The sequence below is a fragment of the Harpia harpyja genome, chromosome 23 (assembly GCF_026419915.1).
Source record: "Harpia harpyja isolate bHarHar1 chromosome 23, bHarHar1 primary haplotype, whole genome shotgun sequence".
Classification (NCBI taxonomy): Eukaryota; Metazoa; Chordata; class Aves; order Accipitriformes; family Accipitridae; genus Harpia; species Harpia harpyja.
The window spans coordinates 16,472,559-16,544,647 of NC_068962.1; the positions used below are offsets into that span (position 1 = coordinate 16,472,559).

At 44.1% G+C, this 72,089-nt stretch overlaps 1 protein-coding gene across 2 annotated transcripts; it reads right to left on the reverse strand.

The window, feature by feature from the left end:
- Positions 1 to 20,948: 20,948 nt before the first annotated feature.
- Positions 20,949 to 36,407, reverse strand: DYRK2 (dual specificity tyrosine phosphorylation regulated kinase 2). 2 transcript variants are annotated; one of them, XM_052774533.1, is made up of 3 exons: positions 35,984 to 36,395; positions 35,011 to 35,147; positions 20,949 to 26,672 (listed from the first exon to the last, which is right to left on the reverse strand). In XM_052774533.1, exons 1-3 carry the CDS (start codon positions 36,036 to 36,038, stop codon positions 25,071 to 25,073), a joined length of 1,794 nt encoding a protein of 597 aa, XP_052630493.1. In that variant the 5' UTR covers positions 36,039 to 36,395; the 3' UTR covers positions 20,949 to 25,070. The 2 variants fall into 2 exon arrangements, with proteins under 2 accessions (XP_052630493.1, XP_052630494.1); XM_052774534.1 differs by lacking the exon at positions 35,011 to 35,147 and having other exon boundaries at positions 35,984 to 36,407.
- Between the last annotated feature and the right edge of the window lie 35,682 nt (positions 36,408 to 72,089).

The window sequence follows — 72,089 nt, forward strand, 5'->3', positions numbered from 1 at the left end:
TGGTTTGTAAATTTTTTTTTTTAAATTTCAATTTGATTTCCTCTTTCTTTCAAAACGCAGGATCCTAGGAGATCTGAGGCATCCTGGCAGAAAGGCAGCCAGGTTTCTGGCTGTGTTTTGGCAGCGGTTTGCTGACACATTTCTGCAAAACCTTTTAGTTTCCCTGCAACATTGCTGGGTGGCTCTAACAAACAGCCAGCTTCTTCCTTCCCTCGCCACTGTCTGTGGATACCCAGATCCCTATGGAAATACAGAGGGAACATACACTCATTTGAAAGCAGGGACTGTGATTCTTGCTGGCTACCGGCAAGGAGCCTTTTCAGGGGAGAAGGCTCTCATGTCCCCGGAGAAGTCTTCGTTGTTGCGGGGAGCAGGCTGGCCCTTAGCGATACCTTGACCTCACCTCTGGCTCTTGCTGTCAGCGCGGCAGCTGGAGCCTCCTCCAGCCAGAGGGAACACTTTTGCTGCAGATTTCCAGGGCTGGAGAGCTGCAAGCATATCTGTTTACTGAATACTAACAATCTCCATGTGTTATGCAGCTTGACTATCTAATGTCAGTACTCATTCAGCACAGTAGATAATAACTTCAAGAGAGCCACCCCCGCCAAATCTAACAATCAGAAATTCACCTCCTCTTCCGTATTACAAGCACAATCCCATATTTAAAATATCTCATCTGTCTATTAGGATATTTAGCGCATTCTGTATTCATTCCCATGGCTACTGAGCACTCACTTATCCAAGCATTTGTCTGTAAAGGGGTAAAGAGATATCTATTTAATTCTGACCTTTAAAGAAAAGGGGAAAATGCTTAAGTGGCAGACTGGATTGCAAACAGGACAGAGAGCCTTTGCCCTTTGGACCACCATCTAAAATGAGTAGCTTGCGGAGGTCTTTGGTGAACTCAATCAAATCTGCCGCAGACAGTTGTCTGGACTGCATCAGGCAGATCGCAGTAGCTGTGAAAGGGCTGTAATTCATCTCTCGCTGGCTCCTTCCCGGGGAAGGACTGCTCCAAGCTGAGCTGCGGCTGTTTGGCTTAGCAGGGCTGCACCTCTATTGCGAGGGGGCTGAGAGGGTCCAGTGAGTAGCTGGAAGGTATCAGCCTCTGAAAAAATGCAGATCTGGGGCTTTTGCACTTATTTGCCAGAGCTCAGCCTAGGGGTCAAACAAGATCAGAAAAAGAGCCTATGTGAAGGGACATAGCAATAAACAAGTTACTGCCAGAATTGTTAATGCCTTCTTCCATTTCAAAGCATGAAGCTTAATTTCCTCCTTACACCTATGATAGAATTTTGCAGTGTTCAGCACTCTATGGGGACTGTTGATATATAAATAACTAATTAGATAAGGCTCCATTTATCTGAGAAAGCCACAGTCTTCTGAAGGCAGGCTCACAGCAGAGCAGAGACTGCAGAAGTTGTATAATGCGCTCCTGGCTTTTGAAGGAAAGCCAGGCCAAGTCCTGTATCGCTTTGTTGACTGAAGGCATACTTTTCCAAAAAAATCAAAGCTTAAGTTGGATTCCCGAGTCTGTGTTTAAGCTTCAGAAGTGCAGCTGGATTTTCAACCTACCAACACCCTTTAAGTCAGCGTATGTTCCAAGTATGCTGGAAGTCAGACCAGTTATGTAGGAGCCAAGGTCTGGCAGCATGGCCAAGATGTCCAGAATGCTCTTCAGTGTTTCAGAGGCATGCAGGAGGCCTTAGCTAAAAACCCCAGCCAAGACATGGGCAACCATCATGTTTTTCTTCCCTTCCCTAATACAAGAAGCATTTCAGTGAAAACAGTGCTCTGACTTTCTCGTGCCCTTGTTGCCCTGAGGACTGTCCGTCTCTGCTGGTGATTAGCATATAGGGTTTGCTCTCTGTTTTAGACTTGGTTAAGTTTTACACTTGGCCCTGGGACTTTAAGTACAGAGGGTGGGAAAGGGAAGAGATGGAAAAGCATTAGCTAAAGTAAAGAACTACAAGACAACTCTGGCAGCTGCCAAGCAAGATTAGCCATATATTTATCCATCAGAGAAGGGTTTTTTTCCCCTCAAAACCCCAAACCAGACTTGAGAAAGCCTGCCTCCAACTGTATGTCCTCCCTGTTGTCAGAAAACATTACACTGAGTAAGGGGAGAAAATTCCCCTACACCCAAGAAGGTATTTCTTACTGAGAAAACAATTACTCTGATCATTTTTGTGGATTGAAGGTTGACAAGGCAGCAGCAGAGTCTCTGGTCTTTAAAGACAGGTCAATGACGACAGGAATACCTGAAATCAAGGACACTTTCTGTCTGTCTCAGTCCTCAGCAATGAGCACGGATCAGATGGTATTAGACCCCAAGGTTGTCTACCAGAGAGGTTTTTAAAAGGATCCAGAGGTGGGAAAGTGTCTCCAGGCAACCTCCAAAGACCACTTTTCATGCTGGAACCAGCAGGTTTGGGAAAGCTGGGACACCTTTCTGCAAAGGGCAAGCAGCAGAGAGACATCCTGCAACTACAGTACAAAAAGCCTGTGCTGTCAGAGCTTGCTCTAAGCAACTGTCCAGGATCAGGGCCTTATGGGTGAGAGCTTTAGAGATGAACAGATGAAAATCTCTCTGGTCAGTCTCAATTTATTCTGGATAAGAATGTTATCTCCGCTGGATTTACTTTTTTCTGTATAGGCACCGAACATTTACTCAGCAACGATGTCCCTGTGTGTCTGGTGTACTGCAGTGGCTGTTGGCACACTACCTTCTCATATCCCTTGACTATTTCCTACAGATTTTTTTATTTTATAATACCATGCTACCATGATGAGGGTGTCCCATCCCTTGCGTTTCCTGTTTTGCATCACTGCAGGATCTCTTGTCATCAAGGCAAAGAACAAGGAAGTTAAAAGCCAAAGAAATGAGAACCAGGTCTGTCACGGCAGAATAAAAATAAATTACGACTAGAGTTGAACACAGTTGGACTGCAGACTCTGCACTGGTAGCTGTCGCAAGGGAGTCTGTAGGGACCCCACATGTCCAGATGGTTAAGGTGAAAATATGGAGATAAAGTTTGGGCCAAGAAGGCAGGTCCACCCTACAGTAATCTGCAAGATGAAGTGTGTGCAATAGTTAAAATGGGCCAGGATCCGATGGTGTGTTATTCCTGGCACTCCTCAGAAGAACAAACGAGAATACCCATGCTTTGCAGAAGGTGGGCTGGTGGGTAGATGGGTTTCACACCGGGACTGCAACTGTTCTGTTCCCTTCACTGCACAGAGGTGTGCGTGATGGGATGGGGAGCGTATTGCCAACGTTGTGCTAGCTTAGGGCTAGCGTTGGGCCTGATGGAGGAGACAGATGGGCTGGGAGAACAGGCCGTGGCGCGGAGCACCAGTTTGGCAGCAGTCACTGGAGCTCAGTGAACGCAGAGAGCCAGCCTCTGGTGTTCACAGAAGGTGCTGCAATGACTGCACTGGCAAGAGGCACCCCTCTCCTTAGCAAGAGATGAAACTCAGGGCAGACACCAGCAAAGCACTGGCAAGTATCCTTTAAGCCTGTCTGGAAAGAGTTCTACTGGGCATGAAGGGGGTGGTTTTGTCTGTCCTTTGAGCCCTTATCTTCTTCATTCAGTCTGCTAGAAAGGTTGACAAGCTGTTCAAATGACCTTGGCAGCTCTGTGACACAGGTGCCATTACTGGACTGAGACCAACAACTGATTTCAAATAGTCCAAGTAGCCCTACAGTTAAAGAACTTCTAATTTCACCAGTACAGACACAGCAAACAGAGCCTGATGACACATTGCATGAAGCTCTTTCATCCAGCAAGTTTATCCAGACAATGGACATGAGCTGCAACAAAAGAAATTCCAATTAGATTTTAGGAAAAAAAAATCACCACTAGGATGAACAAACACTGGACGAGGTGTCCAGAGAGGCTGTGCAGTTTACATCCTTGAAGATATTCAAAACCCAACCTAACACAGCCCTGAGCAATGTGATCTAAGTTAGCCCAGCTCTGAGCAGGGGACTGGCTCAGATGATCTCCTGCGGTCCCATCCACCCTAAATTATTCTGTGATTCTGTAATTCTTCTATAATTTTTTAAAGACTCATGATAATATTACCCAGGGTTAAAGCAGACAGCTTGGGTGTATTGGGGCTTTCCTGTACTCCTTTTGATAGACTCAGCATTAGAGAACACTTATCCAGCCCAAAGGCAGTTATGTGATGAGAAGGTCCTAAAAAGCTATTTTCTTTTGAAAGGTTGAAAGATGATGTCAGATACAGTGAATTTTGGCATTTTTATATAGACCTCTTAAACAGAGGTGGCTGTTGTCAGAATCCATCCAGGCAGGTCTCCCCCTTGCTCGGCTGTACAGCCCCAGAGAACGAGAAGGGCAAACCACAGCCTGGGAGAGGCACCACGAATGATGCCAAATCAGCATGGCGGTGGAGCAGCTCAACCAGCCCCCATGGAGGATCCCCCCGCGGGGATGGGGGCAGTGGGTCGAGGGGGGGGCAGGCAGTAGAGTGGCAGCCTCCTCCCCTTCTTCCCTTCACACGCCAGGGCAGATGGAGTGCATCACTGCGCTCCACGTTTCTGCAGGGACAGGGGAAGGGTACTATGCCATGAATAAGTAGATGCAGGACACCGTAACAGCAGCAGAAATGCAGAGTTCACAGCTGCATTGAAGCTTTTGTATTGTTCTTTCCAAACCAAGTTCAGTTTTGTATTGCTTTTAATATCTCAGAGACAAAATCTGAGTACACTGGGAATGGCTGAATAAAAACCATCAGCTTCATGCAACTGCAGTAAAACAAATACAAGTTATGCCAGGTGGGAGAATCAAGAATTATCATTTTTTAAAATATGCTATTGCAGAGTGTGGATGCTGATGGGACAGTGCCTTCAATGCTGTATTCATCATGTAAGTCACTACCTTTCATTAAAACAGGGGATAGGAAGGAGAGGGTCCCAAAAGGAGGAAATTACTTCAACTATCACGTTTGGGATGCTGAGATGAGACTCCACGTGAGAGGGGATTTAACAAGCTACCCACCAAACCAGGGAGTACACCTCCCACTCCCACTCTGAGGTGCCTGCTTGTCACAAAATTTGATGAAACACAAATTCTGCCAAAATGTGGTTACCTAGCACCTCTGGAAGCTCAGCATCGTGAACTATTTAGTTCGGAGAAGAGCTAAGGGAATATGAAACGGGCACTGATTTTTGCCATTTCCCACAGTAAGGGGAGATAGGGAGGTGAGGGGGTGGGAATGCTCCGTCTGAGAAGGAAACATAGCAAGATTTTTTAAAAGCCCACGTACATCTTGACATGACTTCTCTTGCTGTTTGCAAAGTGCAAGCAGCAGAGAGACACCCTGTGCCTTTAGTACAAAGCCTGTGTTGTATACAGTTAGTGAGAGTGAAAGGAGGGTTAGGATTTATTTTTAAAGATGCCATTTCAGTTAAAAAAAAAAAAAGGTATAACTGGCTCAAACCTTTGCACATGAACATGACAACTTATAGTCATGGAGGAACATCTGTGCAGAAAGCACTGCAAAATGCTACTTGGTTTTGACCAAAGGGATTTTTTTATGCCCACTGCCCATTTTTCTCCCCTCCTCATGGACAATACTTCCCACCTCCAAAGTTAAGGATCAGCAATGCAAGTGTTACAACAATGCATGTGAAATTATATACAGGACTCACAGAGTTACAGTGACTAAATGCCTTGATTACAAAACACAGCATGAACAGCCCCTAGATGATGAAATCCATCCCAGCAGATCTGTGCCAGAAAGCTAACTGGGACCTTGATCTGAGCAGTTAAAGCAAACCACAACATTGTTTTACTGCACTCACCACCCTCAAAAGATTGAGCTCTGTTGCTAAAATGACTGCAGTGCTCAAAGGTGAGAGAAAATTTTTTCTTCTGCAATTACGGAGTCTTAAAAACAAAAGTTGCTCTGTGCCACTGTCTCATATACTGCTCCAATTCCACTCATTATTCACTATTAATATATTCATTAAACTATATCAGTCTTACATTATATCAACCCATAAAGCAGATTTGCAGCTCACTTACTCAAAATCAGTTTGATAAATTAACTTAAGAAAATTAACTTCGTTTTGTGTCATTCCTAGAAGCTCGTTTCCATTTAATATCTTCAAAAAGCAAGATATCATGAGCATAAGTAGGAATTCACAGCAACAAAAGGTCATGAAATTTTGGTTTTCTTGGGTTTGTTGTTATTGATATTGGATTCGTGTTATGCTGGCCAACAGTATATCTACCTATAAGAAGGCCTGAGCTTGGTGAAAAACAACTCTGTCAGATATATTCTGGCATGAAAATTCTATAGTTCTGTACATTTCAGTAAATCAGAGGGCTATTGTTTTATTGGTGTTGACTGTCTAATATTTTAAAACACTTCTGATGCAAAAATATCCAGGCAGACTGCAGAAGTGTAGTTACATAAACTGTACAACATTCAATGGAATTATTGTGTTGCATTTTACATATGATAGTAATGAGCAGCTAGATATCAGAATGGTTGAAAGGTGTCCAAAATTGTTGCCTGCCAGCAGAGAATTATATTCCATATGAGGGGGTTTTTTGTACTAGCCTTATCAACAAAACATCTTTAAAAAGTGGTTAATACCTTCCACAATTTTGCTTTCCCTTTTCTTATCCTCTCCTAAGAGAGGATTATATTCACTTTCTACTGTTATGTCCTAATGATGATTGTTCTCACGACTTCTGCTGTTGTTTTACGTGTTCCCCTCTTTTTCACACAGGCTGGTATGTACTTATGTTAGAGAAGCCAAAGTCATTTGGGGTGACGTGCAATCAGGTCACCCGGTTGGGTTTGGCAGGACTCACGGAAGCTGAAGGTAAATGCTTGGGCTTGGAGGGTTGCAAGTAGAACAAGTGGACCCTATCCAAGCTCTCGCGCTGTTTGTCACCCTGGGGCAGTGAACACCATGGACTCCAAAGCTGGTGGCAGTACTACAGAGACGAAGAAGTAGGTAAGAGTAGTTGGATGTTACACAGTTATAGCTTCATACGAAATACTTTCTTTCCACATTGAAAATAAGCACATGCTGTGCATGATATCTGTGGAGGACTCTGATTTAACAGATAAATACTTAGAAAGGTTCAGTATAAGACATTACAGTAATGCTTGTATTACTCTGAAATGCATCCGAATCCTAAACCCTAGGCATTGACTACTTGGTAGAACAACTTGCAAAGCCTCTGAAGTACATACCAAACTAGCCCTGGGGGAAAAAAAGTAATGAAATGATGCTATTTGATGGGTGCATGTGTGTCACCCAAGCCACTGTGCTAGCACTCTGCATGGCACTCCAAGAACCTCACCCAGTTTCAGATAAAATGTTGCACCATGTTGCAGTGTGGATTTTATTGTCTCATCTTTCAGAAGCAGCAGGAGGCACTGAGAGAATCTGCAGTAGAGATAAAACTACTCGATATCTAATAGAATACTCTATTATATCCTTCCTTATGGGACTCTTCCGTTAAACATTCAAAATATAATGTATTGCCTTAGATAAATATGTAATAGGAATTGGGAGTTATTAATGCATCATAAAAAGCCTATTCCAGCAAAAGCGGTTACTTTATTAATTAGGAATGGCAATCCCGAAGATTCAGTTATTTATATGATTTTAATTTAGTTCCAATTCTAAACAGAATTTTAATTATAATTGCACCTAATTCACCCAGAGGATGAAAGGGCCCATTTAACAAAGGACATTCTGGCTTCATTAAATGATTACAAAGGGAACTAGGAATTGATGGTATTTTACAATATTGTTCCAAATCCCAGGGGATTTGCATCAGATATGCTCCATAACATTTAAGAAAATCAATTCTGGAACGCCAGTAAATGAATCCATAAATTACACTTTAATATCTCAAAGTGCTGGCTTCCTCAGATGGAATTTGTCACTCCCAGGATCGATACTGGGAGTACAGGGTTAGACAAGCTTTATGGAGAGCAATTAATGCGACTGCATCATTATACTACGTTTCAGCATCTCATGTTGCCAATGCATTCGCATCTAAATGAGCAGACACCCCATTCTTGGAGTGAAGTCTAGGTATAAAAATTTGCTACAGGTTAATCCTCTGTTTCAGAGGAAATAATGGAAATTAATGTTAACCAAACTTGACAAATGCATGGGGAAAAGCAACACCCATAAAAATGATTTAAGCACTTAACACCTCTTAGATTGGCTGTTGTGGTCTCAGTGCACAAAAATGAAAATGAACGCTCCTTTTAGCACCGACTTATTGAACAAATATCTCCCTCTGGAGAATTAGATAAGCAAAACTGCCCTCCAGTAATGTCCAGATATCATCAACAAGTGGACAGCTTGTTTAAACCCCACACAGGGAAAGGGTCTGTGGCATCCCTTTGTTTAACCACCCCGGCAGCGAGAGCAGAGTGCCACGAGGGATTTATTCGGCGGGAGTGTCAGGTTTTTGATAGGCGCTCTCGTATTGAGATTCTGGGCCGAAGTGCCTCACTTCAAAGGCATTTCTTGTGGGTAATGCTATGGTAGCTCTGGTGGGGGCAGCGGGCCCTGCTGCCATCTCTGCGCCGACGCCGAAAGTCAGACAGCTGACGGCAAGGGAGACCTATATAAAAACATAAGATGAATCGTGTGCTGCAGCTAGGGAGTGCCAGCAGATATCTATGTGTCTGGCTCTGAAAAGGAAGAGCAGCACTATATTCTCCCACCACAAGGGCAGGAAAGGAGAGAGTGTCCAGGGATGGAGACGTAAAATGAGTTAAATGCTCATTTTATCTCTCTATTATAATTTTGTGGGTGAAAGTGTCCACATTAGCAAGAGCCATAGTCCAGCAGTAACCCATCGCTGCTGGGAATCCTACGCCTGCATTATAAGTACCTGGGTTTTTTTACTGTGGACTGGACATAGCCCATGTCCTGCAGGACCCCCTGTGCCTGTGGTGGGGGGGTCCTGGCTGGAGGATAGCCACCCCTGGGGGACCACGCCAAGTGCCATGCTGGCCTTTCCTCTGCCTCACGCCGACCACAGGAGCATCTCTCCGCCTGCCATTGCTCACTCAAGGCCTCGCGCAGAGGAAACCTCTTTTCCTCCTCTGACTCACGCTCCTGGCTTGTTTCTGCTTGTTTTGGTTCAGCGCGTTTACAAGCGACGGTGCAGTGCCCACTAGTCCGAGGGCTCGCTGGCCCAGCCGAGGAGCGGGAGAGCGGCATAGGCTGTGCTCGATCTTACAGCAGCGGGAGCAGCTGGCAGGGCCTTGGCCCCTGCACCCTGCCCCATAGCCCACCGGGTCCTGCCACCACCCTGTGCCCCATCAGGGCTGCACTGTGATTTCTAACCTCATCCCTTGTTCTTCAAAGGGAGAGCGAATTAATGGGGGCAGACAGCAACAGACACTGCTGGGCATCGCAGGAGATGGGCAAAAGCTGGCACTGTGCTGCCTTGTGGTACAAGAGCTGAAAGTTTCCATTCTTGATCCTCATGTACATCTGCAAAATTGTCAATCAATGCCGGGTTTGTTGCACAAGAAAACGTGAGAAGAGCTTGCTGCTACGTTCCCAGCAAGCAGCCTTGTGCAAGCACTCTGCTTCTCACACTCTGCTACTTGCTCAGTCAAGAAAACACGCTCCTCTTTGGCAACGACTGGCAACCCTTGCACAGGGCTCAGCCTTCTCTTGCTTTCTGAAAAACGGTGCAGCAGCTTCTCCTCCTTCCTTATTTTCTAGGCTATATTGCCATGAAAGTGGTGCCCACTTCACCTAGTGGATTAAAAGGAGTGATTGTGAAGCATCCAGAGTAAAAGGGGTTGCTTGGCTGTTCCCACTGCAGAAACAGCCTGGACAGACACCAGCATCCAGCCACAGGCTGGTCCTATCATGTGCCACAGGGCATTTATTTATCATGTCATCGCTTTTCATCTGGCTCTGGCAATTGCAGTATAACTGACAGGAGGGGCAGGCTTTTTTATCTTAAAGAAAAAAAAAATGTACAGAGGCCCTCATGGTTTTTCAGTCTTCTTTAACGCTACCTGCACCTGGCATGAATTCAGTAATAAGAGAAAGCATTAATTCTGAGATCAGCACAATTCACCAGGGTATTCTTCCATTTATTTTTGGAAACTGGTACGTTACCACATGCACATCCTTTTTCCTTAAATCACAGCAAAACCTCTGCACATAAGAGAGAACATCGCTTTTTAACTTGTTATCAGATCAGAAACCAAGAAATGACTCCTTGTGAAAAGGTGCAAGCAGGCAAGGGGAAAATGCAATGAGAAAGCAGCAAGCTCCCTGCCTTTTACAAGGTTAGCACAAAAAAAAGTTAACATTTTATATGTTTTAATCAGCTAAATAGGAATAAGACGCACCAAACTGAACTTTTTTTCAGATGGCATCATGTACTACAGTGGGGTACCAGCCAGCCTCATGGATTTTTGTAACAAGGGATGATCCTTCTCCCACACTTTTTTGCTTTAAAATTACTGAGGTAGTTAAAGTGCCTCTCCTTTTATTCTCATAGTTGCAGTCTGCAAATGATTATACAGGAAAATCAAGTTGTTGGGTTTTTTTTTTTCCTGGGTCTGGATAGGAAGGAGACCTTTGATCTAAGGCAATATCAAAGTCCCCGGAAAAGCAAGTTTCCCAGATTTAGGGAGCATAAAACTTACAGCGTGGAAAACATTTTATATGTGAGAGCCAGTAGTTCTCAGACAATGACAAAATATGAATCCAGAATAGCATAAAACAAGGGTGCTCCCTGCAACGAAGCAGACCAGCCTGGAGAAGCTATTCTGGGGACCATAAAGTATACATGCTCAGACTTGGGGGCCAGCAATAGCTCTGAAAGTCAGCCTCTGGGAGACTAAATTTGGATACCCAAAATTAGAGGCCGTTTTTGAAAATATGAGCCTGGGTGGAAAATTTTGCGCTGCAAATAAGCAACATGCCATTTTCACAGGCTTATAACAACTTATTCCTAAGCCAGCGTTTCTTCAAATATGACAAAACCACCCTCTTCAGTCAGGATGAAGTTATTTGACTAGTCAGAGTTCACAAACTAAGGCAAACCTAAAACCCAAATACAAACAGTTGCAGAATTATAGCCTGGTATGTGGAAAAATAGCTACCTTGTGCTCGGCGAGCTCAAAAAGAGCTTCATCAAGAAATGTTTTTAAAAGCAGTCCCGGAGAAACAGACCTTAAAGTTGCTCAGTTGACAAATTGCTTTTCCTCGGGGAACTCTGAGATGCATGGGGCACGACAGCTTTCCTCCTCCTGGAAAACCAGCCTCCGAGGGCATTTTTGGAGCTAGAATCTGAACTGTGGGAAACCCCAAACCCCCTCACATCGGGATGCAGCCCCAGAATGGCACCAGGTGATGCAGGACGACTTGGCCATGGCACAGTCAGCGGGGAATGGCTTCGGCCACCCTGTGGGTTAGTCCCTTGCAGATGTCACCTGTGGGAGCCACAACGATGCCCCACACCGACACTTCTGTCCTTCTCACACAGACAGACAGCATTTCCTTACTCAGGCACGTGAAATATTTGCAGGAGGTTAATCAGCTCCTAACTACAGGTAAGTTACTGAGCTGACTACTAAGAAGACACTCTTCTGTGTGACTACATGATATATACATTGTGCGACAGCATGGAACTGTGACAACTCACTCTGCTGCTGCCATTATGCAGCATCTCTCTGCCACTGTTACCCAGCAGCAGTTTCAGTTACTGACATTTCCTTAATTGTCCTTCCTTTTTTTATTTCTCGTGTCTCTCTTACTTTGGTTCCAGGTAATAGGAACAATGTCATATTCTTCATTTACATTTAATTTGCCTGTATTTCCCCCCCACAGAGTTTGTACAAAAACAGTCTGTCAATTCCTCCCTCAGAGAGTTAACACTCAGGCTTTCTTCAATTTCTTTTGACCCCTACTATAAAATTCAGTTTGATGAATTATTTATGTCTGGAGGTCCCCAAGGAATTATCATTTGCATCTTCTATAGTTTCTGCCTGTCACCGGCTATTACCGAATTACATCAGCTGGACAGCAGCTGCCAGTAATCAAACCAGGTTCCTCCTCCACCTTGGCTTTTTGCAGCACCCAACAGACACAAACCAACCAGCTCTTGGAGCAGGTTATCTTACAAGCCTGCTCTCTTGCCCATTTTGGAGGTTAAAGTTGGGTTGATTTTATTTACCCATAACCTTGGTATGAAAGGGAGCAATAAAGAAAAAAACAGATTCTGTGCATTTAGGTGGGCAAATACTGCCAAAAACAAAATCTATCCCCACCTTGGACCAGAATATAGTGGTATCTGGCTATGCTCATTGTTAAGCAGAAACAAGTGTATTCTCCTAAACTAACTTAATTCAAACATCATCTTCAGGAAGCAAATGTACCCGCAAGCTCCCTAAGCCCTCCTTGAAAAACAAAGCAAACTCTTGGGTGGGAGTATTTACTTATCCAGCAGTGGGCCTTAGTTGTCATCTCCTCAGTCATCCATCCAAAGCCAGACCATAATATTGTCATATTTTCCAGCCACTACAAGAAATGGGTTCTTCTGGGTTTAAGGTCCCTATTGTTAGATCTTCGAGCAACTAAAAGCTTCACAGAAGCCCTTTGAACATGACTTCTAATCCACCCTGGCAATAATAAATGTTTATGTGTATTAAGCTAAACAGGCAATAAAATCTTCACAGGATTGGAGTTTTAGTCAGATATAACTTCTATGTACAGAAAATCCACATGTAGACCTGTTTCATTTGTTTAACTGAATATTTTTCAGTGAATTTTCTGTGTGTCTGAAAATGAAAGCTCTATGCAAAATTTTTGCAGTGTTTTCAGTTTCACATTTAAATTTACTTCCTCTGGCTTCTTTCATTTTTAATCTGTTTTCTCCCTCTCTCCAGGTTCCTGTGGCAAAATAAGTGAGTGCCGAAAAGGAAAGAAAGAAAAAATTGTGAAGCGCGGGAAGAAAAGCAAAAGCAAAACCTAACGCTTAAAAATTCAAGCTTTTGACACTATTTCAAAATAAATATTCAAAATGTGTTTGAAAAATGTTTTTCCCAGCTTTAAAGCAGCCATCCATAATACTTTCTTGCCCTTCCATTCCCTGTATTCTCTTAGCTTGTCCAGGAAACTTTGTATTGAAAGAAAGCACAAAAACAATTCCAAGCAAAAGTCTTTGCAAGAAAACTCCATTCTTCTGTACAGGAGGGAGTTCACTTAAACAGAATGAAAACAGTGGGCAGTGAAGTCTTACACTGAGCTTCCTCCCTGGTCATCAGTGTGGGATTTGATTTTTTTAGGGAAATCCCTACATTTGGGATGCACATCGTACAGAACAGCTAGCACCAGGGGTCATACATTCGAAACATACCACCTTTGAAGACATGCCTTCAAACTTTGACTTAAACTCATTAGTGAATCCTACTGAAACCTGCAAGTTGGCACATCCAACCCCTCTCACCAGCTGCAACCCTTCTGAGTGACACAGAAGTGGGAATTGGCAGAGGCAGGGGCCAGCTCATGTCTTGCTTTCTCATGACCCATGATAAGAGCATGCGCCATGAAGTTCAGTCTCAATAGTTCTTCATTGGGACTAAATTAATCCCAGCAATTTTAAGTATTCCCCGTTTTCCACAGCTGCCTTACTATTATAATCTTCCTTCTTTGTGCCTTTTTAAGAGACTAAGAACAGTGTACCTGAGCGCTCAGTGTAAGACATTTCGATGCAAGATGGCCAGGTATGGCACAACAGTACCACCACATCTGGCATGATGTCTTTCTATGAAGCAACTCTCAATTAACTGTGAAAACCAGGATTTTTGCTTCAAATCATACTGTTTCACATGGTTCTGATAACACCAAGGACTCTGAACACTCAGAAAACTTTAGCAATATTGATACACATCCTGAAAATTCATTAGTCTAGAATTTAAATCTGCTTTCTTTTTCTAATCTATTCCTTTTAAGCTCACAGGAATTGTTCTCCAGATTTGGAGACAACAGACTTCTTTCCAGATACAGTTCTGAGACTAGAAACTTTTATTTCAGTAAAAGGTCAGAAAATGTAACTGTATAATAACAATTCTAGGAGCGAGGATTTGAGGAAAAAACACCAGTTGCCATCATGAGAGCTGGCAGCAAAACATCTTTGCTATTTTTTTGGTGCAACTGCAACACCTTGATACATCAACGTTGATTAGAGCCAACTGCATCACATCCTGAAACACATCTTTGAAAAATGAATGCTGAGTATGATTATTTTTTCTTACAGTCACATCATTTCTAATGTTTTCTTAAAAGCTCCAGCTTCTCAAATTATATATACTCATGAGAATCATGGGGTTTCATTTCTCATGATAAGGTGATGGAAATCTAATAGAACAAAGTCAAGCAGTTAGAGACCAGCCAAGAGAAATTTCGCTGTAACTTGCATCTCATCAGCTGTACATGGCAGAAGGGAGGAGAGGCAGGGGAGCAGCCACAAGACTGAGGAATGGCCCGAGCTGCCGGCGTGACACAGAGCAGAAAAATCCTGGGATGTACTGTGTGAAGTACCACGGTGGGCAGGGAGAGGTATTTTTCATGCTGTACATATCCCCGGCAGGACCACAACCAGAATGCCATCCACAGCTCTAACAAAGCTGAACTCAAGCTAGAACAGGTGCAGAGACCCAGTAGGATGGGAATGGGGAATCAGTTTTACTGATGAGACAAATATAGCTTAATAGGGTTAGCCTAGCAAAAGAAAGGCTGAGGGGGATAAGATTACACTTTATAAATGCATGCCCAAATACCAGCAAGGCTAAAGAATCATTCAAACTATAAGACAATGTTGGCACAAGAACAAATAGCATGAAAAAAGTCATCAACTATTTTAAGCTAAAAGCACATTTCTAACCATTAGAGAAATAGTGGTTTGTAACAGTCTTCCAACAGCAGCAGTAGGTGCTAGTAAGCTAACTATTTTTATAGCAGAAAAATAGTAAATTTATGTAAGGGATTTTATGACATGTTATCTGCTGTAATTGTGGGTGTCCCTGAGGCTCTATGCTCCTCAAAAGGTTCTGGTTGTCGTGGTTGGAAGGTAGAAAAGAAATATGTAAATGTAAACTCTGAAAGCTGAGATCCATGAAGGCAATTAAACAAAAGTAAACAGGTAACTTTTTTTAATCTCCTGAGTTTATGTGGCTTGAATCTGGGTTTTTGATACATAGGGTGCTCATGGCTCAAGCACTGATACCCAAGTCAGTTGCAACAGAGAGTTGAATGAACTCCAGTGAGAGGGAAAAAGTGATCCTTTGTTTATTGCTTGTTGCCCTTCTTTTGCAGCATGCTCCCTGTCTCTCCAACCTGCCCATCTACAGAGAGGCTGGCTCATGAGGATTTCCTCAGCTTTGGCCAAAAGGGGAGTTTGCCTGCCCAACACTGCCAGACCCACCTCAGCCAAGGGAAAACCACGAAAGTGGGAACCAAGAGTCTTATCTTGATCCTCTGCTACAGCCAGGGATGGATTATGTGCCCAGCTCCTCCCTGGTCAGAACATCCCAGGTGCCTGTTAGGCCATAGTTTCATCAGAGGAGAAAAAATACCATTTGTATCTCCTCAGAGCCCGATCGCAGCCAACTGTCTCCTCTTTCTAATCTTGCCCACGTGAGCCCACTCCAGAGCCACCTTTCTGGCAAGCAAGCCAAGCGGCTTCTACCAGGTGGGGAGAGGTTTCTGCTTCACATCCTTCAAAGGCAGAGGCACACTCGCCTTCAGCTTGATTTCACGCACATTTCATTCACGGGCTCTGAAAAGGCTACCAGCATCGCTGCTCCCACACAACAGATCACAAATAACTGCATGGGTAAGTATTTCACTGCAGGCCCTTGGAGTGCAACCCTGTAACTCCTGTAGAGTCATTGGCCATAAAGAAAATTCGTCTGAGTCAGTACCAGAGGAAGGAGGAAGCTTGGGGTTGAAAGGTATCTGCTGTAAGAAGGCATCAGCGTGCCTTTCTGGCAGCTCTGCCTGCATTGATTTGCTGCAGGCAATTCTCAGTCAACATATGAAGAGCACTGGCAGGAGCTACCTCCTAATTATAAATCATTTAGTCAATCAAAATACAGCTCCTCAGCTACGCAAAGATCTCATTTCTTCTCAAGAGCCTTACATGGAAAGAAAAATGGAAATGCTGTAGCAGGAGGAGGGAAAAACTTTTATTTAAAAGTGACAAAACCCGAAAGCTTCAGGATCCCATTTGTGGTGTAACTTACAGCAACTTAGGTACTTGTCAAAGCTAATTAAGACAGGCCATCTGCAAACGCTTATGACTGGAAACATTCCCCCCCCCCGTGCCAGCGGTACAGTGTGTGACAGCCTCCTCACATCCCACCCTGACAAGCGCGAAGCTGCTTTGCCTGATGCTGCCCGTCCTGGGGTAGGGAGCACCTCCCTCCCCCCGCGGCCTGACAGCGCGTTACCTCAGCGTTATCGTCGCCCTTCGGTCCCGCCATGCAGGAGAGGACGGGGAAGGGTCCCTGCCCTGGGCGCACCGTGGGGACAGCAGCACCCACCCCGCGGGGAGCAGGGCCCCTGCCAGCCTTGCACAGCTCCTGGGCACAGCCCGCTCTCAGGCCAGCTCCCACCGGCGGGCTGGCAGACCTTGCTGGGTACCCTACGGCAGCGACTTCGCCTTCAAAGCACCGTAACCAGCAGTTCGCTGCCTTTGGCGAGCGGTCTGCAGGCGGAGCTGCGGGCAGTGACGGGCTAGCTCGGGAGGAATGAGGCCTGCCGGCCCACCCCAAGATGGCGGACAGATGGGTGCTGGCAGGCCGGCGAGGCGGCTGTGGAGGAGCAGGTCCGGCCGGGCAAAGCAGCTCACAGGACCGACACCCGGGCAAATGGCAGCCCAGCGTGCAGTGCCCTTGAGACACAAAGGGTTAGTTTCTCCTTAGCAATGCTTCTTTTTTTTTTTTTTTGGTCCCTGAAGTGTTCTTTGTAGCCTGAGGGAGCCAGAAGTGAGGAGCCAGAGGCCCTGCCACCGGCCTGCAGGGCAGGCAGGGCCCCCAGGCCAGGGCTGTACTGGGCAAAGCTGTCCCTGCACAGACCTTTGGAAAGGTCTTTCAAATCTTTGAGGCCATTTTGGAAGTGCCACAGTTGGATGTGACGAGTAGCGGGATCTTTAGAAATCCATTTTTTATTCTAGCTGCAGGCTTTACAAACTCTGCCTTGGCCTCAGGATTTCTTTCTCAGCTGAAGTTTACCCAGCCTAACCGCGCAGACTCAGGTTTTAATCTGAAAGGAGAAAATTCAGTTGCCAAGCAAGGTAAGCTACAAAACAGCTCTCCCATTGGTGACAGTCTGCTTTGGAAAACATGACAAGGACCGCCTGTCTTTGGGGTGACATTCGCCTCCCGCTCACCGAGCACCCTCAGCCTCCAGCAGGAAAGCCGAGGTTCGCTCTGCGCATCCTGCTGGTGAAACGGGGACTCCAGCGGTGAGGGTTGGCTTTGATGTGTGGGTAACACAAAGACATTGGGTTGATACTGAACCTTTGAAGAGGCAAAGGGAAAACGAAGCCACATCTCTTTCCTTTGTAAAGCACTACAAAGAATGCCTGCAAAGTTTTTGGGTTTTGTTTTTCAAAGAATCATATATATATATGTACACACATACATACATATATATATATGTTGTACACACACGCACATTCTTTGATTTTAGGTCCTACTCATCCATCAGGAAATATTAGAGTAGATCTCTATACCTAGATGGCTTGAGCAAAGTACATTTGTAGTGCCTGCAAGCACCCCACACACTTGGGGAAAATACAAATAAAAATTAGATGTGGAATTTTTACTGCCACACTGAAGCTGAAATAAAGATCTTAATATTACCTCTTTATTCAGATAATTTTTATTAAATTAAAGAGGTCTTATTAAATAAATCAATACTATACTTGAAAACTGAGTTTGCCCAAAAGTCTTCATAATACAATTGTCAGTTGCTTTGCTTTTCTGCTTGGTGGACACTTCTCTCAACCATTATGTTTAATCAAGGTTTAATACTTCACTGCAATGCTTTGCATTTAGACAGTCTTACATGAACTCTGGGGGTGCTATGCACGGGGCACTGTCAGGTCAGACAGTCTCTGAATGAGAACCTCTGGTTTTCCCAGCACCGATGTTAGTTATAAAGTAATACTTTACTGTGTGCAGCTACTCCAGACAGTATCTTTAGGTACATAAGGTATGCATAGTCATGTCCAGCTTGCAGACAACCAAACCAAAGCAAAGCAATGAAAACACAGTCTATAAAAAAGGGAAAACAGTTCCCAGCCTGTTAGCAGGAACACTGCATTTGCCACCTCCCTGGGTGTTATGTAGAGCTCCCAGCCCAAGAACTTCTCAGCAGAACCTCTCCCTAGCTCCAGCTATATCCCAAACTTTCTCCAAAAACATGTCATGACCTTGCTTTTGTAGTCTCTTCCCCCCACCTCCCCTGCCAAAGAGATGGACATAAGCCATTTCATTCTGCAGCACTTGGCATTTCTGCTGAACTTCATGCAGAAGTTAAAGAACAAGGTTAACAGCTGCTGTGGAGACTGGAACGCAGCAGCTGGAGGTGAATGTGCATACCCTGCCTTTGGAGTTTGGTACTAACCTAGACTTTCTGTTTATTGTTGGGGAAAAAGCTAAAGAAACATTATTTTTGCATATCCCAAAAGTGCTCGATAGTCAGCAGAGATCCAAGAATCACCACAGCCAGAGGCTGGAAAGCACTTCTTAAAAACAAACAAATGAACAAGCAAACAAACAACAGACAAAACCAAATAGGGAAAACGACACAGAGAAACCCCAGTTCCAAGAGTTGCAGATGATTTCTGTGAAGGAACAGAAACCAGGTCCATCAATGCCACTTTTACTCTGCTATAGCATATCTGATGGCTGGGAGACGTCCTGATGGCTGGGAGACGTCTAGTACCACGTACTCAAGACAAAGACAAGGAATGTTCTTCCTTTCAGGAACATTAAAATATGAAACACAAGACTATGCTAGCAGTATAAGAGCATTATAAATCACATTTTTTAAAGAAATGCATAATAATGTTTTAAAAGTTCTAGCTACAGAAAAGACCCTTTAATGTTATCCTTTCATTATTAGCACAGAGTATAAAACGACAGGCTCTCAAAGGAAAATATTTTTCCACTGAAATAAAAGGTTATCAATGGTTTTCAGACTTTCCCAATCTCAACTGGATATTGCCGAAATTCTTGAACCTTCACTGAACCCAGGAAAGATCATGCTTACCTCAAACTTGGCCCTATTCATCTTACAAGTATCTTTTTTTCCCTCTAAATAACAGATTCTGACCATAGACAGCCCTATCCAGACACTTCCCTTAATATTTACCTGCTTTTTCATTCTCAAGTCCTGAGGAAGAGTAAAATTCATGCTGGATCTTTCAGTAAATAGATCTGAAAAAATGGGACAAGATGGTATTTTTAAGAAAAGCAGCAGCACCTAGACATGAATAACATGGCACCTGATCACTTCTCGCATTCTTTACTTGCTTTGCTGTAAAAATGAGAGGCACAGCTGACATCTGAAGGAAGCCACAGTTTCTTCGCAAAAGTACATACCGTGGGGATAACGGCAAATACAGACCATCATTCAGGGTGGGATTCCGAGGCCCCCATTTCAGACAGGGGTCTGAGCTCTCTGTCAGAGACCAGGGAGGGAGCAGGGCTGGCAGAGGGCAACGCAGTTTCCCCACCAGCTACCGGGAGACTCAGCAAATGCCACCGGCCAAAACCCAGCTTCCAGACAACTGAAATCAGGCAAGGTGGCCCCTACCCTTCTTCAAATGAAAAAACAGATGTGACAGAAGCATACAAGAGCTGGCAAGAGGGATAGATGGCTGGAGGAGAGGGTGAGAGACAGATGAGAAGGAAAAGAGAGCTGTAAAAAAAGCTAAAATAACTGAAAAAAAAGGTCTTTGTCCTCAGAAGAACACAGTAATTAACAAATAGGCTTTAATCCACAAAGATGTAATTTTTGGCTTGCTGCAATTTGGGGCTGTAAACTATGTTTATCTATATTTAATCTTGATGGGTTTTGTGCTCTGGAATCTCCCAACTATACTGAAAAGGAGACACTAAAGTGCAGTTAAAATCCCTTGATTTCAGCCTGGGCTCACCTGAATCAGCAAGCTTTCCAGTGAAACTGCTCTGGGTGTACATTGACATTGCCAAGAAGAGAATGTGGCCAATTACTCACAAGACAGTTCTGCACTGAACAGTGAAACTACTCTGGATGTATATGTGAACAGAATTTAGCTCCATCTAGCCTACCAGCTTTGTGTAGTATGATGTTCTCATTATCCCGGGACTTCACAGAGTCTGACAAGTTCTGAAAAGTCAGCCTGGCTCAAAGATCACTGCACAAATGTGGGCTTTTTAAAAGCAGTTTTAAGAAAAAGAATACATACTGCACCTTTCTCGATCAAGTATTTCTTATAAAATCAGATCTATTATTTAAAAAAATCTTTAAAAAAACACAAAAAAATAAATTAAAACACCCATACAGACAAAATTCCTGCCACCGATGTTTTCTCTCAAGTATGGGGCAAATAAAAATACAAAATATATTACTTTCTAAGTCCTGAGAAGAACTTCAGAAACCTCAGGGCAAAAGCAGCCTTTGGGCAATATTCAAGGCTGTCAAGACACATAAAGGAGCAGAAAAGTCATCCTCCAGCGATGGGTTATTACTGTATACAGATACCAGTAAGCATGCTGGGGGACAAAGGCACTGCTGGCATTGACTTCAGCAGGCTACAAGAAGGCCTTTCCACGTTTAAGAAATGCCAGCACTCCACAGGCTCTCTTTACGACCAGAAAGAAACCCAAACTACAGTGGAGAGAAGTAAAGTAGGACATAAAATTTTATTCTGAAATGATCTCTGGCCACAACAATAAAATGTAACAAATATTCACTAGAACAGTCTTAACTCCTGTCATCAGCTGTACAATACATACAGTATCATAAAACTGGCCACTAGGATTAAAACCCACTACAACATCTTTAATGTTAAGTGGCAACAGCAGCATCTCACAGAAAGTTATACATACATATATACACAGTCCACATTCAATCGTTTTTCACGTTTTCAGTACACACAGTTGCAGCATATTACAGTCACGTGTCTAAGTCGTTGCCCAATAAAAACCCAAGCTACTGCTTAGACGTAATTGTAGCAGTCGAACTGAGTAATTACAATTTGTAGCAGAGATGTACAAGCTCCTAAAAACAATAATTCACAAATGTTGTTTTATTTAAATGCTACCATAGCATTAAACTGGGCAATATTCTAATCTTTGCTGACTGGAAAAAGAGTTCTTTTTGTACTTATCACAAGTAGTATTGATGGAAAAAAATACTAAAAAATGGAGAGCATTAAATAATGCACACCTTTTCCTAAAGATTCTAATATTGCCCGATGCTACTTATGTCTAAAGTGTTTTCAACATTCCCATGAAGTCATTTATAACTCCAAACCACCCACCAAGTTAAAAGTGGCTTAAGTGCCTTGCACCCAAATTGTAAAAATCCCTGGCCACCTTTATAAGAGCCAGGCACATATAAAAGGAATGCACTTTGGTTCATACCAAATGCCCTGGGATTAAATCACACTATAAAACTAAAGAGTTTGAGGTAAATTTTTACAAATACAGTTGATTTCCATCTAGTGTCACCATAACAAAAATGTATTTAAAAAAAAAAATCAATTTGATGTTAAAGTACAACCAATGAGGAAGGGCCGTCTTTAACCCCTTAATGAGACGTACTACAAGAACAGAGTGTCCTCTCCAACCTAGCAGTGTGATTGCCTTATTGTTTCTATTAAGGCCTCTATCATCTACAGGGTGTTTTAAGACAGGTATAGCATTTAAAAATAGATTTCATCCCTACTATCCAGTATTCAAAGGGTTAAAGAGGCCAAGATGCATGCCCTACAAACACGGCATTTGTAACAAAGGCACATTGTTAACACCAAGGGCACAATCCATCCTCTATTGTTAATCTACACATCTTGCATCACTCTGTTGTTCCAATACACTTAAGTGGTAATGAACACTCCAGTGGTGCAAGAAACTGAGCCAAGTGAGACTGCAACCAAAGACAACGCTGTGCTATTACTAAATCTGAAAATAGCTCAGACATCCCCAGACAATGGTAACATGTGAGACTAAGCACTGTTTCCAAGCCAACTTCTACCAGCCTAATTATCAGAGCCCTTAGAATAAAATCACATCAAAGCAAGAGGCAACGTCCTTTCCCTTCCTCCCTCCTTCTTTACAGGTATAAATAAGCTACAATAAAAAGCAGCTACATCACTTCAAAACCTTGATGTAGCTGCTCTTTTAGTATAGAGGAAGTTCCACTGTATCTGGGTTAAAAAAATAGCTCTGCACACTGTATTTTGGCCTTAAAGTTTCCGGTAGCATTTATGAAGAAGGTGGATCATAAATGCATTATTGGCATTAAGAACTGGTTACATGAAAAAGAAAATTTAGTGGTTTTAGCCCATTAATGACCCATGAACATTATGAATGTTTTCACCTTAAATTGCCATGAAAGGCAGGAACATGTATCAATGTTCCCTTTAAAATATATTAAGGGAGGTGATTCTTCTTCCGACCCTAACATAAGCATCCCTATGTCTTAAGTTTTGCAGGAAGAGTTAAGGTAGAAAGTAGTGGTAAAGCCAAGTAGGTGGTGGAGGAAGTAGTTTCCCAGTCACTGTAGAAAAATACACAGTATTGTATTCCCACAGTCATGAGAGCCAGTTAATTTTATATGAAAATTAATATATCTCTTTTCCAGACTTAGAATTTACTGACCGTAACTTACTGGATATTCATATTCCAAAAGCCACTTTTCTTAGCTGTATTACTCTATTTCATTTTTAACGATTTCATACATGTTTACATATTGCACTTACACACATTGTATAAAGTTGTGAACATTTAACACTAAATAATTTAATTTGACTAGAGGCAGGAAACGATCTCTTTTTTTTAAAAAAAGTAAGAAAAATGGTTGATTGATGCTCTAATTTTTACAGTTATCAATCAACAAATACCATCCTCTACTCAGAAATTATTTTTGGAGCTTCTTTAGGTGTTGAGTTTTTGGCAAGAAGTGATATGTTTCCTGAGAATTCCGTCGTTTTGCATTTATATCCCTCCCCCAGTCTTACATTAAGTTAAAAAAAAAACCAGCCAAACAAACAAAAAAATTAAGCTGTAAGTGGTAAAGTAATGAATATGAAGGAGAACTTAACCGGAAACTTTCTTGGCCTCTCAGGGGACCATGCTTTAAGTATTTTTCATAATTTGTACAAGTAACTCAGAAAAATCTGTGCATATAAATGTTGCTTATAGTACAGTTATTGAGGTTTAATGCAATCCATTCTAGTATGTCTTGTTCTAACATCCATAAACCCTTCTAGATTATGTTCTACTTTGTTTAAAATTCCCTTTTCATATGTTTTATACATCCAATGTAGACCACGGCCATTGTACGTGATGGAATACTGATCCTGGATTTCAAACTGTTCCTGTTGAAAACATGCTACAACACGTGAATATTTCTCTCATAGGTCTAGATACTATTCCTCAGTAAAGACCATCTTTCTTCCATTAATGCAGTTAAAAGTAAAAAAGAAAAACCAAGCATTAGCACACACACACGTGAACAAATCTACACATCTCTAACTGTTCCTTCAAAGGTAATTTTCAGCTACAAATGCCAAAGATTAAATCAAATTCCAACCATTTCACTTTCCTTTGATAATTCTCCCTTATTACAAAGCATCTAGGATGTGTCTGCCAACTGAAAAGCTTTCCACTGAGGATCTTTCCACCTATAGTTACGCTGTCTAAGGTGAAGTATTTTTCTACAGAAAGCAATGTAGTAACATAGTGTTTGCCCCTACATGCAGATGTGATCTGAAGTATAAATGTACCAGAGAAGTCACAGTCGCTCAGACAAACGTTGTCAGAAGAAATAAAAGCAATCTGTGAAATCCATGTAGCATAACAGTCTGGAAGTTACAGTATAAAACTGACAGAACAAGCACTTCTGCCTATGCAATTTAGGGAGACCAAGCTGCACATTAGAAAAGAAAACGGGGGGGGAAGATGGGGAAGAGAAGCCCAGTGCGAATGCTCAACGTTATATACCTGAAATGAAGTCCAGAACATTTTGCTTTACCAACTCATCAGTTGCTTCCAGAATTAGAGGAACAGACATACTTCCATCTTCATTCTTTCTGAGACTGCCCGTTCCTCTCACTCTACCACATGGCATGCAAGGTAAGAGAGTCATTTTAGCCCTGGAAGTTCTTATTTTTTGCATTATATTTAAATGCTCATTTTAAGCAAAACCGATTAATTTTAAATAGAGAAAGCATTCCATAGGAGGTGACTGTATCATTAGTGATACCACTACTTTCTCTGGGCTACCATACAGAAAATGACAATGTAACATGCTGGCTTAACTGTATTTCTTTGAGTGTTCTCCCTGGAGTCCAGTCAGGCATAGGTGTGAGTGTTTGCAGAATCAAGACCCATACCCATAAAATCCAAAAGGTAAAGTCTTACCAATTTACCCCAGGTGAAACCTAATATGAACCATGGAAGAGAAAGGTTAATACCTTTGACACCACGCTGCAATGCATGACAGTCACGTTGTAACCAGTGGCCTGCCACTGATGTTTATTACTGTGTCACACTAGTTACAGTAAGGCTAATTGTACTGTAGAAGACAAACATTTTAAAAAATAAGTATAAAAACTTAAAGCATTGTCCCCATGTTTTTATAAAAACAAAATCAACATTTCTTACATTTAAAATGAGTGCTGAAAGATACAAATGAATAAAGTTATTGAGCAAATAAAAATGTATATCTGAGCTACTTTTTCATACAAATAAGGCTCAGCCACATTGTATCTCTCATATTAACAGCATTGGGTTTTTCAAACTCAGCTAACGAGTTTTGGCAACACTGTTCTTTGCTGAATATTCCCGTTGGCATCTGTCATCTGTGCCAAATTAGTCCTCAGTTTTGAAGCTGAGCTTGAAGTCGGAGGTAACTTGGAAATCGACGTTATAGCACCAGTGCTCTCTGTAATTCTCTTCGCTGAGGCCTTTTCCCCCGTTGGAAGCTTTGGCAACCGTCTCCTTAGCCAGGGATGCCGCAAAGCCTGGCTGGGTGTCATACGGATAGCAGGATCCCATTCTAAACACTGTTTTAAGAAGTCAAGGAACAGGGGATCATCACATCCCTTTAATGCATTACCCCATTCTCTGCTCTCTGGTGGGCCACGTAGTTTTCCCCTCCGAGAGCGTCCACCATTAAGTATTACAGAGCCATCAGACAAGGTTGTAATGCTGCAGTAGCGGGGATAACCCTTAGAGCTCACGAAGTTTTTGGCTCGCTTGGATGAATCTAAGAGTTTTGGAGAAGGCATGCCCAATAGCTCAATCATACAAGCCAGCTGGTCTCCTTCATCTTCTCCAGGTAAAAGTGGATAACCGGTGAGAAGCTCTGCTAGAATACAGCCCAAGCTCCACATATCTATGGGCATCCCGTAACGAGCACCAAGGATGACTTCAGGTGCACGGTAAAAACGTGACTGAATGTAAGTGTAGACACGCTGATGCTCATAACAACTTGAGCCAAAATCAATCACTTTAATACCACTTCTACCCTGTTGCTTCAACAGAATGTTCTCAGGTTTAAGGTCACAGTGAATGATTCTGTTTTTGTGCAAAGCATCCAAGCACTGTAAAATTGAGTGGGCAAACTTGCGGACCAAAGGCAGGCTAAAGCCCTGAAACTTGTTTTTCTTTATTAATTCATACAGGTTCATGCTCAGCAATTCAAATGTCATGCAGATATGGCTGCGGAATGTGAAGTTTTCCAACATGTGAATAACATTCATGTTGTTATCCTTATCTTGTTTCCGGAGATGCTCCAGGATCTTAATTTCTTCCGCAGCTTGGCGGTGGAAACGTTTTTCATTTCTCACCATTTTTAGTGCCACATGCTGATGCATCTTGTGATCGTAGGCCTTCACCACCTGCCCAAAGCTTCCCTTCCCTATAACTTTCAGGACTTCATACCTGTACGCAATATGATCATGGGGTACTTGTATATAAGACCCTTGGTCATCATCATACCCGCAATTGTTTGAACCACCAATCACGCCTTGCCGCTTCTTTGCGTTTGGACCCAAAAAGTATATTTCAGGGTAGCTGAAAATCTCATGATGCTCAAAAGCTGTTAACTTTTGCATGTATTGCTTCATTGCCTGCTCTGGTGTCATAACGGAGGCTTTCACCTTCCCTGTTCCATCTGTAGATTTTAAAGAGCTGGAGCTCCCTTGTCGTCTGTGAGCACTCTCTGACTGTCTGTCCTGAACCACTGGCAATCCAGATTTGCCTAGCGCTGTAAGTCCATTTGGCTGTGTCGTCAGAACTGTCCTCTTGTTACTATTATCTTCGAACAGCTGCTGAACCTGGATTTGTCCGTGGCTACCAACATGGAGGTGCTCATTCATTGTGTGCTTACTGCCTCCAACCTAAAATCGAAAATAAATACATACCCAGTTAACAAGAAAGGCATGAACTCTATGCTTCACCATTCATTCTGCAACCCGCCATCCTGCCTAAATCACCTCAAAACTAAGTATTTTCTTAGCAGTCAGTTGTCTACAGATAATCTAAAAAACACAGCACATATACTGTGATACTGCTAGATGCTATTAAATTTTCCAGACCCTTGCTTCTCAAATGCCACTTTCATGACTCTCTAAAATGTTTGCAACAAGGTAATCATGGATGTGCTACCATGATAAGCTAACAGTTCCTCCAAGGAATCTTCAAGGCAACAGTCCTGTAACATCAGGAAGTATGCTTGAGGGGCGTTAGACTTTACAGAACGTAGTAGCAGTTTTATTGATGCTGGAGATCAATATATAATGCCTGCTAGAACTCACATGGCTTAGGCTCTCCTAGTCACCTGTTCCCAGAAATCAAGATTTCAACTTGTTCCTAAATTTGCTGTATATCAAAAGCTCGAGATATACAATTTTAAGCAATAAGAAATGTGCTGTGACATGCACAAAGAGGAAAAGAACCCGCACATTTCTGAAGTTCAAGAGATGCCATTTACTGCTTGCAATTCAGACAGTCACTATTCAGCATAGCATTCAGATCAATGAAGCATAAGCATATCCTTTAGCACTTCCCCAAACCAGTCTTATAATAACTTTTAACCAAGATGAGATTTCAGGCCTGATGCAGACTTGAGTGGAAAGAAAATCTTTGCCTTGAAGAATATACAAGTGACTTTATTTTAAAGGGATGGAAAAAAGGATTACTAAAGTAGAAGATAATTAGTTTGTCTTCTGCCTGGTCTTACACAAACATGGGAAGAATTCCCCTGCTGTCTCTCCAGATGATTCACCAGTCTTAATATTTATGCCAAATTACTAACCAAAAGTTCACCAATACTGTCAGACAGATGATCAAGCCAGGGTTGAGAGCACTTTTAATCCGAACCTTATTTTTTCCAGGCAGCTAAGGATAACACATTCCCTGTTCACTTAAGGTTGCTGAAATTAAATCAGAAAATGACAGTTGTGTGCTGTGATATGAGGCAATGAAATCTGTGCTGCAATCGCAGAAGTGCTTCCTAATGAGAAAACCAGGACACGCAACGCAGACTCTAGCATACTTTGTGCTTCTGTTAATATCAGTCTGATATGGCAGAAGCATGTTTTTGTAAATCCAGTAACTTGTTCCCAAGGAGCAGCCAGCTGAACATCAGCTTCACCTTTGGATAATATTTTGAAATTTGCAGTTCTGAAACTCACACAACGTAAGAACAAGAGCTCTCGGGATTGCTTCTGCGGAGTTCACTCTCTTCTGATTCCACTTTGACTCACGTCGAATAACTGGTCCATTTTATTTTGTCATTGCAGTTTGACCGTGCATGTTTATTTGCAGAGCAATTTGGGCTCACACTATCAAATTTGATTGATCTCATAGAAAGCGTTACCACACAACTGCAATTCAGAGCAAAGACATTTGTAACACTGAAGCTCAGTGAAGATATACAGGATATTGACATTAATTCCCTTCCTAGTTTGATGTCTCAAAAGCACCAGGAATTAAATCATCAAGGGAACTTAACGAGCCTATTGTGCCTACTGGGAATTCCTTCAGGTCAAGTTTGAAGCACACTGCAGTAGCAGTTTCCTGAAAGTTGCCCTGATCCTCTATATAAACAGCAGTTACTGAAAAAAAAAAAAAAAATTCTGCCCCAAGAGCTGCTAAATGACGCATCTCAGAAGAAACAGATCTAGTTAGTAAGATGTGTCAGAGGTTCAGCACATGCAGTATTGCAGAACTGCGTAATTAAGAAATGCACAACGAAGCAGCAGAGTAACTATATAGATTACAAGTACTCCGGCTAGGAAATTCCAGGTACAAACATTTCTTCTGCAGCACTGGTTAAACAACAAAGCAGAACATATCTGGACAAACTGGGAGTAGACAATACTAACATACAGACAATAAGAAAGAAAGAGCATAGCAGAGAAAACCATCTTTAAGAACTTCTTAACCCAAGTACTCATTGCCACAGTTCACATTTGAATTTACTTTTTTTTTTTTCACCTGAGTCACCTGTTTTCAGAGTTAACTGTTTTCTGCCCTTCCTAAGCACTGCTTGTTTCAGTAGAGGTACTGGGGAATTCTTCAAACTTCAGTTATTTGCTTTGTACCAGGATTTGGAAAAAAAACAAATATTTATCCACTCTCAACAGGGACTAAAGAGTTCTCTTTCCTAAAAGCATGTTTGTAAACACATTCTAAAGTGTAAACTATGTAGCTCTGCTTCCTGCACCTTCAGGCAGCCTCATGGTTTCTCTTGCTGCTCACAGGTTGGCTTTTCTTCCAAGCAGCAGAAAGAAATCACCAGCATTATCCCAGCTTCACCCCAAATCCAAAGTGACCGGTTTTGCCAGTTTCAGTCAGCTGCTACTTGAGAATGCAAATGCAGATGCAGACAGTAGCACTGGTTTTCTTTGTGGAAGAAAAGGCACCAAATTAGCACAACCTCTATTCCGAAACCTGTGGCAGAGAAGAGAGCTCACTCTTCTTTCCAAAACCCCAACAGGAGTTTCAGAGCTATCAGACACATCACAACCACAAAGTCAAAATGAAAAATGGACTTTCCTCATCTCAGGGTACTGCCTGCACAAGAATCACCACCTCTTCTACTTCCAGCCTGGATGAGGGCTGGATTCTCACCAGCCCTTTGCTCTGCCTATCTACTTCTGGCTACCGGGTGTCTGAGATTGCTGTCAAGTTCAGGCTTGCACTGCTTACAAGCTCCACAGGCTTCACCAGTGACGCTCTAAGTTCTCCGAACCACAACTAATGGGCTTGGGAAGCTACAGAGGACTACAGCCTTCTTAGCCCAGTACCAAACTGTTCACAGTACACAGAAGCTCCATCACCCTTTCATTCGAAACCGTAAGCCTGAGCGGTTTGTAACGCAGCTCCCTTTTGCTTCTGCAGATGGGCCTGCAAATTCCAGAACCAACAACCTACACCGCTGTCAAACTGCGTGCACTTTTGCAGCTTACTTATTACATATTTTACTGCCTGCGCTCAGACCCATCTACACCTTCAAAGATTTACGTATTTTTATAGCGCACATCTTCAAAAAACTTGGTGATGTACACATTTCTCCATAAAACATACTGAAATAACAGGTAAGCTTGAACTCAAAGAACTAATCTTCCCGAATCTTCTGGCAACATCAATTACAAAACAGCAAATGTTACAATGGGTTTTTTTCCTCTCTCAGTAGTTTTTCATAACTCCAAAATCGATGCTATAATTTTGCTTTAAGCTTGGTTTGCTCAGTTTATGGAAGTTGATGGCTATGCCGAAAACCTAACCTTTGAAGTAGAGACACCAGGCAAAACAAAACAAAAAAAGCCAACCACTTTTTGGCAGGGGGTTGGAGTGTTTGGGGTTTGGTTTTTTGTTTTCACAAATGGGTTTAGGGAAAGAAGTAGAACAGTAACTTAGTGTACCTAGACTACAGACCTGTAACAACACAGAAGTAGCATAAAACTAAGTCCACCCTGCTAACAAGAAGGCAAACTGACTGACAATTCCTTTGCGGTAACACTCAGCGAATGCAATGGTCTGTTTCAAGACCTTCTACAAGACTATGACTATAGGATTGAACACCACAGGAGCATATACCGCTTCTCAACTGTATCTTCCAAAAGCATCAAGACATTATGTAGTTGTACCACATTCCATCTTTGTAAAAGTCACTTGGTGTGATATTAGCACCCTATAAAACTAAGACAGACACACACTTCAGCTATATGTTATCATTTTATTTTGAGAAAAACCCCAGAAAGAAAGATTTTGATGTCAATCAGAATCTAAAAAGGTTTATAAAATTAATCTTAATAATAAAGCAATCATGATGGCCTGCTGAAATACTGCACAGGAAAAAGATGTCTTTATCTGCTATTACTTTGCATAGATGAGGACAAGGGAGAAACTGTGTTCCAAACTAGTAACCTAATTAAAGAACAAATATTACACTATACACCCCTTTTTTTACAGCATTTCTAGGCATGCCAATTTCAGCCCTACTGTGTCTAACATGCTAGGGGCATACGGTATCAGGTGTAGCACGCTTCACTGCCTATGTTGTTGACTACAGCCTGAGCAAATGTACAAAAGGCCTTTTTTTCCTTGATAAATGAATTCAACAGCATTCCTCTGTTCAGAACTAAAAATAGCTGCTAATTAGCAGGATAACAATAATGCAGGATTATCATAATGGTTTTGAGTATGTGTTTTATACACCGAAAAAGACTAAGCCCTTGTGCTAAAGAGCTTGTGGCTCAACAACAGCTGTAGAAAAAACACACTGTTTAGACTTTTTGCTGCTGTCATATCTGGTCCCTATAAGCTTTTTGAAAAGTTAACTTGACTTTATATAGCAAATATTTTCACAGACACAACTATGCTTCAGCAGTGATACTGATTCGTAAACTTTTTTCCTCCTGTCAGGACTATGCAGGTGCAGTAACTGTGAATACCTCTGGGACACCCTGCATGTATTACGCATGTTGAAACCAAAAAGGACAGTCAGTGCACACTAAATTGAACCCTTCACGTAAGCTGAAGTGTACACATATGACAGATGCGTCCAGATGTATGGCAGTCCCCACAGAACAGTCACCAACTGTTGGAACCCAAATTTCAGAGCCCCCCCCTTAAAAGTTAAGATAGCTTCATATTCCTCCTACACACAAGTTTTATGTAGAAGAAGAAGAAACATCCAAAGAAATCTAGATAAAGAAAAGTCCAGGTCATGACTGTATAGTTATTTCCACTCAAACGTGACAGCATTTCTGTGGCAATTCATTACATGAAAACGCCACAATAGGAAGGTATTTTCTTTGGTTTTACCTGCTTTAAAGCAGCTGCCCACAATAAAAAATTGCAGCACATGACCCACCAGATCTTCATGTTAGAAGAGTCCAGGAATCTCTGTTCCATTATAAGGTAAATTAATTTTTTAAAAAATTTTAAATATAAATTTTTGAAGATTAAGACTGAATGACTGATGCAAAAGTACATGGACAGACATTCATCCCTCATGGCAAAAGAAAACAGGCCTGCTGTAGGGAAATCTTAGAAAGGGCTTGAAGAGGGAGGGCACTGAATCATGCACTGTAAATGGGTTGTTGTTACAGTACTGGACAGGAGCAGAAAAAGATTAAGACTGCTTTACTGCAAGAGAAACAGGAAGAGTGCAGAATGCAGGGATACGTGCCAAATAAGAAAGAACAGAGATGGAGGTAGGCAGAAGACAGAGACAAGAGTCTGGGAGAGGGACTCACAGACGGGTGGGGATTTACACGAGCAGAGCAGCAGGCAAGCAAGATAATCTCTACTGCAGCATGTCAAGTGGATGTAAGAACACCATAATGAAACAGGAGAGAGTGAATGGAAAAAGGTTCCAGTCACCAAGGCAAGAACTTAAGGCTTCAAAAGAGTAAGCAATGACTTTGGAGAGGAAAATGAAGAGGACAAGGGGTTGGAAATGAGTTCATGTTTTCTACCATAAGCCAAAAAGATACTCAGGGATGGAAGCAGACACGAATAAGCCTAGGATGAAGCCACAATTTTTAAAAAAAATAAACAAAACCTTTCCCTGGTACAATACAAAGCAGCCTGCTTAGCAACAAAGGTTGCTGTGATTGCAGAGACTGCAGCCAAAACCTCTGCCCTGTTACACGAAGCCTGTGTAAAACAGCATCTTCCCCACTTCTACCCATGCTACTACATTCTACCGAACAACGAAACTTCACTTGGAAGTAGGAGACCACAGTTTCACTAGAGGCTGGATCACACAACTCACTACTGCAAGAAATATGACAGGTAGTGGACTACTTCTCTGAATTAAAAGAAAAACTTTTTAGCTTAAACAAAAACCTATCTTCAATCTCAGTCTCTCTTTCACAACTAGTGTATATACAATGCACATGCTTACATCCAGTCACCGGCAAGTTCAGCCACTTAAGGAAACTATACATTCTTAAAGTTTGAAACACAAAGAGAGATACCCTCAATTTTTAGCTATTACAGAAGTCACATAGATACAGCAGGGATGAAAACACAATAAGGAAATGAACACAAAGAAGGAAAATGGCTTAAGAAAACTGAAATGTTCAATTTTGAATAGGTCCGATTGGAGGAAGTAGCGGGATGCAAAACCAATGGTTTCAGTCAGTGTCAGCTGAGGTCAGGAGGCCTGAAGTTTATAGAAAGATCACATGAACAGATATAGCCCTTTTTTTTAAGGTTAAAATCCAGCATTAGGATGTCACATCTGTTCCTTACCACAAAAAGTTATGTTAGCCAACCACAAAATAACCACCTACAAAATTCAGAAAGGCACTATGAGGTATTTCTGTAATAGTACCCAAGGCTAAATAAATACTGTAGAGTAGGCTGTGTATCGCAAAGGCAAGGCAGAGTCTGCAACAGTCAGAATCTAGAGGGACATGAAACACAGCAATATAATGCTTGATCATCCCTGTGTGCTTCCATAAGTATTTAATCTCTATGTATATATACATACACATCCATATGTGCCAAACATATGCATACATACACAATGATATATGTATAAAAACACTCGAAACACAGAAATGTAACACCTGAACACGCCTCGCATGCTTTCATAAAGACTACAAGTATCTACGTATATATGCACAGACACTATATATAATACACACACACGTAAATCTATGTATAAAAATACCAAAGTTCCGTACTTCCAAAATTAGTAAGTACTCCCAGATACATGGCTGGACCACCACGCTTTCACAAATCCTAAATTAAGTCTGGGCTCTGTTACATGTGGGCCCCTGTTATTTGTGGGCCCACCTGTACGTGCAGTTTCATGACTGGTGTCCAGGCTGTTTGTACTATGTTCCTCCTTTTCTGTTTTTATAAAAAAATTAAGCTGCTGCCCCAACTCTAATATCAACCAGCACTTAACTGGTATACAAATGTGAAAAAATTGACCTTTGATACTAAAGAACAATTCAGACATATACCCTAGCTACATAAATATACAATGATGTTGATCTCAAGTATGCAGCTCCACCTTGAATTTGCAGAATATTCATCACTCCTTTTGAGAATATTCTACATATACTGATTTTTTTTTAATTTAAGCCAATTCTTTCTATACATGGATTTGAATAAGATGCTTTTACCCCTGAAGCTACATAGAAAGTCACTGAAACACTAATATCTAAATGCATAGTTTCACCTTCCACTAGCCCATAATCACATTACCATTTAAAGCTCTGCCATATGTTTACAAAGATAGTATGTGAGCATCCATGAAGAACTCATTAATTCTAAGAAAAGTATGCCATCAATGCCTTTCAGGGTCAGTATGAAATCTTTCAGAATTTAAAAGGAAATGTATGCAATAAAAATTTCAGATATTTAGTGTTAACGTGACAGCATATAGACCCCTCTCTGTACTCTATCACGCCTTCAGGACAGAGATACCCCCTCTCATCCATATATAGTGGCATACTTCGGAAGTTTCATTCCTAGTAGATTAACTAGGAGTGGGAGATAATGTGAGATATCACAGAACCGGAAAATAACATCCTTTTCATGCCATCAGTGCTTATTTCTTTAGGTAAACTACTGCAGCAATAAAGTCGGATTCATCCAGTCATTGTCCCCAAGTACAGCGACAGCTATTTCTGGGGAAGACAGCCATCGGCCTGAGCTAATCAGACATGTAAGGGGAGAGCAGCCTTCATTTTTCACCACATTGCATGTGCCCCTTTAATCACAGTGACTAACCTCATTGCCAAAATAATGCCACCTCAAAAAACGCATTTACCAGAACAGCTCCTCTGTGCGAGTGTGGAAGATCGAATTTGTCACTGAAAATGAGACACAAAACCAGACTGACGGGGGGGGGGGGGGGGGGGGGGGGCCGAGAAAGCTGCTTCTCCGTGCAGTCACAGGGTCCCAGCCTCACAACAAACACGCACGTATGTGATCGGAGTCTGCAGAAATTAAACGCACTTCGCTGAAACACCAACCGCCTCCTTAGGCGGGATGGGACACCCACGGCTGGGGGGCCGGGGGGGGGCTCTGCCCTCTCCCACCCCGGGGTGCCCGTGAAGGGCTCGGTCCCACCGCGGGGGTCACCCGGAGAAAGGAGAGCAGCGGCGGCGCGGCAAGACCCCGGGGCCGACCTCCCCCCCCCCCAGCCCCTTTCACCGCCCTTCCCTCCCCCCCGGCCCCCCGCCCCGTGCCCGGGCTCACCGTGTGGGAGGCGTTGCTGGCCCTGAGCGGCGGCAATGTGAGGGGCGACGGCGGGCCGGTCCCAGCTCCTGCCCGGGAGACCCCGGCTCCGGTACCCGGGGAAGACTGCAGCGAGCGGCCGCTGTCCCCTGCCCTGCCTGCGGAGAGCAGAGGGGTGAGCGCGGAGGGCAGCCGGAGCCGCCGACCGTCTTGCTTCAGGCAGAAGCCATTAAAAACTAATCACCGCCGCGGCGCGCAGACACACTCATGCACCGATCCGGCTAATAGCGCGGGCGGGCCGTGCTCGCCAGGCTAAACCTTTCATCCGAGATTAACCCGCCACCGGCAGGCGCCTAACCGGGAGAACAAGCCGGCTCTGCCCCGCACACGCCTCGGGGCTGGACGGCCGCCCGGTTCCCCCCCCGCCTCCTCGCCCCGCTCCCCTCCCCGGCTCCCCGAGCCGTCTGGCCCGGCGAAATGCCGGCGCCGCCGGGGACCCGCCAGGAGTTCGCAAGTCTGCAGCGGGGAGGGGAGACGAGCACGGCGGCCCCCCTGTCAAACGCGGCCGCTCCGGCAAACGCAGCGATTCCCAATTTTTTCCTGCGTCGTTTTCCTAAAGTGATTTCTCACCACCCCCCCAGCACCCCCGCCTCCTTGCCCGAGGCGAACTCCCCACCCCGCACCGCAACAATACGCTGGAACCGAACACGCAGCCCGTGTCCCCGTCCCCCCCCCCCCCGCGCTCGGTTACCGGGGCGGGGGGGTGGATCATTGTTCCGACGCGCACGGCCCCGCTGCGGCGGCAGCTGCGGGGCGGCCGAGCCTCCTTTCCCCCCCTTGTGTCCCCCCCCTTCCCCGCCGCCCGACCCGACCCGACCCGACCCGACCCGACCCGGCCCGGCCCGGCCCGGCCCGGCCCGGCCCGGCCCGGCCGGGGTAAGTAAGGAAGCCCGCAGCCCGGCGCCGTTGCGATCGCGGCGGCCCCTCTCCTTACCGGCTGGGTAGGCAGCACCAGCGGCGGCGCTAGCCGAGGGTTTTCTGGTTAACATGGCCGCTGGAGAGGAGGGAGAGGAAAAGGCATGTCAGGGTGGCTCTCCTCCGCTGCTCCTCGGCCTCTCCGGCCGGCGGCTGCCTCTCTTCTCCGATCAGCTACACCCAGAGCCAGACGCGTCCTCCGCTGCATCCCCCCGGCCCCGGGCCGGCCGGACAGACCCTCCAACGGCCCGCCGTCGCCTCCCGCCGCCGCAGCAGCAGCCGCAGCAGCAGCAGCAGCAGCCGCGCCGCCGCCGCAGCAGCAGCCCCCGGCCCAAGCTCATCACCTCCCCCGCCCCCGCCCCGGTCGCCCCGGTCCCCTCACACGGAGGAGGGGGGCAAGCAGAAGGCGGCCGGACAGGGCCCTCCTCCTGGCGCGGCGCAACGGGGACAAACAGCGCACTGGCGGGGCAGTCCCCGCCCCGTCGGCCGCTTCTCCTCCCTCCGTCCCTCCCTGCCGGCCCCCCCCCCCCTCCGCTCCCCCCCTACCCCACTCGAGCACCCCGAGCACCCGCCCGTTCCCTCAGCGCAGCGCGGCGCGGCGTGGGGGGAGCGCGCCCCGGGCCCGCCCAACGGCCGCCTCGCGCCGGGCCGTTCGTCAGCCCGCCCCGGGGGTCACAGCCATCTTGGCCGCCGGCGGGCAGCCCGCCCCTCTCCCCCTCAGTCTGTCACCGGCCTCTGCGGGGCAGGGGCAGGGGCAGGGGCAGGCCGGCCATCTCCTCCTCCCCGCCCGACCCGACCCGACCCGGTGTGTGTGCGGCGGGGAGGGGGGCGATGCCGGCGGGGAAATCGGGGGGGGGGGGGGGTCGGGGGTGTACGGGGACGGGGGGGGGGACATGTGTGAGAGAAGTCGGGGCTCAGGCGGCGGGGGTCACTTGTGTCAGACTGGAAGGGCAAAGATGGCACCGTGGGGGGGAAGGATAAATAAGTTGAAACGTCTAATGGGGTGGAAACTTTGAAACATGGCAGGGAGGGAAGGGAGCTTGTGGGGATCGTAAGTGCCTCAAGCTAGAACCAGGGAAATGGGGGGGCGGGGGGGGGGCATTACTGGCCTTGTTTTCCAAACCGTACAACGTGCTTTGTGGAGTACAATGCTTTGAATTCCTGGTTTGTCACTTTGAACGTCACTGGAGCCAAAAATAGATAACCAAACATTTGCTCAGCTTGGGACAGCGTTGAAATGAACTCTCCTACCTACGCTCAACCCTTTTTGAAGTCTGTGCAGACCACGCATATTTTCCTTTTTGAAACAGCTGGTAGATGTGTAGACAGACCGCCCTTCATCCTCTTCCACAGAAAAAGACAGGAAAATAAATCTCGCCCTGCTGCCAGAGAGAAAGACTTTGCCTCTTCCAGTGCCACAGATAGATGCATAAACAAAGACATTTCCGGTACCGGCACAAAGAAATAAACAATTTCCCTAACCCCTCCTGTCACGCAGAGAAAACAATCATACCTTCTCCTGCCCACGCCCACCTAATCTTTTCCCTTCACTGTAGCAGAAAGAAAGCTTTGTCTTCCTCAATATCCCCCCAGATGTCCACAGGCACTCCCAACGTCCCTTCCCCTTGGCTGCCAGGTGTATAAATGCTGGCTTCTGACTACTCTCAGTATTTTCCCATCATTTTCACAAGCAGCACATATGCACATCAAAGCTATCTGAATATCAAACGCTGTGATAATATTAGTGTTCTTTGTGAGACACCTTAAATGTTTCAGGAATGGCAAGAAAAAGATACTTTTCTAGTTAGTCTAAGGAGGGGAAGGGGGAAGAAGCTTGTTCACATTCAAGCTAGATAAGAAAAACTGAAGTTGGTATCAGTCTTTTCGCAGGGCTTGCAGGAGATCTTGCTTCGTCTTAAATGGTGTGTCTTCTCTGACTGTCAAAGTCACAGGTGGCTTTGTGCATCTTCTGGGGTTAGTTACACTGAAACGTCGAGACCAGACAAAGCCCGTTAAATGTCCTGTTGCAACCCCTTTCCAGCCAGGTATACCATTCACGACATGCCTTCCACAGTTTGTTCAAACAATTTTGGACCACTATGAATACTGTGTGAAAAATGGAGTTAGTCTATCACATAGTAAACAATCTTTTAATTAAGTCAGTGGCAACACATTGCATTGGTACCTGTCCAGCTATTCCCTCTCTAAAACTCTGCGCATTGTAAGCTTCCAGTATTAGTCTTTAAGCCTTGGAGTGGGCTTGGGCCTGCCTAGCTGCCTCTCTTTCTCTCTCTCCATCTCTTTTTCCATCTGCAATCCATCCTGGCATCTGCTGTCAAGGATAGTGCCTGATGGAGTCTGAAGTGGAACTCAATGAGGGCAAGCTCGTCTTGATTCCTTCTGAATGCAATACAAGGAACTTCAATTTAAAAGCCTCTTTCATGCAGGATTTAGGTTGATAAAGAGGAGGAACATGCTAACATAATTGTAAAATACCTTGGCTGCAAATAGCAATGCCTCTAACAGCCTCCTTCAAAATCATAGTTGCAGATCTACAGAGAAAAGAGGAAAGCAAAGCCTTTAGTATTTATACTCAAAGACAAAGCAAAGATTAATTCTTTCACGCCAAGTGTTACACTCAGGAATGTGAACTATTCCCACTGAGTGGTGACAAAACTTTCTGATACTAGCCAACTGAACATATCAGCACTTTCCAGACCAGTACTAGACAAGATGAGATCAACAGATTTCAGTTCCCAGGACAGAAACAAGTATTAGGCACCTGACAGGAGAAAGTGTATGGTGCTCAGAAATTAGAAAAATGAATCAGGGTTTCTTGATCCTTTTTCCTGCTCCCTCAGCTTTTATTACCCAAAAGGGTGAACTAGCCTGTAATGACAGAAGATTAATCTTCCCTTTCTTGCAAACGAATCTACTGAGTGTTCATGAGTGTCAGGCTACTTAGAATCATAGAAGCTTAGAACAGTTTGGGTTGGAAGGGACCTTTAAAGGTCATCTCATCCAACCCCCCCCTGCAATGAGCAGGGACATCTTCAACTAGATCAGGTTGCTCAGAGCCCCGTCCAGCCTGACCTGGAATGTTTCCAGGGATGGGGCATCTACCACCTCTCTGGGCAGCCTGTGCCAGTGTCTCACCACCCTCATCGTAAAAAATTTCTTCCTTATATCTAGTCTAAATCTGCCTGCCTTTAGTTTAAAACCATTACCCCTTGTCCTATTGCAACAGGCCCTGCAAAAAAGTTTCTTCCCATCTTTCTTCTATGCCCCCTTTAGGTACTGGCAGGCTGCTCTAAGGTCTCCCCAGAGCCTTCTCTTCTCCAGGCTGAACAGCCCCCACTCTCTCAGCCTGTCCTCATAGGAGAGGTGTTCCATCCCTCCGATCATTTTTGCAACCCTCCTCTGGACCCGCTCCAACAGGGCCAACAAGTACTTGCAAGGAGCTTGTAAGGTAGTGTCATCAAAGCACTTGTTTTTAAGAGAAATATCTGAAAACTTCCTTTCCAGATGGGTATCCAAACAGGCCTGCAAGTGCCAGCTCAGTGGGACACAGGCAGTACCAGTTGTGCACCACAGTGGCCACCAAAGGAAGGTGGTGAAGAGGTCAGCAGCTGCAGGTACAGGTGGGATCAGAAGGTGTGCTTGCTGCAGCTATCTTGAAGAGGCTTAGGCTGGGCTGTTACAGATACCATCCTCCTGTGATAAACTGTACAAGGTGTTCTAGAACAAAAGTTAGCAACTATTTGGTAAAAATGAAGTGGTTAAATCACAACCATTGAATGAGAAAATTAAAATTCATTAAAAAAAAAAAAACAACACTAAAAAAACCCAGAACCAGAATAGTCTAGAATAAAACACGTTATCTGTAAAACCTTGTCTAAAAGTATTCCTGCCCACATAGTACATTAAAATGCTTTACTGAAGATAATATGCTAGTACAGTGAGGAGAGATACAGAGCATACTGTATTTCTTAAGCCATTCGGTCAGGGCCCTTGTGACCAAGACAGATATTAATTCCAAGCAAACTGAGGGGTTGCTGAGGTCTGCTTTGCCAGGCTGCCTTGGGACCCAGTTCGTATCTAGTTGTCCTGTTAGAGCACTGTTCCTCCTTAGCATCGCTGTGAAATCTCCTATGCCGATCCTCTTACCTCTCCGAAGCGGAGGTTTAATTATATGGGGCCTTGGTATGTGGCTGTAGGGCAAGAAAGGTGGGCTGGTCAGTCACCCAGCATCTCTGCCACTGTGGTATTAGCAAACACTTATGTGGTCAGACACCAGGGAATTCCTGAGAAGCCATGCGTGTCCAAAGCTGCGGTGATGACTTTGGGGGCCCCCACGGTGATGGGTGCAGTGGTTGCTCAGCACCTTGCTATGCTCTGACTGTTCTCACCTGGCACAGCAAACTATTTTGGCTGTAGATAAATGACCGCTAGGTAGAGCAAATACAAGGCTCTTTAAACATATGATGGGGATGGAGGATGTGGCACTTAGGGCCATGGTTCATGGTGGACTTGGCAGTGTTAGGTTAGTGGTTGGACCTCAATGATCTTAAGGGTCTTTTCCAACCTAAATGATTCTATGATTCTACAAAAAGGAGAGGTAAGACAAGCCCAGAACAAAGTAAGTAAAACTGTGGTTTTCTGCCACCTTTTAATCATCCTTTCATAGTAAGCAGAATTTGCGTAAGAAGGAGAATCTCTATTCACTCTCAACGTCTTTTAAAATGTTCTAGGACCTAAGCCATTTTAAAATGTATGATTTTTCCCCTTGTTTTTGTGAAGCAGGCCTTAGATGCTGAGCTGGAGACATTAAGACACTTAGGATATGTCTCATCATCAATTAAACATAGGTCAAAGCCTGTTGTCTCAGCCAGTAATCTGTATTTTAAATGTAAACCCTTAAGCCCAGTAAGTGGTTGCCTCAGGAGGGCCTGAACACAATCAGCACCGGGTTCTCATTAAAGTGTTGTGGATAATTTAGGCATGAGCAGGACTGTGTACACTACAGTGTGGTCTTTCAGCAGATCGTGCTGAGAACAGTGTAGGCACTTCAAAATACAGCAACCTACAGATGCTAGCATTGCAGATGGAAAGCACACAGGTCAGGGCTCGACTAGCTCTCAAACATGCACTTCACTGTGTGGTACATATGTAAAGTTTGCAATTCCACCCTCTCCCTACCCTCCCCAGAAAAAAAATTCCCAGCAGAGCATCACCTGTAACTTAGGATAAAATTGTATTTCAATACAATTATAAAAAATGATGTTATGTATTCAGAGCAAGAGTGCAGAGAATCACTGCCACAGATCAGTTTGCTAGTACATATTCATACTGACATGAGGGTATATGAAGCTAAACTGGCTTGCCAGGTTCAGATGTTTGTTGGCCTTTATTCCAGTGTGTGTTCTGTTGACGCTAAACTTTATTCTATGTTCAAGGGTTTGGTCCTTCTGCTGTTTATGTTTAAGAACACAGAAGTCACCACTTCTATTACAGTTATTAAGACACAACAAAGGATGTTTTAGTGGTCATTGTGTACATCCTGAAGAGATACTCTGCAATCCTATGAGTCTGCAGGCATACAAGTAATTTTTTATTCTTATGCTATTACAGCTATTTTGTGGGAGATGATAGATTGTCTCACAATATATTAGTATTTTAGTGCTGGCAAACTGCATATTAAGGAAAATACTTTCCCTTTCTGCCAGACCATGCCAATGTTTCTAAGTTTCTGTATTATATATTTTCAGTATAATTTCTGGATTCTTATGGCATTAATACTCATTAGAACATTAGACTTATTCCTTTGTGTAAACTCCCAGCATGTGTAATGGGAGGAGAAAGGTTCCTGGTTTTGTGTCTCATATAGCAGAAGCAATCCTGATGGAGTCAGTGGAGTAGCATTAATATAAAACTAATCTCGAGGAAAGAGCCTAATGGTGGCTGATTCTTTTCAGCTGCTGGCACACCCTTCTTTATGTACTCAGAAAAAAAAGTGAACCCCTGGAACAAGAAAAGAAGGAAATGATGTATGTGTCATTGGCCCTTCTTCTTCTGTGGACCCTTCCCACCTTGTCTGTGAAGCTCCTCCATTCCCCCAGCTACACAAACAAGGGAGATGTGGCAATTGCAAAGACGTAATTTAAAACTACTGGCTCTCATGTCACTTGAATGTTAGTCTTTCCTAAAAAAGTCCTATGAAATAACTGTTACTGCAAGTTTAGTGTGCAGGTGATAGTTAGGATTTCTACCAAACTGTTTCAGAGAGAAACCGCAAAATTGTTAAACCTTGTGTCGTTCTCTGAATTCAGTTTCCTTTTCTAACCACCTTGAAAATCAATATAGAAACTCACTGTAATCTTTCTTGCACTCATTGAGCGGGCTACTCAGTTTCAAAACCAGCTGTCCACGCACAGGGTTAGTCCCAGCTGTTGAAACCCTGGTAACCTTTGCTCATCCAATTCCACATTTCAAACGGAAGAGACTTAACTTTGAAGGGTTTATGGGAGTCAGTTACTCTCCACAGCAGCATTTCATAGAAGCTGAGATTTAATTCTGTGAGGTGCTGAGAGGTTTCAGCTCCCCTGAGTCAGGGAGCCCAATATCTCACAGAGTGCACTGAAATTGAGAAATTACATATCTCACTCACTTGTGATAAAGCTCATTAAAATCATTAAAATCACTGCTCTACAAAAGTACAAAAGTGAGACATAATTAAAAGATAATGGGTCAGAAGAACTCAGAATCCAGAAAGAACTCTGACCAAGTTCTTTTCCTCACCCTGGCTTTCTCTGGGCAGACTTTATTAATAATAAAAGGAAAATGAATCATTAAGTCTCAGGGCCTGAGTGTTATATGATTAACTAGTATAATCTACTGTTGGGATTTACATGGTGACTTTTGAGTTAAATCATGAGCTACCTGCTGAAGAGCAAATTTAAGGCTACATGCTGGTAAAGCACTTTCTCATTAAAATATAATCAAGGTTTATTAGGGCAACGAGAAAAGAACCAACCTGATGTGCTGAATTAAACTGAGTGGGAACTGAAGGTATCAGGCAGCCATAGAGAGTTCAGCTCCCCATTTCGCAGGGTGCAAGCCCTATGTGGACTTACCTTGGGAAACACAGACTACATCTGTTAAATGCACATGATAAGAGGAGCCCCTGGCCATGTTTCCTGAGGATAGTATGCGCAACATACACAGTACTTTTTCTTCACTAATGAGCCTCCTTACCCTTCTCCATTTATCTCAGGAGCATAAAAAGTATTTTAAGTGGGCATGGCCAGACTGATATTTGAGTAACAAGAAGGGATATGCAGGCATATATTTATATTGGGGAGGGAAAGTTAAGAGTGATCTCCTCAGTGCCCCCTTCGATACCTTACTGCTGGTCCTTTGGTGTGGAAGTACCCTAAGGTGCCCAGCCTCTCATTTAGATTGCTGTGTGAATGCTTGGTGGATGTGTGTATTCAGATGTGAAGAGGGGGAGAAGAAAAATAGCAAATACATGATGTGAAAATGAAACAGAGGCTTTAATTCAGTATCATCATTTGTAATTTCCTTCCAAAGGAATGAATGTGCACATTAACACACAAACAGATCACAATCAATTCAGAAAATTGCAACTTAAAATCATTGTATAATTTGGCAAATTAAGTAAACAAAGGAGAATTCCTGCAGATGTTCTACAAATAGAGAAAAAGAAAAAGGAGGCCCAAGGGAACACTTCAGTATGCGTGCTAATTTATTAGTAAAATTAATCCCAGTGATTTCGAAAGGACCACTCACACACAATTCTACCTGTGACTAGGATCCAGGCTGTAAATTATAGAACAAATTGTTTGCTTAGCTGTGATTTTAATTTTAATTTGCAGAAAGGCAGAGGTTGCTACTACAGGTAACTCCCTATAAACAGATTTAGTTGTGTGTGAAATGGGTAATATTAAACATTTGGGGCTAGGTCTAAGTGCCTAGCTCATAAAAGGAAATCACATGTGGCGGAAAAGATAGGTGCCAATGCTCATTCCAGTGCTTGGAAAAGTGTGCTGCGAAGTGGTGTCAACGCAGACAGATGGAAACCACAGGTGACTGGAATACCCCTGCACGAGCTGACTAGCTCAAGAACATCTTCTGGAGATGTCGTCTGCATATTCTTTCGAGAAGAAGAATCACTGTCATCACAGAGTCCCCTTCTGTACAATAAACTAATAGCAAAAGCACTCTTTTGGGAAAGTTGAGTACATTCGACCTTCAGCCTCTGAAGGTGTGCAACAAACTACAAGCTGCTGAATCTGGAAACAGCAATTCATGACTCACTGGGCCAGAGAGACAATGAGTTACAGAAGAGAAATTAAAGTAAAGAAGAAAAATGCTATTGCTCTGAGGTTAGACTTTAAAAGTGTTTGTTGAATGTTGCATACAGCACGGTCATATTCTATCCCCCAGTCATGCAATGTGCAAAGTTTTTGTCAGTGTTTGGAATCAGATGAGTATTTTCAAAGAGTTTAACTTCAGTTTGTAAAGGCTAATGATCTATTTCTGTAAACAGAAAACATGCTGAAAAACAGGCAGTAAATACCTAAGAGGCAGGAAAGGAAGACAATATAGGTTAGGAAAGATAATGTGAAAAAGATTATGGAAAGCTAAATAGAAAGAGTAAAGAGGATGAAACAAAAAGCAAGACATAATCATCTTTTATTTTCTGGCACTAGCTTCCTGGTAGTGTGACCTTTGTCTTTTTCTGTCTCTCCATTCAGTGCTGCTTCCACTTGTGCTCTCCCATTTTAAGTCAACTTTTTGTCTCCTACTTCTTCTTGTCTTTGTTTGCTCTCCTGTCTTACAGTCAATGGGGAGGCTGCAGATGGACCACAGCCCTGCACTGCTACACTTTCCAGCCAGAGCTGTCCATCCCCCAACACATTGTGCCGTCACAGGGCTGCTCCCTTCCAGGAATCAGAGTGGGTGAAGACTGGAGTCCTGCTATCTGCAGGGCATCAGCTAGGAGAAAGGAGAGCTGGAAGTGTGAGAGGATGACTGGGCAGGATCAGTGGGCTTAAGAGTGCTGAGCAAAGTTTCAGGGGACTTCCCTGAATGGAAATAGCTCCCTGTTTCCTCAGTTTCTTTCCTGAGGGCTCTGTGCTAGTCCTACCCCGACAGCTGCAGAATTTGTGTCTGGGGCACTTACCCATGAGAGTAGCTGCAGCACAAGGAAGCACAGGGGAATGGGCACCCAGCTAGTGGCAGCCTATTCGCAAGGGAATTGGGGCCTTGGTAGGTAAATTTTAAAAAATGACATTTTCTAAGGAACTGACTTCTTGAAAGCTCATTAGTTTCAGGTCAATCAATTTTTGCTAAGTCCATATTTTATTTTATCCAATTTTCTGTTTATTTCTAGGTCCTTCCTTCTTTCCCCCCCAGCTTGATAGATTTATCCAGTCTGCAATTGCAGGGGTGAGTTCTTCCCATATGCTGAGGTCCTCCTTTTCAACTGCTTTGCTTTTTATTGTCACGGAGGACTATGAAATGAATGGTACCCTGACAGCCAGGTGTTCGTGGTTGCAATGACATCTTCACAATTAGATTTCTGCTAAGATTTTCACCTTGCACTTAAATTGGTCAGTAAGATGCACCAAGCTCCTTGTCACTGTGAGATAACCTGTATAGCATGAAGGACTCCACATTCCTGAGAAACGCTTTATTGCAAGTTGACAAAAATTCCGAGCTTCTGAACGTAATGGCACCTCAGAGTGGTGTGGTCAAAGGGATGAATTCCTTAACCACTGGATACATAAAGATTCATTCAGGCAGCAAAAAGATGTCATGAAAAGAAATGTGTGTCTTCTCCTTCTGGAAGTTTTAATGGGGTGCCAGACTGGTGACTGTACCTAAACTGCAGTTTCAAGAATGTGTACTAGATGGTCTGTTTCTGAGAGGTAACACAGGCCGTGTGTGATGTGAGGTTACAGCACAGGTCTAAGACATCTTCGGTACCTGGGGAGTACCACTAAACAGAGGGGTAACATATATATTGCCAAAAAGAAAGTTAAAGCATTTTTTCAAAGCAAATGCTTCTCTCTGGCTTTTTAATGAAATAATACAGTATAAATATGTGCCGCTAATTATTTATGATGATGATGATGATGATGATGATGATGAAAGTCTTATCAGCAAAATGCCAGAACTACAGGAAGCAAACCAGAGGACTGGAGGTACAAGAGCCGATAAGAACAGAGCACACTTCTTCCAAGGATAGCTGTTTGGTTTTGGTTTTTGTTTTGTTTTGTTTTTTTTAAATCATTTTCCTCTGTTGGCTTTTAGCCAACGTTGTAGTTGCTGCTTCCAAGACTTAAAGTAGAAATTCCACACTGCTCCACAGCTTTTCCCAAATCCTGTAAGAATACAAAATCTTTTGGTCCATTTCCTAGACTTTTCCCATGGCATTCAGTTCAAAAGAGCTTTCTCTTTTCAGGCTGAAAGTTGGAGTGCAAAGAAGTATGCACAGAGGAGAATCATTGCTTCATGTATGTACTTTTTTTTTAAATGATCAAAACATGTTGATCCCTTGAGAAGATAAGTCTTCTGAGCAAATATTCAGCTAGCATTAGGTGTGCTGTAACAATACCAGTTGAATATAACAGATCCCACATGCTCACTTCTAGGGAGCTAATAGCAGTGGACAGGAACTTGTTTGACAAGAAGGCCATTCATAGTGACCATCAACATCAGGCATGACACCTGACTGCTTCATGCTCTTTACAAAGCAAGCCATAAATGTTTAGAAGTTTGCAGTGCTGATTAGCATGGAGAGATAAAGAAACTTTCTGAATTTATTTTGACCTATCCTCATAAAAATTTGAACACTTTCTTTGCTCCTGTGGAGCAAAATCCACCAAAATCTACATGAAGAGGATAGCTGGAGGATCAACAGAATATCTCAGCCATGAAACATGACAATCTTTGAACACACCTCCAGTTGAGAAGAAACATTTGCTTGGAAAACAAACCCAAAAGTGAACCTCGAGCAATCAAATCTCCCACAAGGAGGCCTTTTCATTTCCCATCTTCCCCAAGCACTGCAATGTGAAGTCTTTGAAATGACAGTAGCTGCAAAAGACAGGGGCTCAGGCAGAGAACATGCCCTAGGGACATGCTGTGGTTCCAGCGGCTGTGAGGAAGACATCGACTTACAAAACAGCGCCCAATGCAGCACCTCTGCCCGAGCATCACGTGGAAGAAGGCAAAGATAATTCCCCAAAAGCCAGCCATCTACAATCAATGCACTTGCCAGTAACTTGTGTAAAAATGTCTATCAGTTGCATAAATGCCATTCACACTGATTAAAGCAAAATTGCTTTGGCCATTTGTCTATAGGGATAAAGCATCCTGAAATGAGGCGCCTCATTAAACTCTGGACATCATGTTTGTTCTCAAACGTTGCCCTTTCTTCTGAGTATTGTATATTTTAACCAGAAAATAACACTGAGGTCCAGTTTTCTTTAAGAGCAGATTTAGAATATGACAACTTCTACTTTTGAGAGTAGATTGCTTTAGACACCTCTGGGCCTTGCTCTAAGTATAAATCACCCATGCAGTATGCTTGTCAGCTTAGGCCAGACATGTCATACAAGGGTTTGTTGGTTTTGGGTTGGTTTTTTTTTTTCACCTACATATAAGCAAACCTTAATGTAGAAACTTGAAAAACAACCAGACTACTGTCAACTTCAGTTGAGAGAAAGAAACAGAAGCACTATGCTTAAGCCCTTCTTTCCCATATGGCTCATAAAATGTCAAGACTGCCATTTTCTTCTCCTGAAGTGATTTTGAGGGTAATTTCCATTTTAATACAGATCCCAGGGAAGTAGATGGAACATCCCGACGTTGCTTTTTTTCGTAGCAGAAGAAGGACCTGGTATGAGACTGACTCATAAGTACCAGGCATTATGGCAAACACGGAATTCTCTGTACCCCGAATGGGAATGCTCAGTACCAGCACGGTCCTGTAGATCTTTGAACAAATGTGCTCTTCATCCAGCTCCAATTAGGAAACATGACTTTGCTGTCTTTCCCAGTGATATTGCACAAGATCAACAAAATTACCTTTCTAAAATCTGCATCTTTAAAATCTGTTTCAAATCAGTGATTTGATATCCACTTAATCATTGGTTCTTAGCGCATGTAGTCTGTGCTCGCAAAAAATTTTGCTTTGCATCTTTAAGGATTGCATGTTTCCTTTGAGACTGACACTAATTTCAGCAGGGCCCTGGGCAAGAATAGCACGAGTGCTGCAAGCCTCCGTGGGGCTCCCTCCTCAGCAATGCTGTGGAGAGAGCATCTGTGCACATCCATGACAAGCCCTAACCTTTCCTCCTGCCCTCAGCTGTCTGTGACTCTGCCCCCTCGGGCTGTGATTGCCCCGTCTTTTCATTTTTGAGGCTTTGCAGGCTTTGATGCTTTTATAGACAGTGCTGGAAGCTGAGAGCAGGGGAAGGATGTGGTAAGGAGAAGGATGTGATGAGATTGAGAGGGAAACTAGGGAATTCAGTATATGCCACGGCCTGCCAGTGTCAAGTCAGTGCACGGTGTAGGTGAGGAGGTGTGGACTGAAGGGATAGATGGACATGCTTGCGGAACAGAGCCCTGGGAAAATGGGTTTCTTTGTGGGTAAACAGACTGCATACTACAGTTAAGGTTTCTTATTCCATTTAGTAATACTAAGGAATCTTTGTCAGTTCCTGCAGACTTTTTCACAACATATGGGGTACCCTTTTCATATGCAATATGAAAGAATCTGGCAGGCACAAACAACTTCTTCAAAAAGAAATGATGACCTTCACTGCAGAATGGATTGGTATCCTAAACACTACAAGCTGTGAGAATGGGCCGGTGACACTCATTCTCACTTTTGACGTGAAGGAAATGAACTATTTGGATCTCCAGGAATCTCCAGTCACACTCGAGTGACACACAAAGTTGACAGCTGTATTTGGTAATTCAGATCTTCCTGTAGGTTTTGTCTTTCTAGCCCATCTGTCAGAAAGATACAAACCCCACACATGTAACAAGATGGTGAAGGGGAGCAGTTATAGCTGTAGACAAGAATCAGTCAAGACTGTACTACCTGGTAACTCTGATCTCCTCTCTGTTACCGTTTCTGTCACCTTGCAAGCTTTCCTAATCAATGCTTTTTTATCAGAGTCTTGTCCTTGTTCTGTATTTGAAGATCAGCTGAGATATCCTTAGTGTAACCAATCTATCAGCCAGATCTAGATTAACCGTTCTATTTTCAGCCCACAGGCATTTTTCTTGTTAGACAGCTGAAGAGCAGCTTCTGAATCTAGACTGCCTCTTCAAAGTTCACCTTGCACAACAGCATCTCAGCTGCAAGCAAGAGAAAAGGATATGAGAAAATGCAGCTATTGTCAGAAATGGAGACAACTACAAAAGTGGGTCATAAGAGTATTCTACAGCAGAAGCTCTAAATCTAGGAAATGGGTCAAAATGTAAATTACCCCCAAACTCTCAGCATCTACCTGGGACAAGCGTCCATCTGCACACTGATTTCAAAGCTGTTTCAACTGCAGATTCATAGATTTTAAGTTCAGATGGCTCTACGGTGATCACCTGGTCTGAAGTCCTGTGTAATACAGGCCATAGGACTCATTAAAGAAAAATCCTTCTTTAGACCCAGCATCTGTACTTGAAATAGAGCCTATATTTAAAAAAGAAAAATCAATCGTATTTCCAGTGGTGCAGAATTCATCATAAGCCCTGTGTGTTGAACTTCAGTGACTCTCCCCATTGTTACAACACTTTGATTTTATTTCTGGTCTGAATATGTCTGGCTTCAACTTCCAGCAATTAGTTCTTGTCTGAAGCATTTTGTGTCTGATTTGAGTGCCCTCTATTACCAAATTTCAGCTCCCCACCTGGATTATCAAAGGCTCAGGCTCCCCCCTCATTCATGTTGCATATCATTTGTGTGTGGTCAGTAGATAGAAAGTAAGATTTATGATGTACGCATTCAATAAAAATAATAAATATGTCAAGATCAATTAATAAAATATTGCAGAATATATGTATTTTTTCAGAATGGACATTAACAGTCCTCACTCCCAGACCACACAGGGCAGATTTTGCTTGCTGCTTGCAATTTGTATTGTAATTGCTACTGTGTAGAACAACCTGGCATTCTTCCCCTCAACTGCAAAAATCAGGTTGTTTTGACTCTTGAGGAAAATGACACAAGCAAAAAAAAAGCAAAAAACACCAACCCAAAAAAAACTCATTAAATTTGCTAGATTGTATTTCACCATCCATAGCAGAAAATAAATATGTAACTTAGAAAGTAACAATAGAGACACAAATCTTGCCTCCCAGAGCTATTAGCCATTTATTTCTGAGCATAATCTGATTCATTTTTGGAACCCTTACCTCGATTTCAAAAGAAATGTATGATATGGTAGCTAATTTCATCCTGATATCAAAGCTAACTTACTTTGCCTTTACATGTAGCATCATGTAGCTGGACTATTTATTTGGATAAAGCTATGGTAAAAGTGCTCATAATATTCTGCATGTGTACAAGGTGTTTTCCCTGCAACTTGGAACCAACTGATTCCATTCTGTTGTTTCACATATTTTAGGTCCGATCCTATTCCATTTTACTCTGTCAGGGATACTATGCTACTCCTTCTAATGACAGCAGCAGTGGAGGTTTTAGGCACATTAAAATACTCCCAGGTGAGAGGAGAAGCACTTCGCAGCCTCTGTCAGAGACCAAAACAAGCTACAGAAAATACAAGGCAGAGCAAAACTAAGCCCAGTAGGATTATTCATGTAACTATGTTAATAGAATTGGATCTTCTGAAATGCCTTTGGGTTCTTTTGGATGAAGTGACTCATGTAGTGCTAGGGGCTTTGGCCCAGAACACTTGTAAATCATCCATGGAAAAAGTAGAGAGTGTGGCCCTAAAGTTAGAGAAGCATAGGGTAGACATCAGAATATTGCACTTCAAAATGGAGAGGATCGTGAGGGCACACTAAAGATAGTAGTGACTATCAAGGAAATCACTTCCATTTTAGGTATTATTAAATTTGTTCAATAACTGGAAGCTAGCCATACAAAAATAAAATCTGCCTGATTAAGCTGTCACAGGTACATATACAGCAATGATGGTTCAGGTTCAGGCTATGGTTATCAAATCTCAAGGCAGAGTTTCTTCTCAAAAGCATTGACTATGAGATTTCTTTCTCCTTGGATCTTCTGTTGCCAAAGCCTGTCTAGGTCAATCAGCACAAAGCGGCCCCGCTGCAAGAACCAGCATGACTGACTGGAGCATGGTGGTAGTATGTTTGTTATTGGAAAGAGCCTGTTTGAAGAACAGTTGAAATTAGTTGCATAAAGCACAAATATTTGGCACTACTTAGTATAAAAAGTTGGGTATAGGCAAAATTCAGCCTTGTGACTTTATGCAGCCACTTTCTAGGAATGTCACAGTTACAGGCTATTGTGGGCACCATCTACTGAGAACCAGGTTCCCTCTGGATTCTTCTGCAGGAAATAATGTTATTTTGAATTCTTCTGGCTTGTTGAACAACAATGCAAAATTTTGCATGGAATATATCCTGTGTCTTCCTGATACAGAGCTGGGGGAGCTGGAGTTTTAGTCATCAGGAGCAGTACCCTCTCTGCCAACATTAGGCATCTTAAAAGTTTGGCTCCCGGTATAAATTAATCTTTTATTTTTCTTCCCATATCAAGGAAGAGACATAGGCACCTCTAGCATACCCCACCAGTGCCTATTTTTTTTCTCATTTATGACAGTTTTTTTGTGGTTGTATCTCCAGAGATTCAATAGGCTAAACCCAGGTAACTTCCCTTGCAGTGAACAGGCCATACTATGTCCAGTCTGGCTCTGCAAGTATAATGAATCAGGAAATTTCAAACAGCAGTTTGAAGGAAAAAGTTTGTTTATTTTTGTTTAGGACAGGGGTATCTTCCTTCTTGTGCTTCATGGGTGACATAAAATAGAGTCTGCAAATCAAAAACGTTTCCAAATACAGCTCTGCTGTTGGCCTGGAGGTTGGTAGTGACACTAGAAAATGGCACTGCTTCCAGCACTGTATGGATGACATAATGAAATGGCTTCCAGCTGAAAAGGTAGAAGTTCCTCACAGAATTAAATCTCCAAGATCAGAACAAATTTAGCAATCCTTTTTGTAGGATAAAGCAGTTCTTAGCATACAGGTAAAATTGTACACTATTTAAACTGATGAGAGGTTTTCAGTAGGCTAGCCTGGGAGTTTGATATCACAGTATATATTTAGCTGGATGTATTTTCTTCAGTAAAGCTGCCAGTTTGTTCATTAGCCCTATGGTCACGAACCAGCAGTCATTTTTTAAAACTTTAACTTTCTGGTTTTGCGTGTGAAGTTTCTGCCAAAGTTTTTGAAGACTGTTTTATCTCTCATCTGTGTTTTTCAGGCTAGGCATATTGCATCTAAAGTTTGAAGTAGGTTTTCTGGGACAAGCTATCTGGGACATTTCATTTCATTTAAACCTACTCTTCCAGTCTTACCGTCTTTGTACAATACCATGTAAATACTTGATAACAGTTCTATATCCATAACCAAAACACTATCAGCCATTTCCCTGTTATAATATCAGTTTTGTAAAAGACTTAAAATTCTCCGGGCTGTTTAGCCCATGCTTAATATTTAAATGTGCTCCAATTGTGGACTGCTATATACATTCATCACTTCGATGCACTGCTTCCGCACATAGAGTTGTTACTGCTTCAGAGCAGCTGGTCATGCGTGATTATAAGCAGATATAGCTCTGCTTTCATCCTGTCTACAGTCTTGATGTATCTGTCCTCTGCTGAAAATGAATAACGTGGCTTCATGACAATTGAAGTGTCATCACACTGTATTAACAAGGCCTTCGTATCAGCATCAGGAGGAAATGTGTTGACACCTTGTTTACAACCATCCTCTGTGGACGTCAAGAGCTGACTCTCCTTTCACTCACATCTATTTTACATTGGTGCAAGTCCACCGGGTTTATGGGTACTTTTCCTTGATAGTTGTCTGAGAAGAGAATCAGATTCGGAATTCAACAGTTCTGCTCATTCTGGAGTTGAATGTTAGTTTAAGATCTTGGACTTGCAGAATGTTCTGAATGACTTTGTGCATAGTAGTTTTAAATGTAAAAGTCTAAACATAATACTGTAGTTTTAAATGTAAAAAACCCTGTTTAAATGTACAAGTGTAAGCATAATAAAGCGTAAGCTTGATATTCATGTGAACCAGGTTTTTTTTTAATCCCTGAGTGCTTAAGGTTAGCAATTTGGTCCGCTCTTCAAATATGGACTAGTGATTTCAATTTTAAGTCCCTGATATGTCATTTTTAGATTGAGACTTAAGAGAAATTCCATTTTTTTTCTCAGTGATTAAAATCCGTTCTATTTTTAAAGTATAATTGTACGGGTGAGGTGCATCTAGAAATAAGCAGCAAAAATATAGATTCCTCTGTGTCTCTGATGTCACCGCTATCGCAGTCTCTGGCTTCAGAAGCTTCAGCACCCATCAGAACATCCCCACTACCTGATAACCACCCGCTTATGGTCTTTTACTCCTTAGTTGATCCCAGACAGACTGGTGGTACTCACTTAACTGCCTTAAATACCACTCCCACTCCAGCTTTCGGGGTTTCTGTCTTTTCTCTTTCAGACATTGTGTTTGCCAGTCACAGAAATCTATGACTTCACTGCTGCAAGTGTCCTCCTCTCTCTCTTATGTTGACTTTCCACTTTCCCTCTGCTCTTCTTACACCTTCTTCGCTCTTCTTCTTTCATCAGGTCTGTTCCTTGATGCATTTTCTTTTTTTTCCCTCCTCATTTTTTTACCACAGCCATCCATGTCATTGCTGCAGTATGGCTCTGGAGAGAAACTATAACACTGCCAGTTCCCTCGCTCCTCCCCACAGGATTCTTATGATTCTTGTAATGAAAAGAAATCAGGGAGGAGGGAAAGATGGGCAGCTGAACTGAAATCTCCACTAGCATGAGTTCATTGGCTTCATCTTTTCTGCACTGTAATACCTCTATTATTCTTGTCTGACTCATATAAACCATGCCTGGTAATATCATCTTTCCACATCTTGCCAGCCCCATCATCCCCTCAGTATGATCCCTGCTGTGGGTTTTCCTGTCCTTTCATTCCACCACAGAAAAGCTCTTCCGATTTTCTTGTCATCTTGCTCTTGCCTGTGTTTCAATTTGCCCCTTCTCTTGTTGCTCTCCTGCAGTGGCATAGTCAAGAGGTAATGAAGTCCGCCAGCTTCTACTTTGGGCAAAAAAGTGCTTTTCCACTTCCCCGTGCCCAGCCAGGAATGCCGAGTGAGGAATTTGCACAGCTCTTGCTGCAGCCTCCTACTCCGCTCCCCAGCAGCAGCTGCTGCAGTGCCACGCTCGCCCTTCGCCAGCTCCTTCTCCCGCAGCCGGCTTGGCCACGCAGGACCGGACCAGGACGGCTCCTCCTGCCCCTGACACTCCCTGCTGCCCTCGGGCATCACAACCAGCAATTCACCCATGGCTTGGGGGACTGAAAATGTCTGCTTGCATAGAAATATGTACATAGACACACACTCACATATATAAACACACACACATATATATATTTCCATGTGTTCATATGCATATCTGTATGTATACATATACACTCTCGCATGGAAACAACAGACGTCCTGGTTCTCTCCCTCCGCAGGGCATGTTAGCATGCTTGTTTGAAGTGCAGGCGTGGCACACCAGTTTTATCTGCCTGTTTCAAATCTTTATGGGTGGAAAATTACACTTCTGCATGTGACTATGTATGTTTGCATCGTACAGACTTGGCTGTAGCTGATTTTTCCAAACTCTTTCCATGTCATGTATCTCTCTCAGTCGTTACATTCTTTGAGCAGGGCTTGGCTTTTCATACCTGTGGGCAGCCCAGAGAGGCTCCAAACCCTACTGGTGCTGGCAAAATATGTTTTTAAAATAAAATATTCCTAAAAATAAAACCTTCAAGAATAATTAATGCAGATAGCTTCTGGGGTCCCAGGCTTTTCAGAACACTCACTACTAGGTGGAAAAAAAGCCCAGCTGAATATATTACAAGTGTGTTAAATGCAGCTTTAAAATTGTTGTGCTGTGGCCAACACGCTGTAATTTTTCACAGGCGTTGCTGTGCTGTGGGAAAGGAGGAGGAACACAGATGAGCATTTCTTTGTGCAGGAGGCTGGGTGTTTCTCAGCAGCTCTGTCCTCTAGGCTGCTCGCTCACAAGCTTGACTCCTTGCCTGAGGCTGGCAAGAGGCAAGTCTCCTTCTCTCGTGTTTCTTGCTTTCGCTCTCCCACATCTCTACAAATCCACTGAGGAGCTCCACCCCTGCATTCTCACGCTTCTTACTGTGACTATAAACAGCACCTTATTCTCTGCCAAATCAAGTTATCTGCATAGGTCATTTCAACCTAACTTTTGTGCCAATCCCATTTTAATTCAGCCAGAATACTGGCAACAACCTTTTCCTTTCCTTGGACTGCAGGAATGCTGCCCAAAAAGTATCCACTATTTCAGAAACAAGAAATGACTTAATGTTAGAAGCCTGATCTCCGAAGAGACGACTACACTGGGGAAGCTGCTTGTGTTTTTCCCTTGGCTGCACAATCTTGAGCCTTGTCTCCACTGGATCTTAATCCACCAGTGTCAAGGTTTCCATATAAAATCCCTCGTGTAGAAACAATTGAGAACGCAATCAGTATCTCTTTTCATTGGCCAAAGTCCCAAGACAGACTAGGACTTGCCCAAGACAATTTATTAGAAGCCTATACCAGGGCCCTTTAGCTACCAAAGCCAGAAGAAGAAGTAAACTTCTATTTTAAAAAGACCAGTTCAGGTCTCCTGGGTATAACCTAGAGCTTGCAGATATGACCCCATCTTAACTGATGATTTCATGCATCTTCAGAAAAGCCCTGATGAATAAAATGACTCATTCCTGTTACCTCCAAAGCAGCCCTGTCATCAGAATAGACACTCCCTTTTGGCAACGCGAGTCTATGTGGTTGCAGTTTAATATCTGGGACATAGTTCTGACCTCTTAAAACAGAACAAGCAGGGGACCCCAGGGTAACAGGTGACTGTATACTTGACTTCCAAAGTAGCCCGTGCAGGGAGCACAAAGTTGTGTGTTTGAACACTTGCAGCTCAGACTTATATTCGATAGTGCACCTTGACCACGCCACTGAGATGCTCCACAGTTCTGCTCCTCTCTCCTTACCCGCTCTTGCTCATCAGCACATTTTTCCTTTTGCATCTGCCATCTCTATTTTAAATGGCTGCCAGCCATGAGTCCCCTTTTGTCTGACTTTCACTGCAAAGGTCCCTGTGACTTTGTTACAGCTATCACACCAAGAACCCAAACCAGATGGCTGCTAGCCTCTCTTTTTTATATCCAATCCACTGTTGTAAATAATTAAAGGGAATCTGCTGATGAGAATCAGGGATAGTTCAGGTGACCTTTCCACCAATGCTTTTAAGGTTTTCAAACAATTAGGAGCCACACCTTGTGCCTACAGTTAACTTATAAAATCAATTCTCCTTTGTCATTTCTCTACCTGCTCCACCTTTGTCACATACTCCCCTTCTTCAAGCTCATTTAAAAGCCCCGAGGGAAGGAGAAAATGATAGCATCTCACAGGTGTTTTTAGTACTCAGTCGGGAGGAAGGGGTCCTGGTTGTGAACAAGGCTTGTGCTCTTATAATGCAAGTCAGTCAGATAAAGCAGTAATGGTGATAATAAAGAACACTCTACCAGAGAGAGACAGTGGTGCTATCTGGGTGATATTTTGGATGCTTCTGCTTTCAGGTATGAGCAACCTGAAGGTGCCAAACAATTGCAAGGTCATAACATAAGGTCATGTAGGGAAATTGCAGTGAGAACTCTAATAAAACAATCTTTCCAGGAATCTTTATTGCATGGAGAACTCAAGGGTCAAAGACAACCCGTAGCCACGAGACACCAGCATGCCTTGTACTGTGGACAGGAAAACACTGTGTCCTCTGCAGGAAACCTTTGCCATGGGGAAGGTCAGCAGAGACAATGCACAGATTGCCAATGAAGAAAAAGAATTAGTTAAGATAGCTGTACATTTGCATTTTTTCAGGGCTTAAAAATGGAAAACCTTAGATGGGCTTAATTGTTGGACCCTCACAGGCTGCTTCAGATAGAAGCTGCCAGTACGACCTCCTCTAAACTTGCTGTCTAGCCATATTGCACTCTGTGAACTCTTGAAGTGTTTTATAGGTGTGCAATAAGTCAAGGAATCTCAGGTGTTAAGTTTAGCTTCAGGACAGCTATCTGAGGCTCACAGTTCAAACAACTGATGCATGGTTCTATGTCAGGTCTCAGCAACAAACAACCAAAAACTTGGCCACTGTTCAGATTAGAGGCCTTGGTGTTAGACTGTTGGATTACACTGCTGATGTTTTGGCAGTATGCTGAGGAAGGCAAAATTTAAGTGAAATTAAAAGAGATTGCTTGTTCAACTGGCTGATACAATTAACACCAGCAGGGAAAAAAAAAGAACAGCAACTCGAATAGGAATAGGAAAATGACAGGTTAGAAAGTAATTGGATAAACTAGATGTGTTCAGATTGCCTGCGCCTGGTGAAATCCACCCCAGAATAGCCAAGGAGTTGGCTGAGACAGCCTTAAAGCTGCTTTCAATTGTTCGGAAAGAATTGTGGCAGAACAGTGAGCGTCCACGAGACTGAAAGGGGGCAAGGCTAACACCTACTCAAAGGGGCAAGCAAGCCACTGAATTGTCAAGCTGGAAAAAATGAACAATCAGACTCTTTGTGACCATCTCAAAGAACACAAAGTGGTGAGTAACAGCGAGATGGATCAGAGCAAATCTGATCTAATCCAGTCCAAACAACCTAATTTCACATGATGAAAAGTGGTCAGATTACTGCCTCTTCCCAAGCTGCTGTCAGCTGAGGCAGGCGACATATGCTTGACCCACCCGATTTGCAAAGCAGGCCTATGTCTACAAATAAATGCATTAATTGATATATTTTTCTTCACAATTTGTGGGAGATAAAAAGGCACACAGAGAACATCTCTTCAGGATTTTATTTTTTATTTTTTATTTAGAGAACAGAAGATATTCCATCAGTTGCAGCAAAGAGAAAAGGAATAACCTGATCTCCACGTGCACTATTAAAAAGAGAAGAATAGACAAGGAAATACTCTTGATCTCCAACAAAAAAAATAATCACATTACACAGAACAAAACTGTCTGATCTAAAGGGTAATTTAGTGTTGGACTAGATTGTGGAATTGCCATCATCTGAATTCTTCAAGAGCTGATGAGACAAACACCTACTAGGAATCACATGGTTATTCCTCATGCTTCCAGTTTTGTTTTCTGCAGGTTTCTGTGATTTAGAAAGACTTGTGGCCTCTTCTAGTGCCGGTGAAACAAACAAAACTTCCTCTGTCCGAGGAGTAAGGTGCCTTGCACTTTGGGAGAACTCTGACTACCAAAACAGATACCCCAGACAGTATTTCCCAGCCCTCTTTCCTAGGTTCAGCTCCCGGTTCCAGCCACTTCAACTTCTCGGGCTTTTTTGCTTTCACTTCTGCAACGTCTACATCTGTGGCAGCTGGCAGCCCCACGCCATGCAGAACACTGTGTTTAGGGCCACTCTCTGGTGTTCGTTTTACGATGAATAAGGCAGAAGGAAGAGGGATTCAACGTACTGTAAGACCTGGGGGACGCAGCGCACTATCAGATAAGCACCGACATCTCTGGATGCACCGGTATCCTCCATGCACATTCAGCAAATGTTGCTTTATAAAGCTCTCCCTGCCTGCTGTATGAGTGCTGCTGGGAGGACAGGGCAGCTCCTGCAGGGCACCGAGCCCTGGGTGGAAGCTCGATGTTCTCACCACACACCTTCAGCATCAGCTTCTTTAGGTGTTTTGTTGGGCCAAGACAGCTAATGAACAACTGGTCTTGTAAGGAATATAGCCAAGACAGCTGTAGAGACTGAATCGGCAATTTGTTTGGTCTGATACCCATTTTCCTCTCCCATTATGAAGTGCTTTACCTGCCCCCCCCAAGGTCAGTGTGTAGTTTTTTATGGAGCAACAGGCTCAGCTGGAGGTGGGAACTCAGACTGGGGATGACAAGCCTCTGGGGGACAAACGTAACTGAGAAACACGTGTGGCAAAAACTTGACCTTTTGCATCTATCCATATTGCTGGGCGAATCTTTGTAAAATCAAATCTACAGGATTAGCTAGAAACAGTCTCTAGAGCTGAAGCGTTTGTGTCCCCCAAAGGTAATTCCAGCTGAGAGCCATGCAACTTCTTTCCTACTAATTTCAACTGGAAATCAGATTGTAAAACAAGTAATCCATTTAAAATTAGTCGTTGCAGATTGGCCTTCCAGCAAAAAATAATAGAAGCGAGAGTAATCCACAGAGACCAGCAAAGATTCCTGTGGAGCCCGATGGAATTTCCATTAAAGAGATGACAACTGTCCTGAATTAGCAGTCGCTGTTTCTGGCAGGGAAAAGCTAATTTTACCAGTACAGCTGTATCACTTGCCAAACAGATCATTCAAGAAGAGGGGTTAGTGACTGGTGTTTAGGTGAGAAGTCGTGCTAAGGAAGCTGGATAGAAGTGCTTTACAGAAGGGAAATTGAAAACACGGAACAGGCTGTGCCAAGGGGAAAACCTGAAACAGGCAGTTCTGATCAGCAGCGGGCAGAAATAATGACTTGCAGAGAGGTGGGAGATGCCAAGGAGCACGTTCATTTTCCATTGCTTGACGTGTACCTGCCAAAGGACAGCCTCAGTAACCCCTTCTGGCCCTTCCATGTTCCCAGGTAAGTCAACTTTTCCCTCTGAACTCTTTCACTGTCTTAGAGATCATTCTCTTCTCCTCTCCTTCTGTCTTTTAAATTGTTTTCGAAAGATTTCCCTGAAGGGTGCTCAATCTATCAGTGTCATTTATGTTATCTACAGGGAAAACCGGAGCGTGAACAGCTGCTTCCACTTGCGCTACGCTCCTCTCTTTAGGCCTTCTGCTGATGACCTCCATAGTACATGTGTTGAAATCTAAAATATTTATACATTGGGGCGACACTGTTCTTCTAATTAGTGCAAATGATGTTCCATGTCTTTCATAGCATCTCCTCCGAGACAACATATGTGATCAGCTGTAGCAATAAATTTGTTCTCTCTCTCTCCTTCATTCTCTCTATCCTCCTGCCACGCTTAAAGCTGGTTTTATTCTTGGCTGAGACCCCTTCCATTTAGCACTGTCACATTTACTGAGTAATCTCGGAGTAAAACTTGATCATGTTCTCTCCAGGGAACCAAGTAAATGTCTTTATAATAAGAGTATGGCTAAAGTACGAGGAACAGTACACTTCCTTCAACCCTGTTAAGGTTGAAGCCGTGCTACTGAGTTTATTTAGGATGCCACATCTCAGATACTGCTCCACCAAATGATCTGTACAATGGTGAGAAGGACGGGTTGGAAGTAAAAGCAACGTAAGCGATTGTGTTAGGCGTCGTGCTCTGGAAGGAGCTCAAAGCCATGCACCGATTTCGCATTTCATGAGCTGGAGCTTGATCTTTCTCTCTGGCCGTGACTCAGAACCTGGCTGAACTCCGTCGCTCCTGGCAGCCCAGAGCTCTGCTCTGCCTTGGGTCCCTGCAAACTCTGTGATTGACCCTGAATAAAGCAAGTATTGGCTTAACACTGCCAGGTGTCATGGGTAATATTAAATTGTCATATAACTCTCCAGAAGGCCAAGAGAGAAAATAAGCAGATCTGAAATGGATGCCATTCCAGCTGCTCATTGAAAAGCATTTCATAACACTTCCCTCAACACTGTGTAAATATGAAATCCTTCTGCAAGTAACCCTTGGAGGGAGCTAAATATTCTTACGCCCAGATGAGTATATTGAAGCACAGAGGAGTCAGATCTCTGGAGGGGGGCAATGCTGGAGGAGGAATCAGCAGCCTTCTTCCAGCTACCTGCTCCGAGCCCCCCATGTACGTGGTCTACCCCTGGGCCCTGCGCCGCAGCTTGGTTTTAGAGCAGGCTGGATTTAGAAAGGCTTGATCATCTGGTCCCCGAGGCACAGCTTACAGCAGCTCTGTCGCTATTGCCCAGCACGGCAGCAGGTTCCCAGTGCCGGGGACGGGCAGTGCTGGTGCCCTGGGTCGGTGGCGATGGGCTGGCATTGCATGGCTGCGAGACAGCCGGGCTTTGCTGCTCCAGTTCAGCATTGTAACAGCGCAGAAGGTGCTGATTTCTGCTTCTAGACCTTTCGTTCTGCTGTGGCAGAAGCATATGGGTGATTTGGATGCTGATTTATAAGGCAGACAACTCCAGCAAAGTCCATTTTAAGGGCTGTGATCGAACTGACTAATTTAAGTCAGCCAGAATTTTGCCAACGGTCTCATTTCTACCTGATTTGTCCCAGTTGAGGATTTATCGGCAAATTCAGTCAACCTTTTTGATCCTGTACTAGTATGTACTGATTGTGCCTTCATAAATTAGAGCACATGCTGCTTTACCAAGGCGACAGTGTAGCAATGTAATTTTTCAGAACTAATGCTTGGGCAATAATAATTTGTCTGTTCGGCAATATTAAAGTTTTCTTACGATCCTCTGTCTGCCTCATCTTTCCTGCGGAGAATTCAGCTGTTGCTTTATTCCATGTTTTTTTTCCCCACCGCTTCACACGTGTACCTTTCAGCATCTGAATTCGGCCAGGCTGAGATCTGGGATGGGGGCACAGGGGGACCCCCCGGCTTGGCCGTGCCGGCACGCTTCGGGGGGCACTGGCCGGGGCGAGACGTCGGGGTCCGGCCGGGCCGGCAGTGCTGCGCGGCTGCCCCCCGGGTTCATCTCTCTGGCCCATCGACCAGCCAGGCTGACACAGCTAATCCCCCTCACTGTCGGGGACAGCTGTCAGACGGTGCCGGCTTTTTGGTCACTGCCAGCCCAGGCCAGGTTTAAACCGGTGTCCTGCGGATGGCCTTGGATCTCATCATCCCTCCCGCCAGTGACTTTCCCTTTGTTTTGTAAACTGGAGTTTATTCTGCTGGGTAGGTGGTGCTGGTGCTGGCGACGGTGGCGAGGTGGCCCGAACCCGGAGAGGCGGGAGGCTGAGCTAACCAGCCCTACAGGTTTGAGTCTGGGAGCCCAGGGTTGGCACCGATGCCTGTAAAATACAAACAGGAGGGCGTGTTCGGCAGTCGCTCTAAACCACATCCCTGCTTATTGTAGTCCTGACTGCAAAGGTCACAAAGCACGCAGGGGAAGGCTACTTCTAATTATTATCCCAGTTACAAAAAAAAAAAAAAAAAAAAAAATCCCACACATGCAGTCATCCATGCAGAAGGGAAGGAAGGGACATGTGTCTTATATAAAGCAACAGCTTTGGGGATTCACTTGACTTTGTGTGTGTAACATTTGGTGAAAAAAATGCTCTTTCTGTTGGAATGGATATTATTCATGAATACGGTTCCAGTTTAGCTAATTGCTCTTGACTTCAAAAAAAGAAGGGAAATTTCCAGTAAGTCTAAACACCTTACTTCTTAGATATCTTCAAAATGAAGCATTTCAAATTCTCAATTTAAAACAAAAAATTTGCATGATTATCAATCTGTTTTTAAAGACAGGTTTAAGGTGAAGAAGAAGAAACTAAAGAAAAAAGGAAGCAGCCAGCCTAAAACTAAATTTGTCAGATATTCTAAATTTGGCCATCTGACTGACTGAATTAATCTTTCACGCAGCCTCTTCTCAGAGGAGCTGAAGTGCGATCTAACTGTTCAGGGTGAGTCTTTCACTCAAACCCTGCCTGATGGAGAATTCTCTGCATACCACAGGGATGAAGGTAGGCCAATCTCTGTCCTTTAGAGAGGCACCTGAAGCTGTATCACTGAGGATTAAAATCTTCTGGGACTCTCACCTCCAAGATGGACAGATGGCAACTCCACGTAACAATAAAAGCACCCTTGCAAAATAAATGGAAGACAATTAGTCACCTCCTACATATCGGGAGACCCTAATCCAGGCAGCAAGTGTTTGGTGGGGATTTGAGAGCGATCAAACAAGCTTCTCTTAAACTGTTCTTTTTCTACAGCATATGGAGGGTAGAATTTAGGGCTGTGTGAAGAACAGATTTTTTTTTTTTTTCTTCTTGGTTCTGCAACTGAATGGCAAAATCAGAAATAAAAAATAACAATCTGGATTGAATTCTAGGTTTTCTCTGAAACAAGACTGTCGTGGTTTAACCCCAGCCAGCAACCAAGCCCCACCCAGCCGCTCGCTCGCTCCTCCCCAGTGGGATGAGGGAAAGAATCAGAAGAGTAAAAGTGAGAAAACTCATAGGTTGAGCTAAAGACAGTTTAATAGGTAAAGCAAAAGCCGTGCATGCAAGCAAAGCAAACCAAGGAATTCATTCCCCACTTCCCACGGGCAGGCGGGTGTTCAGCCATCTCCAGGACAGCAGGGCTCCGTCACATCTAACGGTGACTTGGGAAGACAAACGCCGTCACTCCAAATGTCCCCCCTTCTTCTTCCCCCAGCTTTATATGCTGAGCATGACGTCTTATGGTCTGGAATATCCCTTGGGTCAGTTGGGGTCAGCTGTCCTGGCTGTGTCCCCTCCCAAATCCTTGTGCCCCCCCATCCTGCTTGCTGGTGGGGTGGGGTGAGAAGCAGAAAAGGCTTTGGCTCTGTGTAAGCACTGACTGCTCAGCAACAACGAAAACATCCCTGAATTATCAACACTGTTTTCAGCACAAATCCAAAACATAGCCCCATACTAGCTACTGTGAAGAAAATTAACTCTGTCCCAGCCAAAACCAGCACAAAGACTAACAAAAATTTTTACGTATTCACAATAGATCCCATGTATTTCATTTCACTTTCAGCCATTTAAAAAGCCAGACCAACACATGGTCCCATTAAGAAGACGCTGTTAATACCTCTCTCTTATTGCAATGTTAGTGATTACAGTGTTGGCTCGGGATGTGGGATACCAACATTGAATTCCCTACTCTCCCAAAGGGTCTTTCAGTGCACTTTCTCCGGACAGGGCTTTTACTGTGTGGGTGTCCTGGAGCTTGCTCTGCTGACATTATTCTATTTATTTGTATTTCTAAGCAGATGCTGTTGTTTGGACGGCACCCAGCAGCCTTGCCGGGAGGGTGGACCCGGTGTGGCAAGGATGGGCACCGGTCCCTCCTGGTGGCAGTGGATAAGTCAGGGACACCAGGGACAGTGCCGCAGCTCTGAGAGCAGGAGGGAGCCCGCAGCCGCACGGCTCCGCAGCCCAGCACCTCCCAGCTCTGCTCGAGCTTTGAGCTGAACCCTTCCTAGGTCATAAGGAAATGCTGTCAGAGGTGCAGAGGCTTCTCCACCTGTGTGTGTGTGTTTGCTTTTCTTCTGGCTTTCAGAGCCAACATTATCACGCCCCGTACCTGCCTGGAAATATAGCCTCTCACTCCACCAAGGCCACGGTTTTGCTCCTCTGTAACATCCTCCCTTCACCCTTCTCCAGCCCAGCCCAAAGTGCTGTTACCAAAACTGCTTCTGTTTCATACCGCTCTGACCACATCATACCTGTTAATTCCTTTAGGCTCCCAGAGGCATCTGCATGAGGTTCATCGAGTCCTAGTGTTTTCCATAAGCCTCACCGCAGTTTTCACCCCACTGTCGTACCCGGTCCCCACGGCTTTAGTTCAGCCCCAGAAACCCTTCCTCTCTCCACCCGTTGGGTTTTCTTTTGTGCAGCTCGCCAGGCCCTGCTCATGCCACAGCTCCTGCTCACACCAGTCTCCTTCCCTTCCGCAGTACGTGGCCACGTTGCCTCCGGTGGCACAGTTAAAGAGGATTCTTCTACCGCTCTAGCCCCAGGAAACCTTAAGAAAGTCACTTCCCAGAGGCCAGATCCTTCCTGGGACTTGCCAGGTGCAGGGTAAGGCTAGCAGACAAATTTCAATATGTATTTATTTCAGACCTCTACCCCGTCTTACTGCACTCACCAGTGCAACGTCGCACTGACTTCCCACGCAAAATTAACGAGTGTGCGACTTCTCTCTGCATTTCTTCCCTTCCCTGATTGTTCAGCCTACAAACTGGCTGGCACTGGTGTTGTCTCCCATCATTTCTGAGCACAGAGTCTGGCACAAAGGAACTCTGATCTCCACAGATCTAAGCCCTGCTGTATCAATAGCTAATTAAAGTCTCTTCCGTATTTAGGACCCCAGTCATCCTTTTACTGACAGTGCTGTGAAATTGCAGTGACTGGAAATCAGACTCAGTGGTATTAAAAAATAACCAATCAGACTGAACACATCAAACGTTTTCTGACCTGTTTCACTTTGTCTCCCTTATCTGAACCACATGCGTGGAATTTAGCTCCTCTATTTTTAAACCTTTAACTCAGGCATTGACCTCTTTACTGCAGTCACCCTAGGTTCCCTTTGCAGTCAAAGAAGAGAGAAGCACTTCTGGGGTGGTTTGCTTGGCCTACTTTTGGGGTCTATTTTAGGGGAAGATGAAAGGGACCCCAGAAATGCCCATTTCTCTTCACTGACTGTAAAGAAAGTCTTGGTAGTCGTGCCACATGCCTAGAGTGTCAATCAAAACCAAACATAAGTGCTCTGAGATGCCTTTTATACACCAGTGTGTATACTGTTAACTCCGAATAAGTGGATTATTGATAGCATATATAGAATGTTGTATGTTACATATGTTCTGTATTTATACATATATATAATAGCAAGTCCATGAATTCATGTATTACTGGGAAGTTACTCAAACAGCTGTAGTTATCATTGCAACATTTTTCTCAGTTTCTTAGAGGAGAACTCCACCTTCAAACTAGTATTTATGCCAGAGTAGACTGTGCAGGGTATAGATTTGCTAGGCCCTCGTCCTTGGTGATTCTTTGCATTTCTGTCAGTGTCACCCCAGCACCAGCCATCAAGTCAGAGAGGCAACCTGGGCAATCTGGCTCGGGATATTTCTTTAGGTCTTATCAGGGCTGCACAGCAGCTTGCTGGGGAGGACGGCTGGAACTGGAACTACCAAGTACTCATAGCATCCACCATGAGTTGATTCCTTACCTGGGCGCAATTCCCACGGAAGCTTTTGGGATCAAGGACTTCATGTGTCAGTGTTAGAAGACAGGCTGTCCCCACTTTTTTGCCCTAGAGGACCAAAACAAGGTCTGGAAATTTGAATCTACATTTGAACCTATGTGTTGGTCACTTGATGCCAAGACCCACAATAAGCAAAATTAATAACTCACCAGTGCCACTGGATCTGCCTGATGGATACTGTTACACTGCAGCCATCCCAAACTGGAATTGGCACTTACACAAAAGGATGTTTTTAAAAAAAGCACTCAAAATGCTACAGCCTCTGAACTAACCTTGCTGATACATTTATTGCAGAAGACAAGAGGGTTTTTGGGGAGGCAGGCCACTTATGCCTTCTTGTATACACCTAAACAGTAGCTCTGAAGAAAGTTTTCATTTTCTGGTTCAAATCACTATGGGAGGAAGTAATTATTTGACTTCTTTTTTTTTATTTCAGTATGCACCTGAGAAGAATGGGTATTAGTCACAGCAGGGGACAGAGGACTGATTGCACAGATGAGGGGAGACATGCTGCCATACATATAAACTACATACATGTCCTAGGAGCATGTTCTGACATCACTAATTTGTTTAACTTACCTGCAAGATAATATAAAAGAATGGAAGAGAATAAGCTGCCGCCATCACTTTCCAGCAACAGTAAGTCATTTGGTCTTGAGCACAAATATTGCAGCAAAACCTCTTGATACAAACACCATTTTGTGACAGACAATTCAGTTTATTTCCTTGAATTGGAATTCTAATTAAATCTGTCAGCGGTTCTCCTGCCAAAGATCTGCTGCTACATCTGTGGGCAAAGCTGTATTTAAATACACTTCAGAGCCAATAGCATTTCATTGATCAGAGTTATGAAGGGAACATAACCATCAAAAATATACCTTGTTATCTTCTCACCTACGAAAACAATCTGAGAGGCAGGTTCTTAAGTGGAGCCGTCTTTTGGTAATGGGTCTAACTTTCTGTATGGCAAATGAAAGTATTATGGATAATATCTTAATCTTTCAGTGTAACTCTTTCCAATGATGATCTGCATTAAAAAAGCATGACAAGATATTTTCCTTTTCTTCCTAAGAGGCATTGTAGCTGTTTTATTTTATGCTTGATGGAGCCTGCAGAAGCTGTCCTGCTATCCTTTATGATGTGCTGCAATCCTGGCACTCTCATGTACCTTTAAAAGAAAAGTGGCCCCACTGTACTGTATTTCTTACGGAAAGCCCCAGAGACCAGTATTCTCTTTCTCACTGGAAATGAACCCAAACCATTGATCAATATCCCACTGCATTCAGGAAGTGGGTTTCCCTGCAGGAACAGAACTTCGTGGGCTTCGTAGTCCATGAAAGTTAACAGAAATCTTTCCGTGGAGTCCAGGACTGTGGAGCAGGTCCCATCTTCTCCCTGTGGCAACACACTGTGACATGAAGTATCTTGTGGGGTGGCAAGGGGCCGAGTAACTCCTCCTGACCATGTTGGACAAGCAAAGTGACACAGGGCACCCGCATAACAGCTCTGGTTCTGTCAACCAAACGGCTGCTGAGGGTTACAGCGAGGCGTTCACGAATGTGAGTGTTGGACAGCCCGGACCGTCTGGCCCTTCTTGGTATTGTCAGGATCCCAACGTCTTCAAGAAGGTGCTTGTTCTATAGTTGCTGCACTGAGAGGGCATTTATGGGACTGAACTTGCGTGTTCTCACTGAGCTATTTCTGTGCGTGTGTTTACAGACAGGTTACTCCCATCCCGGGAGCTTATTTAGCGGTGTTACAGGGGCTTTCTGGCTTACAACTGTGCAAGCAAAGTATGTGCAACTGGAGACCGAGCCTGGCCAAGGCCCTGCGGTCAGCTCCCGTATTTAGGATCCGTGGGAAAATCAATACACCTGGGAAGTCCCCGGCACAGCCCAAGCACCTGGCACACTCTGGCTGTTCCTCAGACCCGTCCTCCTCGCCCAGACCCCACCGCAGGTGCCCCCGCAGCCTCCAGCATAGCACTGGGGGGCTGTGGGTGGTGTGGGCTGAGCTCAGGGGAGGCACACGAGCAGAAGCAGCAAACCCAGCGATCCCACGCGGCCTTGTTTTGTACTTGGAAGCAGTTAGTCGCTATTATAGCAGGATATGTGTTTGCATATGAGCCCAGACAAGGGATTTCCAGAGCAGGAGCGAGGCAGCGGTGGGAGCTGGCTAGTGCCAGCAGCCTGCCCTGAGAGATGACTGATGCAGACACGAGGCCACCGCTGCAACTTAAAAGGCTGTTGATATGTAAATAAAAAGGTCTCATTTTTTAGGAGAATGGAAGCATGGTGTCAGGTCAAGCTCTTTGGGACTTACAAGGAGGTGAAGCAGCTCTACGGGAGCTCTAACTGATGCTCAGCTTCCTCCTCACTCCAGCCACCAAAGCATGAGGATGCCCACCTGTGTTAGATAAAATCCTTATGCTGATAACCTATAGCAGGTGCTCTGAGCGCAGCTCTGGGGATTTCACACTGCCCAGAGATCCTGGTATCTTCCAGCATTAAGCCAGAATTATGGACCCTTGAAGACATCTAAAGCAACACAGAGTCCTCAGAGCAAAGGTCTGCCTCGATGGCTGTTATTTTCCCAGCGTAGCAAGTGTGATTACTGTTCTTAGCTGCCCATCAGCGATGCAGACAACGGATCTGTGTGTTTGGCTAACAGCTGTTATCACGTATGGGATCAATATGTGCCTGCTCAGTGCACAGGCTCAGTATTTTAAGAAGGACAAGACGGAGGCGCAGGAGGTCGCACATGATGTCTCCTCTCCCTACACCATTCTTGGTCATAGGTTACTGGGTTATTCTAGCATCTGATGTATCCAGGCTAATCCACTGGAAATCCATCAGATCAGCTGGCAATGGGCATCCAGTGATGACAGATTGAGTTAATGGTCTTTATCGCCGGTTCAGTGACAAGGGTCTAATCCTGGTATTTCTGCACCGACGTGCAGAACGGAGCACACATGGGGAAGCACAGAGACAGGCAAGGTAAGCACAAACATGCTTTTAACTTCTCAAAGACCTGTATGTATGAGCGGGCTGGTGCTGGAGTAAATAACTTGCCCTGTATTTCCAGTAGAAGATCAGGACCAAGTGACTTATGTTTCTATCTTCCCCCACACCCCACTGACAGCGTTACTGACTTACATGTACCTATTTCCTCATCAAGATACATACATTTTAATTATAGAGATGTTCCAGCTTCAGTCTTTCCTCCAAATATATCAGAGCTTTTAATGTTAGCACAGCTTTCTAAATAACAGTAATGCCAGAGTTCAGTGCTGCCCTGCTCTGCGGTTTGCGTTATTTAACGTTAAGTGTTAATTTAAATATCATTTAAACTAGATGTTTTTGGTTTTTTTCTTCTTCAGCACTGCCACATTTCAGAAGGTGATGCGGTAGAGAACTATAGTCCGTATTTTCCCTTGTAGACTTGAAGGTCTGTTCCCCAAAGATCGAGAGGTAATTTTTTGAGTCATAACTGCAGATGTCTTGAATTTGATTCTTTAAGGGAAGTTAGGAAAAAGTACCCAAACCCAGACATTCAAAGTCACCAGTCATCTTTTAAGGACTTCATCACTTCCATGCTGCTTTACCTGTAATTGATCCTCACAGCTATTACCCATCTAAAAAATAGGCCTTTGCACATGAATATACGAAATATTGGTGAGACTGCTGACATGGGAAAGGCCAGCAGGATCAGACCTTAATATTTCACATCTAATCCTATGAGTATTGTGTTTATTAGGTCCCATATGCTCTGCTAATTCCAGCTTTATTTATAATACGTGGCTTATTTCTTAGGATTAGGTTTAGAACAGCAATTGGCTGTTCAACAAACAGTGCACTAAAGCAGTCCCACCTTGCAGCTAGAAGTGGCTTCTTCTGCTTGGATTGTGAAAAATATTTATCCAGCTCAGTATCTAAGTAATCGAAACTCTCCATGATGAAAGCTGTGCCTCCTAACGGGCCTCACGTACGTACAAAAGCATTTCCCGATCCGCTGGCACTAACCGCTTCGCAGCCGCGGAGGAACCTGGGATGGCGAAGATTGTCCGAAAGCGTTACCCGAACCATCTATGGCACCTACCAAAATATTTCTGCCTCCCCCTCTGTGGGGCTGGGGTTCTCTGCGCTTTGCAAACCCCTCTCTGCCCTTCGCCGTCGCTCCCCTCCGCAGCCGGGATGAGCCGCAGCATCACGACGCCGTAGGTGCGCAGCCTGCCAGCTCGGGTGGGAGCAGCCGGCGTTTTGAGCCAGGTGAGTGGGAAAGCGAGCGCATGAGGCTGGGAACGGTGCTGGAGGGCAGTTTGGGCACGGGGGCCAGCGGCTGGGCTGGGGGCTCAAGGGTGCCTGTGTCCCCCCCTGCAGAGCCCGTGCTACCGGCTGCGGGAGGCTGTCGGTACACCTGGGTTGGCAGTGTCCTTGCTTCAGTGCCCAGGGCCAGACCCCCCCAGTGACCCCTCCAGGCTCCAAATCACATCCTCACCCACACGGCCATCCGGCTCACAGTTCCTTTTCTGAAAGCCTTGTAAAAGCCCATCCTAAAAATAAGCTGCTTGGCTCGTGGATGCAGCAAGAAAGAGCAAGAACACAGTCATTAAACAAACACAGGCGAGGCGTAAGAGTGTACAAAGTATTGGTTCACTTACACATCATCCAATTAGCTCATTTTGTCCTCTGTCATTTGTGTCACATGCCCAGGCATCCGTTTAAATGCTGGAGTTTTTCCTTTATCTTTGTTGCTTCCAGGATAATTTTTCCTTCTGTTGGCCGATGGGACTGACTGTCTGTCTTCTGAGGTCAGGATGAGTGTGAACCACTCACGGCCCCGTCACCATGTGTGAACCAACTTTCTGCTCTGCCCTGCCTGGAAGGTCCTGCGGCCAGTTCAGAGGGCTCCAATCCATGCACCACACAGGCTTCGGGCACATCTTTCCCTAAAACAGCCATCACCCTAATAAACCAGGATGCAGAGAATGCTAGAATCAAAATTAAGTCAGCCGTGAAGCCACTGTTTCAAATAAACCCACATAAAATTAGTTAATTGGGCTAGCAAGCAATGTCAGTCTGCTAGTCTATAAATTCATAAGAAATTATTTGAGCTGATCAGAAGATTTCTTGTTCTCTCTACTTTGGGAATTCACAACATCCTTCTGCTTTAGTGCAGAAATCAGCATGAAAGGGCTCCCAGTCCAGCAGTTCCCTCCCTGTGTGTGCTTCTTCCTCCCCTCCCCTTCCTTAGCTTCTGCTTCACCTGGTCTTTCTGTCTTCAGAGATTCCCTCTTTTTCCCTACTGTCTCCTTTTTCATTCTCTTTCTTCAGAAACCATTTTTGCTTCCAAAGCAGCTGCGTGCTTTAATCCCAAGTCCCACATCCCAGAGACTAAGGATCATACCAGGAACACCAACAGTTACAATAATAACAATAACCATAACAGTAATAACAATAATTCTCATCCGCAGTGGAGGATATTGAGGGCAAATGCCCAGGACGGTTGGCCAGCGAGGACCTTCAATACGTGAAGGAAGACCCTCAAGCACGGCGGCTGGTGGGCAGCCCAGCCCTGAGCCATGCCCTGGGCACGGGGGGGGTCTGTGCACGTTTCCAGGGATGCAACGACAGAAGCAGAGGAGGCAAATTGCTGTTTATTATGTCTCCCACTTTCTGGCAGCAAAGCTGTAAAGTCGTAGAGGTGAATAAGGTGGGAAAGATCTTCTCAATCGCTCAGTCCCTGTCCCGGCGTGAGTACCAGGTTGCTTCTTAAGCCCACGGGTGAAGCCCCCGTGAGCGGCCGCACATGGGTGCCCGGTGCCGGCTCCGGCCACGCGGCGAAGCAGCCGCAGGGTTGA

Bases quoted from the DNA above. Each gene is read 5' to 3' on its own strand.
- DYRK2 (XM_052774533.1), bottom strand. From the start codon at position 36,038: ATGTTAACCAGAAAACCCTCGGCTAGCGCCGCCGCTGGTGCTGCCTAC. The intron at 35,148-35,983 runs GTAAGGAGAGGG...TGCTCTCCGCAG, and splicing joins TGGTGCTGCCTACCCAGCCG to GCAGGGCAGGGGACAGCGGC. The intron at 26,673-35,010 runs GTGAGCCCGGGC...TTTCGATTTTAG, and splicing joins CCAGCAACGCCTCCCACACG to GTTGGAGGCAGTAAGCACAC.